The sequence below is a fragment of the Amblyomma maculatum genome, chromosome 5 (genome assembly GCF_055883805.1).
Source record: "Amblyomma maculatum isolate TAMU_Amacu chromosome 5, ASM5588380v1, whole genome shotgun sequence".
In the NCBI taxonomy this organism is placed as follows: Eukaryota; Metazoa; Arthropoda; class Arachnida; order Ixodida; family Ixodidae; genus Amblyomma; species Amblyomma maculatum.
Genome location: NC_139348.1, coordinates 4,147,753 through 4,219,841, shown reverse-complemented (window position 1 = coordinate 4,219,841; position 72,089 = coordinate 4,147,753).

Genomic DNA, 72,089 nt, shown 5'->3' with positions numbered 1-72,089 from the left:
TGGACTTCTTTCTTACTAATCTGTTTGGCGCCTTCTTCAGATTTTGACTAATTCTAGATCTTACTATCCTGTGGTCACTGCATTATACTTTCCCGATTACCTCTACGTCCTGCATAACGGCGGGGTTAACGCAGTATGAAGTCAATTTTGTTTTTAGCCTCCACGTTGGGGCTTTTCTATGTCCCCATCCGGTTATATCGTTTGCTGAAGATGGTATTCGTGATTCTTAAGTTATTGCGCGCTGCAAATTCGACTAGCAACTTCCGCCTGCTATTCCTATTATCAATGCCATAGTCACCCACTGCCTGATCTGCCTGCTTTTTTCCTACCTTGGAACTGAAGTCGCCCATTAGTACAGTATACTGCGTCTTCCCTTTCCGCATTGTTGATTCCACATCGTAGACGCTTTCAACTGCTTTGTCATGATGACTACATGTAAGCGCGTACGGCTGTATAACATTCAGTTTATATCGCTGGTTAAGCTTAATTACGATGTCTGCTACCTTCTCATTAATGCTATAAAATGTATGTACATTATTAGCTATGCATTTATTGACAAGAAAATCTACTTCTAGTTTTAGCCTACCCGGTAAACCTCGATAATACAGTACATGCCCGTTCTTCAGTACAGTATATGCCTCATTCGGCCTCCTGACCTCACTAAGACTTATGATATCTCATTTCATACCCTACAGCTCCTTTAACAGCACTGCCAAACTAGCCTCTCTATCTAGTGTTCTAGCATTAAACGTTACCAGGGTCAGTTTCCAATGGAGGCCTGTCCAGCGGAGTCATAAATATTTAGCTTTCCCCGTTGCGTCACAGGTCTGACCGCTGCCGTGGTCAGTTGCTCCGCAACCGCTGGTGACTGAATGCCAGGGTTTCATAGGACTAATACCGGACGGTTGCTGCCAGTTACAGCACCAGGGTTGCCAACTGCTTTTCTGATTAGTGAGTGCGTTGCCGGAGGTGTTCACCGGCATCCGGTCGTACACGAAACTTGTATATGCAATTCCATCGATACGCGAATGATTTTAGTGCGTATTATTACTAGCCGCAAACACGGATTTCATTGACGTCTATGCGAAGCCGCTCACTCTCTCTTTTTTTCTCTTTGTGAACTTGAAGTAAAGGAAGAGAAGGTGGCGACGCGCGTGTCGCGCGGCTCAGCATTGAGGACGCGGAGCGGCCGCATAGTTGCAGTAGAAGCCTCTCTCTCTTTCTCTTTCTGTTCATCCATCTCTCCGTGAACTTGAAGTGAACGAAGGGAGAGTGGTGACGCCCCGTCACGCGACTTAACACTGAGTGGGCGAAGCGGCCGCATAGATGCACCCAGTGAGAGAGTAAGAGAGGTGTGTGCCAGTTGCAGACTGGGCAGCGTTTCACAAGCGTGTGTTACTCCGGAGTGCGCAGTCGTGTGTCGCTCTGGTGCTCCCTGGACCTCGGGTCCGAGCCGATCGCCACGCCGTGAAGCTGCCTGTGCTTACCTCCGCTCCTTAACTGACGCTCGCCTTCAAGCACGTTTCGCTCTCTCTTCTCTCTCTCTCTCTATGATCCCATCCCAGACCTTTTGGCCGCAGAGAAGTGTGTAGCAGTGTGTAAGAGGTGCATTGTGCCGGGCTAGGCCATCTGGCACTGCGGCGCAGGTTCACCGTGCTTGACCTGCTGAAGTACAACAGCATTGCTACGCACCTACTTCGCATTTGATTAACTATGCAAATCGGCCGTAATTATTTCAATCCGGTGGAGAGTTGCGTGGCACCTGGATTCGAACAGTGGTCCTCTTGCATGCGGAGCGGATAGTCCGACCGTGCCATGCCGACCGCTTGAGTTGGGAGCCCATCGCTCGCTTTTGTGTCACGTGGGGTGTGACGTCACAACGTCACGTGGGTAAGACGTGGCTAGCGCCGCTCTACGCCGACCGCTTGAGTTGGTAGCCCAGCTCTCACCCTAGTGTGACGTGGGGTACGACGTCTCAGCGTCATGTGTGTAAGACGTACGTGGCTACCGCCGCGCTGCGCTGAATGATCGAAACCTAGAGTAGTATTGCTTTTGCAATAAAAGCAGCACAGGTTTGCTGCAGTTGCTCGCGGACTAAGTAGTTAAGGAGGTATAAAAGTAGCTAGCGGTAGCCCCAGCCCGTTGTAGCTGTCTTTTCGTGCCATGCAAGCGTCTCGATGTCTCTTTGAAATCGAAAGGTCAACTATGGCCTTCCATACAGCTTAGTCGGTGTGGGCTTCTTATGGACTCTAACGTGCCTATCGGCGCGCGAACTCCGCGACGCCCGCTACTTCGCACATGGGGCAGAACGATTCGACGATGCTCGTTGCTTGTTCTTCGATTCTTCTTCTATATCTCACACCTGCTTCTTCTTATTTGCACACCTGGAAAACATAATTCATGCAATGCCTGACACCATGCCGCACACCCTTTCAGTCGCCTGCCTACTATTTCCCCCCACCGCTGTGCATCTGGCTCGCCTCCTGTGACCTCAACCTTCAATTTGCCCTAGACACCTTCGTTTCGTCTAGACTTGTTCGCAAAATTTACTCAATGCTCAAGCACCGCTGTGCAGCGTTAGCAATGGCTATGCGTATCCATGCATCGTTACCACCTGGAGTGACAGTTCTGAATGATGTCGCTGAACGGTTAATACAGGGCATACCCTTTCTTTTCAAAATACCCAAAATAGTGCGTTTCGTCTAGACTCAGCGGTGGCGTCCTTGAGGTTGGCACATACACATGAAGGGGTCGCGCGCTTTCGCTTTGTCTAGTTAGGTTTCGTTGTGTTCAATTTCTCCTTTTTGTCAAGCATGGCGAGATGAGCTGGTTTCAGAAGCGAGATACATCTTCCGCGGGTATCGTAACGTTCTAACGTGATGGCATTATAGCTCTCCTACTGCAGAATATTCGGCGGCGGCGTTGATGGCGTTGTGAGTGAAAATTCACGGTCATAGTTGGGGAAAGTGGTAGCAAGTCGGTGGGTGACACGGATATGCATTGAGGGGCCATCGCATTATCTGTTGTCACGCGACCGCATGACATGTCCAATTTGGCAGGCGCTACAACAAGAACTTCGATGATGATATCATTATTCAACCCTCTGGCGTCTTTGAATTTCTTGGTCGACCCTCGGCCACTAGACCACATAGGTACACTCTAATGGATTGGTTCTGGTTTATATACATATCGGATAGCATTTCCTATGACGTAATGTCTTGCGAGTGTATGCTGTTGAGTATGGGCGGATAATATAGAAAAAATAAAAAATGCTGAATAAGCGAGTAACAAAGCACAGGCACGCGAAGGAGGCCATTTAAATGGAGCTCCCAAATGAGATACATAAGCTGCATAATTCACTTCTAACAACGCGATAGTGTCTCTGAACTTGTTCTTCGTCAGAGGTTGTAGCCACCGCGTTAAAAGGTGATTCCGGCGCACAAGTGTCTCTGAACGCCACCTAGAGGTAGTACATACCAATTGAAGGCGAAAAACTAAATGCAGAAACAATTATGGAGTTAAATTGCCTGCCCGCTAGCAAACCACAGATTTGATAGTTTTCTCCTGGCTCGTGCATGGCTCCATTTGAGGCTACTTATCATCAAAAACATTGCATAATGCAAATTAAAGAGAACATGCCCCCATGAAATATGTTAGTATTTTATTTTATTGCGAAAGCAATACTACGACAGCAAAAGCCAGACCTCGGGTGGCCGCAGCTACGCCGTGAAGAGTGACGTAGCTACGATCTCCTCATAAAAGATTAGTTATGGATTAGCTCTGGGTGACGCAAGTTTAATTGCGAAAGCAACGGTGGAAGCTTCTTTCGCCTGCTACATTATTCCCTATATCACGCCCTATCAGTTAAGGTGCTACATTATTGAGGAGACTTAAGCGCATCCTTTAAGGGTGTGACACGATGGCGTAAGCTATCAACCTCCACATAAAGTCAAGCTGCAACCAAGCCGTATGGACGTGCCTGAGTCTCGTAGGGGTAACGAGAATGCAAACGGTTCTGGCAGGCTTATTCTGATATCACCCTCCCATATGAAAGGAGCGACCCGAGTTGGAAGCTCCTGCCCTTGGCATAGGGGTAACGTGAATTCAAATTTCATGGCAGGCTGATTTTCTTTTTTTATCGCGAAAGCAATACTATGCCAGGTTTCGGCCCGTCGCGCAGGCCGCGGTCGTAGTCACGAATGGCCTTGAACTGCCGCGAAGAAGAAGAAGGAAGAGGAGAAGTAGAAGGAGAAGGATAAAAGGGAGAAGAAGCATGCTCGGCCACATGCAGCTAATGCTTTTGCTCCATAATCAGTTCAGAAGCGTCGAACTATTTTTTATGAGGAGACCGCAGCTGCGCCTCTTCACTGCGTAGCTGCGGCCACCCTGTGTCTTGCTTTGGCTGTCGCAGTATTGCTTTCGCAATAAAAATCAGCCTGTCATGGCATTTCAATTCACGTTACCCCTATGCCACGGGCAGGAGCTGCCACCCCGGGTGGCTCCATTTATATAAGAAGGTGATGTCAGAATCAGCCTGCCAGAACCGTTTGCATTCTCGTTACCCCTACGACACGCAGGCAAGTCTGTACGGCTTGGTTGAAGCGTGACTTTATATGTGGGCTGGTAGCGTATGCTCTCGCGTGATACCCTTAAAGGGCTTAAGCTTAAGTGTCCCCAATAATGTACCTCCTTACACAGACAAGGCATGATAGGGGAATAATGTAGCAGGCAAAAGAAAAGCTTCTGCAGTTACTTTCGCAATTCGACTAGGGTTAACTAGAGCTAAACCACAACAAATTTTTTTATTGTTGCCAATTATAAAAAAAAAGAGTGCTGAAAAAAAAAAGCGTTTCAAGAGGTGGATTCAAACCGCTGTTTTGGCGTTCGAACAAGGGCATTCATTATTGCGCCACAGAATGGATGAGGAGAGCAGAAAGGAAGTACAACTTTAGTTGCTTAATTGCGCTCTTCGTTGTAACCATATTCCTGCTTTGTCGCCTAGTGAGGCTGCTCAGAGGACCCTACCGTTGAGAAAAAAGAATAATGCCCATTAGCCTGATCGTGTCATAAAGTTAAGAGTGAGAGTTTAAGTTTACCCAAAATTTAAATTTTATAGCATTTCTTCGGTTGTATGTGGCTTGGACAGTCTATCATCAGAGGGTGTCCGCGCGAACTAACACTGGAGAAAAAAAATATTAAAGACGATTATCTCGCTTTTAAACTCGAGTATTAAACTCGCTTTTGATGCTTATGACCTCATTATTGTAAAATTTGAGCGCATCCATTGAAGATTTCTAGTGATTTGTAGAGGGACAAATTTGAGAGATGTTTCCATTTATGTATGTATGTGCAGGTATGTAGTACGGAGCACGATTGTTGTGTCTCATGCAGCACGCAGATTTGTTCAGCGGAGGAGAGAGAGCCACGACCGAGCGGCGCAAAACTCGTTGCTCTTCTTTCTCTTCGGAAAAGTACTCTGGCACGTGACTCTCTTTCGCTCAGTTACACCGGCATCGACATCATCTGCGACGCGGGTCGACCGCCGCCTATCCCCTGATGCACCCTCGACCTCATAAATTCTTGTCATTATTAGTATCAAATATGGAAGACGCCGACCAGAGGTTTTTGTCAAAAAATGCAGACGTTGAGACTTCCGTACGGAAGCTATGTTTACCGAAAACTTCGCTCGAAGGCCACTGCTTAAGAACGTTTTACGTTTGCACGTAAAAAGCACAAGTTAGCCTCAGAGAATAGAGGAAGAAAAAAACTGACGAGAGGCCCCATGTATCCCAGATGCATTGCGAAAAACGTGCTGGAAGTCACGTGCTTTTTTTTAGCCTAGATATAGGGCAAATAGCAACGTCAGCGTTGCTATGGGGCAGCATGGCTGTCATGCGGCTGTCGGCGCGTCGGCGTCGGATAGCGCGGAGAAGCGCTCAGACAAGGAAGGGTACACAGAGAAGTGCGAGGGGAAAAGCTGCCCCATGTGTAGTAGCGCCACAGCAGTTTCCGGTCGCGGGCCGGCATCGAAAAAAGTGACGTCACGGCCTCTCAGTTTTTTTCCTTCCTCCATGCTTCTGAGTATAGCATCAGTGGTATTGTAGTGACACAAAAAGTGGCGCAAACATACTTAGGTTTGGCACAGCCGACTGTTCATGGAATACACATGTGGATACCGTAGTTGCAAAAGCCGTCAGGACTTTGAACATTATGCAGCGAAATCTGAAACACGTGCCGCCTTGTTTGAAATCAATAGCCTACTTAACGTACGTTCGACCACTGCTCGAATACGCTTGTGCCGTAGGGATCCTTGGCAAACAACACTGAGCAATAAAATTGAAAACATCCAAAATAGAGCAGCTGCCCCGCCGGGGTGGTGCAGTGGTAAGACGCCCGACTACTGTGCCGGAGTTCCCGGGTTCGAACCCGACCGCGGCGGCTGCGTTTCGATGGAGGCGAAACGAAGTGGCGTCCGTGTGCTGTGCGATGTCAGCGCACGTTAAAGATCCCCAGGTGGTCGAAATTACTCCGTAGCCCTCCACTACGGCTCCTCTTTCTCTCTTTCCACTTTCATTCCCACCTTCCTCCCTTCCCTTACGGCGCGGTTCGGGTGTCCACAGAGCAAGTGTGACAGTCACTGCGCCTTTCCCTTCCTGTGAACCAATTTATTTAAATAGAGCAGCAAGGTTTGTCTTGTGTTGGTACTCTACAACTGATCGCAGCACCGTCATGAAAAATGAATTAGAATGGGAAGCCCTCTCCTCTCGAAGAAGTAAATTACGACTGCATTCGAAAGGAAGTATACATGCATAGGCCATATTATGTTTCTGCTCGCACAGATCATTGTTTTAAAATTTTGGAATGCCGTGCCAGAACTAAAATGTATGCTAGTTCATTTTTGTTCGATCTATCAGTGAATGGAATCGGCTTTAAGGTTATCAAGTGTGCTCGATAAATGAAGAATGTGTTTTTTCCACTCTGTAACCCCCCTGCTGTAGCGCCCTCGGGCTAAGCGGGGTAATCATTGAATAAAGAATTGAATAAAAAAAGACATCGTCCGAGGCATCTTGCATACACAGGCTTGCCGTCGTTGCGATTAAGAGTCTTTTTCGTCTTACGTATAAACAGAGACTTGAAATACTGGCGTGAAAGCTCGTTCCTCTCCTTGGCGATGACGGAAGCATTTTCCCAGCAGATGTCCAGTTGATACGGCGTGCTCTGCGAGTGTACTGGAACTGACTTTCTTGGATTTCACCTCTGCACCAACTGTCTACCTTCATCGTGTCTAGTTGGAAAAGGTTCCACTTTTATACGAAACTCGTACCTGTTGATTGGGCTTGACCGTGGGTGATGCCGACTACCTGGTATTTTGCGACGTCAATCACGTCTCTGTTCACAAGCGTGCCAGTGAAGGTAGAGGTGTGTGCGGTTGCCCTTGAGAACGACAAGAAGCTCAGCGATAGGACACCTTTCGAGGTATCCTCTGAAATTTTACCTCAAAACACATACTTAGTATTTCGAGGCGCATTCTACAAACAGGTACACGTAACTGCTATGGATGCTTCCATATTACTGTCACTACTGTTAACCTCACCATGGAAGCCGTAGAAAACCTGGCTCTGGCTTATTTTCACCCCCGGCTAAAAATCATCTTGCGATATATTGATGACTGTTTTTACGTCATCAAGGAGGACACACTGACCGCCTTCACAGAGCACCTCTTCAGTATGAAAGACGTCATCAAGTTACTGTCGAGAAGGAGGTTGCCAAGCATCTGCTTTTTTTTGACGCTTCAGTTGAACGAGATGGTCACAACCTTTCCTTCCGAGTCTTAAGAAAAGCACCCACATGGGGAGGTATCTGCATTTCAACTCTATGACCCCGATTTGCCATAAACGCGCTGTTGCGGCATTATTAATTCAGCAATCCCGCATTCTGCTCATGACCGGAGGACCATGCTTCACACCTGACGCAAGTTCGCCGTGAGTTGGTCAGTTGTGGCTACGCCAAAGAGTTTGTGGACTCCGTGGAGTGCCGCTCTGTGATCCAAATAAAACCGGACTGTAGTCATTACCAATAACGTGTCATTATTCCGTAAGTACCGGGCATGAGTGAGGCACTGGGACCTGTGCTGCTCACATACAACGTTCACGTTGCCCATGTTCCCACCCTCAAGTTTCGACACGAGCTGGTGAGCGTGAGGGACAAACTAAGAAAAGAAGAATTTCCTCGCGTCGAGTATGTACAAGATTCCCTGCGCTGAAGGCGACCATGTTTATTTAGGGTTGGGTTGGGTTGGGTTGGTTTTTTTTGGTACATAGGCAACTATGGCCATCATGCGCCAAACACTAGGTTGCTTAGCTTCTTTATGAGTGAAAATGAAAAGCTTAAGCTGATTTAGAATCCCTAACTATTTAAGAAAACTGGCGAATTTAGGCGAAAGCGGAAATTTTAAAAGGCGCTTGTAGGAACATGAAAGACCATTGAAAACAAGAAAATCGCTTCCAGTGCACTTGCAGAGCACGCCGTATCAACTGCTCATGATATCTGCTGGGAAGAGGCTTCCGTCATCGCCAAGGAGAGGAACGGGCTTTCACGCCAGTATCTTGAGTCTCTATTGATACAGACGACGAAAAAAACGCTTAATCGCAACGATGGCAATCTGCCACCTGCGTATGCAAGATGCCTCGGATGATTATCGAAACGTTCTTTAGTAACGCTTTTCGAGCGAAAATTTCAGTGAACAAGGCTTCCGTATGGAAGTTGAAACGGCTAAACTTTGGGACCCAAACCTTTAGCCGGCGTTTTCATTTTTTGGTGCTAATAATGACCTTGCATCCGATTCGATGGCATTTCGTCAAATCTTAGACTATGAATCCTTGTCACAGGCCGAGCAAGTTGTTTGGCGCCAACTACAAACGAAAACTTTGCACTACCATTATCTTAGTTATTTATTTCACCGTGGTGACACATTGTCGTCTCTGCTCAAGTCCGTGGGAAAACTTTGATCACAAATATCGTAATTGACCAAACCAGCCTAGCCCCACTTTCAAGAAGCTGAGCGACAGGAGCGCTTGGATCTCATGGCCGGAAGACCAACTCAGCATCGTGCTCAGGCCATAGGGGCAACCAAAAGCCAATGACTTTCAGCCACCTAGAACGGCTTAAGAACCCACCGTCTTCCTCTTGCTAAAACCCTAACAACCCTCACCTGAGTGAGTTAATAAAGCCCCCCCCCCCCATCTTCAACCACCTAACGCTGGTTAAGAGATGCGATCTAAAAACATAATTAGGCACCAGGAATGGAACCATCATCCGAAGAGATAAGCTACTTTGCCCGAGGAACGGAGAACGTTATACCATAACCGCATGCGATCACACCTCATGTGAAAGGGCAACACATTTTTGTGCTGTGCAGTAAACATTGATGCCTTCATCAAATTCTGATCGAAAACGTTACAATGCGTTTTAAAGGTACGAGCACGTAGCTCTTCAAATCCAGAGGAATATATTGGTAAGCATCTCGCATATCCAACTTTGCAAACATTTCTCCAGTGGATAAAAGAGGAAATAACTCTTCGGCACATGGAACGTGATATGTATCTAAGAGAAAAAAAAGATTCACTCGCACAATTCGTGCGCCCAATCAGACGTATTCACAGCATTAAGCGCGCCTTGATAATGCAAAATTTGGAGCTTGAGTAAATGAATTGTGCGATGCGAATTGGTCGGGAAATGATGAAAGCTTTTACACCTCCTGCCAGAACATCTATCTTAGCAGTTATACCGTTGGTTTTCTGGCCTTGTTCGAGACTGAGGACTGCTGGATAATGATCAGTCAACATGAGACACATTGATAAGTGTTTCGATTGTTGTGATGTTCATGCCCATTTCATGAATCCAATCGCGCAGAGAAGGGCTGGCGTTACCGTTAAGGTAATGGAAAGCGGCAGGACATTTTGCGGTCTCGACGAGTCCGAATGTCAGCATTTTTTCCTACTCGTAGAAAGTGTGTTACGGTGCTTGGTAGAACAAAGCAGAGGTGTAACGGCCGGCAAACCACTTTATACCTAATTGCATCTGGTCCGTAAAAACGTTCTAGTCACGTAAATACCACAAGTTTGACTCAGTGTCTCCACCGTGGCAGAGTGAACGAACGTTGCCTACAGAACAAGCCTGCGCATGCCGCAGCAGCGGAACCGAGGTAAACACCGACCAGCTCACCCTCCACATCACCACCATTTCCCCTGACTCTACAGAGTTCGTCACGTTGCCGCAGGCGACCGGGTTTGAATCCGTCGGCCAAAACTGTAACCTAAGCCGCTTGGATAATGATGCCGCGGCTGCAGCCACAAATGACGTATTAGAGACTTTTAGTGTAGAGCTACCGCTTACCGCTACCGTCTACTGTTACCGCGCGAGCATCAGTACGCATGCGCAGATCACCCCAAAGGTGACAGATGGCGCAACTTCGTTTGTCAAATTCTGGTGGAGTCTGCACGCAGGGACCAATCACCGCGCGGTAAGCGGCAGCGGTAAGCTAAGTCTCTATTGTCGTTGATGTGTCGTTGGGGGAAAGAGAGCGAGATAGACACCGAAACGTTACCCTGTTCGTACTCTGCGTAGATGTGCCCAACTATGTGGCGGCAGCGCCGCAGCCTACTGGCGGTTCAGACTTTTCCTAGGCAATACCAGTTAGCTGAATCTGCCTAATGCGCAAAGCCGCGAAGCTTAGCTCTGACAAATGTTTCTCTCTACGTCTCTGTGTGCGTGTGTCTAACTTAGGTGAAGGCTAGGACACACTCAATTTGACCCCCTGATGAAAAGGAAGAGCCCCATCACCATCATAGTGACGATTTTCTGCTTGGAGTAGAAAACGAAGAATGGAGACGAAACGCCTGCAAGCTGTGCTGGCACCCGAGCTGCTCCATAAGCAGCCCACTCCGTTGTGGTTCTCAGAGGCCGGCACGGAAAGTGTCATCGGTAACCTCCTAGCTGTTGTCAAGAAGGAGCCTGGCTGCGGAGGGAATGCGGACCTCCTTGAAACGAAGTCCCTTCTGCCCACCATTAGCACCGATCGCCTTGTTGTGCCTGACGGAAGCAGCAGCAGTGATTCCGGTGCTGGGAATGATCAGTGGAGGCCACGCCGGCGCAAGGTAGCCCGTCTTGCCAACCTTCAGAGTTCCCATGCCGCCGAGCATTGAGGCCGGAGAAGAAGGCTGCTTCACCCCCTGTGGCAGCAGCAGCAGCAGCAGCAGCAGCAGCAGCAGCAGCAGCAGCAGCAGCAGCAGCAGCAGCAGCAGCAGCAGCAGCAGCAGCAGCAGCAGCAGCAGCAGCAGCAGCAGCAGCAGCAGCAGCAGCAGCAGCAGCAGCAGCAGCAGCAGCAGCAGCAGCAGCAGCAGCAGCAGCAGCAGCAGCAGCAGCAGCAGCAGCAGCAGCAGCAGCAGCAGCAGCAGCAGCAGCAGCAGCAGCAGCAGCAGCAGCAGCAGCAGCAGCAGCAGCAGCAGCAGCAGCAGCAGCAGCAGCAGCAGCAGCAGCAGCAGCAGCAGCAGCAGCAGCAGCAGCAGCAGCAGCAGCAGCAGCAGCAGCAGCAGCAGCAGCAGCAGCAGCAGCAGCAGCAGCAGCAGCAGCAGCAGCAGCAGCAGCAGCAGCAGCAGCAGCAGCAGCAGCAGCAGCAGCAGCAGCAGCAGCAGCAGCAGCAGCAGCAGCAGCAGCAGCAGCAGCAGCAGCAGCAGCAGCAGCAGCAGCAGCAGCAGCAGCAGCAGCAGCAGCAGCAGCAGCAGCAGCAGCAGCAGCAGCAGCAGCAGCAGCAGCAGCAGCAGCAGCAGCAGCAGCAGCAGCAGCAGCAGCAGCAGCAGCAGCAGCAGCAGCAGCAGCAGCAGCAGCAGCAGCAGCAGCAGCAGCAGCAGCAGCAGCAGCAGCAGCAGCAGCAGCAGCAGCAGCAGCAGCAGCAGCAGCAGCAGCAGCAGCAGCAGCAGCAGCAGCAGCAGCAGCAGCAGCAGCAGCAGCAGCAGCAGCAGCAGCAGCAGCAGCAGCAGCAGCAGCAGCAGCAGCAGCAGCAGCAGCAGCAGCAGCAGCAGCAGCAGCAGCAGCAGCAGCAGCAGCAGCAGCAGCAGCAGCAGCAGCAGCAGCAGCAGCAGCAGCAGCAGCAGCAGCAGCAGCAGCAGCAGCAGCAGCAGCAGCAGCAGCAGCAGCAGCAGCAGCAGCAGCAGCAGCAGCAGCAGCAGCAGCAGCAGCAGCAGCAGCAGCAGCAGCAGCAGCAGCAGCAGCAGCAGCAGCAGCAGCAGCAGCAGCAGCAGCAGCAGCAGCAGCAGCAGCAGCAGCAGCAGCAGCAGCAGCAGCAGCAGCAGCAGCAGCAGCAGCAGCAGCAGCAGCAGCAGCAGCAGCAGCAGCAGCAGCAGCAGCAGCAGCAGCAGCAGCAGCAGCAGCAGCAGCAGCAGCAGCAGCAGCAGCAGCAGCAGCAGCAGCAGCAGCAGCAGCAGCAGCAGCAGCAGCAGCAGCAGCAGCAGCAGCAGCAGCAGCAGCAGCAGCAGCAGCAGCAGCAGCAGCAGCAGCAGCAGCAGCAGCAGCAGCAGCAGCAGCAGCAGCAGCAGCAGCAGCAGCAGCAGCAGCAGCAGCAGCAGCAGCAGCAGCAGCAGCAGCAGCAGCAGCAGCAGCAGCAGCAGCAGCAGCAGCAGCAGCAGCAGCAGCAGCAGCAGCAGCAGCAGCAGCAGCAGCAGCAGCAGCAGCAGCAGCAGCAGCAGCAGCAGCAGCAGCAGCAGCAGCAGCAGCAGCAGCAGCAGCAGCAGCAGCAGCAGCAGCAGCAGCAGCAGCAGCAGCAGCAGCAGCAGCAGCAGCAGCAGCAGCAGCAGCAGCAGCAGCAGCAGCAGCAGCAGCAGCAGCAGCAGCAGCAGCAGCAGCAGCAGCAGCAGCAGCAGCAGCAGCAGCAGCAGCAGCAGCAGCAGCAGCAGCAGCAGCAGCAGCAGCAGCAGCAGCAGCAGCAGCAGCAGCAGCAGCAGCAGCAGCAGCAGCAGCAGCAGCAGCAGCAGCAGCAGCAGCAGCAGCAGCAGCAGCAGCGCGAAGGATGTCCTGGGCCATCGTCGCTCATTGTATCCGGTTGCCGGAGTCGTTTGGCTGCACTCTGGTCCAGTCATCCATGGGAACACACCCGGCAAACACGTTCACGGCAAGGATCGACCACTGCACTTCAGCGGACCAGCTGCCCGGGAAGAAATTGCGTGTTCATTCTACCTCAGCGGTTCTGCAAATTTCTCCATGTGTTGGTCAGACACAGCACTTGGATGGTCGCTTACATGAAGGCCTGCTTCATTTACAGGACTCACGGTTTACCAACACATCACCTGTTATAGCGTTACCACTATTGCTGGTGGTAGTACTTCCACTGTCACTGCTGCTACTGCCATACCTGGATAAGTATTTTTCAATAACAGTCAAGTCATAATTACGCTGAACTTCGATATAGTATTGATAAAGACAGACTAATAATTAACGCATTTTATTAAAGGATTCATTTGGATTTTTTGGGTTTCTGTTATTAGATTTTACTTCCTAAGCAGACCCTCTACAGGGACGCCGCAGTTGATTGTTCTAAGTCTTTCCACTGTCTTGGGGTTCTTTAATGTGCACTGAGATTACATAGTACACAGGCGCCTTTCCTTAGCCATGTTGCAAAAGCGTTCTAGGGATCAGCACTTGAACGCCGATATATATATACTTACCTGCAGCTGGGACGCATATTTAAATAACAGAGAGGCGAAAGCTATGCAAATGCTTTCTAGATCGGACGTCAAGGCATGCTTCGCAAAAATTGCTTGAACGTAACTCCGTCATTCTGTTGCGAGGTATTTCATGGCCGTAATAAACGCCGCCTTAGAATAGAATGTTGTGCGGAAATGATTGCTGGAAGAAGCTGTGGGGCAGTTGAACAGACTTTTAACATTCATCAACGAAAATCGCTGCAGCCGCCATTTGAGCTTCGATTTTTTTTGTAGTAGTTAAGAACATATTTTATTAGTGTTCAATGCTCAATTTGCTTAGCGAATCGAATAGGAGAATTTTGGATCCACGGTTCTAAAATTTCAGATTTTTGTACATCACAAATATAAGCACAATGAGCGTATAGTCAGTGCCATAGATTCCACAGGTAACCCGATAAAATCATCTTTCTACTACATTTAATCAGTAGCAACGTTTATTGCATTATTTATTATTGTATTTATTATAAAAAAAAAAAAACTGATTTCAACCCTCGGAATTCCGCATGCAAATATAGCCCCAATCTCCTCGCATTCTGACGCATTTGTGTGTAACGCTTATTTTCACAGACCGAAATAGGTAGCAGACAATTCTCTGCCGCCCGCTCGTTCCACAATGTTTTCGAAAGTAAAGAAGTTTCGTGCAGATGCGGTTCTACCATGCTCAACTGTAAGAACGGTGTTCGTAATATGACATCGGATGTTTCGGAACACAGGTGTACTACAATGTTTTTAACAAATACTGTCTTGCATAAACAAATATCCACTTCTAGGTTATCAAGCATGCTCTAAAGTAGCCTCCCAAAAAATTATTTGATTTCACCAATTAGCAAAGAGAGATAATTATTCATCATATCACATTTTTCTATTCTAGCCGTATAATGAAGCGAATAAGCGCCCCTCGTGTACTAGTCAGGGCATACGTGTTTTATCGAATATATATCCTTGAAGGGCTGGTATATGAGGTCCCCGAGATAAGGTGAGCAGGTTTAGAGAGAAAAAATTTGGGGGCGGGGGGGGGGGGGGGGGCGTTATATATAGCCTGAATCTAGTGATGCGACAGCTAAAGCTTCAAGAGTATGATATCTTCATTAAATACGCCTTGTAATCACCATTTGTATATATACATATCTTATATATACAGGATGGAAAGGCTCAATATCTGTCACACTTTGTGTGGCTATCTTGACCGCGCTGTAAGTAATGTGAAGAAAAAAGGTGACGGTGAAAGTGCAAACAGAGAAAGTACTGTAGTGGAGGACTGCCGAGTAATTTTGTCCGCAGGGGGTCTTTACCGTGCTCTGATATCACCCAGCCCACGGGCGCCCTTCGGTTGCGTCACCACTGAAACGCATCCGGTAGATGTTTGTATTCCATCCCGGGAACACCAGGACAGTATTTGGGTGTCTTAAAGACTCCGCCACCGCGACGCTGCACATATTTATTTCTATAAGCTAGGTTTTGGGAAATGAAGGCGCAGTATACATTTGGTTGGACACTTAAAGTTATTAAGGTGAAGGTCAGAACGTCATTGGTAGGGTCAAACGGTCGGATTTTATGGGGAAAGGAAGGCGCAGTATATTTCCTGAAGTCTCCTGAAGGTCAATGGCTTGGCCGCGTAGGCCACTGTCATCATCATCAGCCTGATTATACCCACTGCAGGGCGAAGGCCTCTCTCATATTTCTCCACTTAACCCAGTTCTGTGCTAGCTGCATCCACTTGACCCCGGCGAACTTCTTAATCTCATCCGCCCACCTAACTTTCTGCCGCCCCCTGCTACGCGTTCCTTCCCTTGGAATCCAGTTTGTTACCCTCAGCGACCATCGGTTATCTTCTCTTCGCACTACATGTCCTGCCCATGTCCATTTCTTCTTCTTAATTTCCATTAGAATGTCGGTAACTTGAGTTATTTCTCTGACCTACTCTGCACGCTTTCTATCTCTTAATGTTACCCCGACCATTTTTCGTTCCACTGTGTATTGGATTAAAGGAAAATAACAGCGCAGTAGCTGTCGCATTTTCCTCCTTAAACAACTGAAGCGCACATAAATAGTTTCTCCCGCTGCTTTTTGAAAGTCAAAAGGATGGAGCCGAGTTTTCGATTCAATATATGTGGAGGCTCAAGCTTAGCCCTAAGAGTAAACGCGAAGAGCCTTTAGCATTCTCTTTTCTTTCCGCGAAAACCTTCATTTTTTGTTTTATTGGTTCTCGGTGAAAGGGAGGAGCAGTATGTCTCAGCGCCATTAACATCGCTTTTCCATTCCGTGAATACTTCTAAATTTTCTTTACGTTGGGATTGGTGAAAATGTAGGCGTAGTCTCTCTCTATTCTCTGTGTACATCTACACTTGTCAAGGGCACATATTCAGTCGGTTTGAACCCCTAAATTAAACTTACCTCCAACTTGACTAGAAGATCGTTGCTAAATGGAAAGCGAAATGCATTGACCCCACCCTAAAGGTAGCGCACTGCACTGTTGTGTCACAATTTAAGTACGAAATCACGCGCGTATGTTCTCCGACAAATGTTTTCTCGAACTCTGTCACGGAGACGACGATGGCTTTTCGTGCGAATGAGGTGTATACGCTCCAAGTAAATGAAATTACATACTTCCAAAATTATATTCTTTATACATGACAGCTGCATTTGTATCGGCTAATAGTAGCCTCTTTCAAACTGGTTAGGACGCCTCAAACCAAGGATAGACACCCTGTAAGTGTAGGTGACTGTGACGGCGGGAGTGCGCAGGTCGCAAGCAGCTTCCAAGCCGCAAAATGCAAGGCTGCGTCTGGGCTGCCTCAAGGGCTGATGGTGCATTGGCAGCGCGCGCAGACAAGCTTTCATGCATTTCTACACGTGCAACATCGGCCGAGGGCTGAGACGTGGCCGCTCACCCTCGTCCCCCCGAGGATGTGAGGGGTGACGAAGAAAAGGGGACACAGACATTCCCGAACGGAAGCAGTGAGGAAGAGTACAGTGCCATTCAATCAACTTAATTTTTCCCAAGCTTCGAACCATGTGGTATGCTGAAGGCCGCAGTGCTATCTGGTTTTCCTTGATTTCACTTTTGAACGCAGTATGGACAACATTTTGCCTCGCAAGTTTTCTGTCTTCCACGTGTCGTCTTATCTTTCTAATGACCGCATTTATAGCCTAATGGCCTGAATTATGTATGCGTGGGTGATGAAGCGCTGTATTTTGTGCGTTTGAAAAACACTAGAGCGTGGACAGAAAGAGCGCCCCATATGTGTGTGCGCGCCTGCCGAGTTTGGCGGACGCTATTTATTACAACCGCTTGAATGCGAGAGCTGAGAGGTCACGGTGACATGAGCAATGCGGTGCTGGAATGATGATTTCGGGCGACAGGCTGGTCACTACGTATAAAACATGTAACATTACCAACCGGGCAAATTCTCGGCCCGTGACAAGCTGAAGGTTTAGTGTATGATTTAATGCTAGCATGTTTTGTGACGTAAGATGACATTTGAATACGGGCTAGCTGGCGCGTTCGTCCTGCGCAATAAGATTAGCCAGTAGGATTCCAGGGCCTTATCATTAAATGGCTATGTTATTCTGCAGTGCCTCGAGCTTTCGTGAGAGTCGTGTGAGAAGGATGCCATTAAGCAAGGCGTTTGTAGAGATGATGTGACAAGCACTGTATAAGCTATGTGCCTAATGTTAGCAAAATCTTGTCTGCTGTCAATTCGCATCGCCGCATTGGCAAAGAACAAGACATCTTTTCTAGCGTGCGCCAGATATCGATTTTTCTCTGCACCTGGCCTACAATATTCCAGTAGAAATTCGCTTGCGCTAAAATGCAATGCCATCATTATAAGTGTGTGCGGCTGCGAGGAATAGAATGCATTGTGAATCTCCATCACAGGCCCGCACTCGTGAGAGGGACAGAAACTGGTAGCTGTCAAACTTCAACCAGGACGACCGTGCCCTCAGCACAAGCTCAGATTTAGCCACTGTGACAGAGTCGGGATGAGAAGCACCTGAATGTTTCTGCAGTTATTCGCTTACTACGAAGTGAATGAGGTCATGAAAGAAGCTCCTTGTGCCCCAGGCCTTAGAACAGCTATGCTTGTATGCCATGAAAACGTCCCCGGGCCTCTTCTCGTCAACCATAGCCGGGTGGGTTTGTTTTAGAACGCAGATCCTCTGCTGTGACTTTCCGACGCGATAGCACTAGAGCTAGCATTTTCCATAATAACCAGCGTTGGCGTTGTCGAAGTTTTCGTGAAAATTATTGAGCATGGCTGTGGAAAGTGGCATCTCCCAGGTGAAATGGAAGTGCACTGAGGGCCCGCGGATTATAAGATGTCTCGAAACCGCACGACATGGCCGATTTGGCATTCACTGCCAACTCGAACTTTTCTTTGAAATTCTAGAATGAAATTGTTATTAAACCTCAGGGATGCTTGAATCCCCAGTTAGTCCCTCTGGAGCTAGGCAACTGCTAGGTTCACTAGGGCTTTATATACATGTGGGATAGTCTTTCATATAATGCAGTGTCTTACGATTGTATTCTGTTGAGTATGTTTGGGATAATAAAGAAAGAAGTAAAAATTACCGAAGAAACGAGTAGCAAAGCGTATTTACTCGAACGAGGGTCATTAATGGGAGCTGACAAATAGTGAGCATTAGCCATTTCATTTTTATCTCTCAACAGTTCCGGAACGCCTTCCCCAACACAGACTGTATGCCATTGAGTTAAACGGTGATCCTGCAGCATAAGTGTCTCTGAACTCAACCTAAAGGTAACACATACCAATTGAAGGTCGAAAATATTTGCCGACACAATTACGGAATTATATCAATCAATCAATCTTTATTTCAGTTTGTACATACAAACTGGGGATGGTGAGAAAAAAGCAGTGAATTATGCACCGCTTGACGGGCCTCACCACCCCTACAAGTCAGCAGCAGGCACAAGGCAAGAACAACCACTGGTAAAAAAAAAAAAATGAATACAAGTGCATCTACAGAACAAGGTTGACAGAACATATCTCATAACTGGCAGCAATAATAGACGCAGAAGACCATGAGGCTATAACACAGAGTGGCACAGTACGTTCAAACACAATTGACATCACTGTAGCATAGATTGCTGAATAAAGCTTTTACGAATGGAAGAAAAAGACATAATATTCACTTGGTCACTCAAAGGGGTATTTAGGAACTTTGGCACAATAAATCTCAACATACAAAACCCATAGTTAGTTCTGCACTTTGGTAATGCAAACCTACTCTGCAGACTGATGTCGTATGATGAGTGGCGACATGTAATAGGAACAATTTCAGAAAAAAATGAATCACCCTTTTTTATCGTTGATTTATAGAGACATGTAAATCTGTAGTCAAATAATTTGTTGAAAGGTGCAACATTATAATGTAGGTAAATGTGTTTAGTAGGCGAATCATACGTCCCGTTGACAATTGCGCGAAGCATTTTCTTTGGTATTTCCGAACAATTACGGAATTATACAGTGTGAACGTTTCCATACCACAGCATTGATAATTTTCTCCGGCTCGTACACGGCTGCCTTTGTGGATAATTGTAGTCAAAAACATCACATATAGCAACCTAAAATGAACCACATGCATGAAATATGTTAGCACGTTATTTTATTTCTGTCAGGTGTGAAAATTAGAGTGCAGAAGAAACAATGTTGCAAGAAAAGGATTCGTGCAGCCATTTTGGCGCTCGACAAAAGCAGCGCTCACTCATCATGCTCCACAGGAGCTTTTTTTGCCTTTATTTAACAACCACTACAGGATGGTCAATTTTGCAAAAATTGCTGCTTCATATGCAATACTTCTGATTATAAAACATTCAAAGTTATCACATTTTGAAATACACTGATAAATCAGGTACACCAAACTTAGCCTTGAAAAGGTTAATTATCTGTCGGATAGAAACCCCAAAATACTCTTAGATTGTTCTTACATGAAGTTCAGTAAAGCGAACCGCAATTCCCATTTATTTATTTATTTATTTATTTATTTATTTATTTATTTATTTATTTATTTATTTATTTATTTATTTATTTATTTATTTATTTATTTATTTATTTATTTATTTATTTATTTATTCAGATTACCCCTAAATGCCCTCCAAAGGAGGGTATTACATAGGGGAGGGGGATACAATTGTAAAAAACACGATGCAATTAGCAACAATCGGCATATCATTAAGAAGAAGAAATGGACATGGGCAGGACATGTAGTGCGAAGAAAGGATAACCGATGGTCGCTTAGGGTAACAAACTGGATTCCAAGGGAAGGAAAGCGTAGCAGGGGGCGGCAGAAAGTTAGGTGGGCGGATGAGGTTAAGAAGTCCGCAGGGGTCAAGTGGATGCAGCTAGCACAGAGCCCGGTTAAGTGTAGCAATATGGGAGAGGCCTTCGCCTTGCAGTGGGTATAGTCAGGCTGATGATGATGATGGCATATCATTTGGAACAATGTCATCATTTTCTACAGCCAAGAACCGAAATCCATAGGGCTTTAAAAGAAACTTTTTGTGTAAAAGTCGCTCCACAGAAGCGAAGAGGAAAGCAGGCTTTAATTATGCTTTTCTTCGTAGTAACAATATTGCTGCTGCGTGTGGCCAGGGGAGGCTATTCAGAGGGACTATAGGGAGTCTGCGATTGTAGATGAAAGTGTGAAGTTCGTTTTATTGCGTAAGGAATACTGCGCCATGTTTCAGTCCGTCGCATAAACCCGGCAGGTAGCCACGTTTGGCCTTTAGAGCGACCGCAGATGGGGCCCCTCTTTAAGCCGCCGGGTAAACCCGGTCGGTAGACACGCCACGCCGCAGAAGAGAGAACAGGAAGAGATGCTATGTCGGCTTTACCTACGCAACCTACCGGGTTTAACTAAAGCTAAACCCTAGCAAATTTTTTTCTCCGTGAAACTTTATGACTGGTCACAACAGCGTGACCCCTCATTTCAATGGTTTGCCAAGACGAATATCACCATAATCATCATCATCACCGTTGAGGAAACAGAATCATCCTGATTAACTTGGTCACGTCATAAACGTAATGGAGGCGCTTATGTGTACCCGAATTTTAATTCTAAAGTATTTTTTCGCGCATGCAGTGGCGTGGACAGAGTGTGTCACCTGAGCATGTCCGCACGGCTGAGACTCAGAAAAAGTTCTGTGGACAGTTATACAGCCCGATTATAAAGGTTATGAACTCCGTGGCGTGAAACAAGTGCAGATATTTGTGTTCTTGCGATATATTGAGGCACAAATTTGAGAAATGCTTGCATTTATGTATGCATGCGCAGTTACGTATAGTTATGTTTCTCACGCGTCATGGAGAATTCCTCAGAGGAAGACAAAGAAGAGCCACGAGCGAGCCGCGCTACCCTCATGACTGCTGTTAATATCGTAAGAAAATTTCTAGATAATGATTCTCTCGTGACTCGTCGCTGCTTCTCTTGTTTATACTGGCAACGCCATCAACTGCGACGCCACAAAAAAAAAAAAAAAAAAAAAACGGCCGCGTAAGAAATGCGCTATAATAAAGTTTCATCGCCAATAACCGAAACGCGATCTGAAGAGGATCAGCTTCTTTGCTCCGGAGAACTTCGTACTATCACCTCACGCGATCACGCCTCCTGTGAAATATCGTTAGATAATCGCGCTTTGCTGTAAACATCGACGTCTTCGTGAAGTGCGAGCAAAAAACGTCATATGCGTAATAAAGTTACGAACACACGTCTCTCCAAATTCTAAGGAATGTATTGGTTTGCATCGCGCAGATCCAACTTCCGAAAATTTCTCCACCATATAAAATAGCAAAATAATTATTCTACGCATGAGCCTGGGTGTGTATCCAACATGACTAAAATGTTTACTTGTCGCTGAATCCAAAAACACGCGCACGGCCGTCCTTTGAACTTAGCACAATTAGCGTGCCCAATAAGACGTCTTTAATGCCCTAATCTTGCCTACATTTTGCAAAGCTTGGGGATTAAGTGACTGCACTGAGCAAGGTGAATTGGTCAGAAATTGAAGTACAATAATACAGCACATACCAGAGCCTCTATATTAGCGGTTATACCTTTGAAGGTTCTCAGGCCTAAACTGAAGAATGAGGAATAATGAGCCGTACATGCGACACATTGCCTGATGGTTCGATTGCTCTGATGTTCATGCCTAATTTATGAATCTAGTCGAAATGAGAACTACTGAGATTACTCTTGAAGTAATGAAAAGCGGCAGGACCTTTTTGCGGTCTGAAGAAGTCCGAATGTCGGAATTTGGTGTTTGTTCTCGTAGCCAGTTGTTACGGTCTTTTGAAGGCGGAGACGTAACTGCCAGCACAACAGCTCATAATCACCGGAATTTATTAGGGCGAAGCTTTTAATGGCTCATACTGTCGTCGACAAAAGCTGTCCCAAATTCAAAGCGGCCAACCAGAAGTCTTATCTTGTCTAGCGTATCTGCCATCTGCAATCCCACGCTTGAAGTGCGCCAAGGAACGCCACGCGACGGAGCGATGGAGTACCGTCCAAACGCACACTTGTCAGAGTAAATGTGACTGATAAGGCGCCTTTTATTTCCTGTAAACCAATTATAATTACATGTAGCACTGCCGATAAAAAGCGATCATTGAGAGGCAAATGATAGTAGAGGAAGGGTAGGCTTTCGTCATTCTCCCCTTAGGAGACATCTAAGAGACCACCTAATCTTTTTCTTGCCCGACAAATATTTCTAATCACGGGCGCGAGGTATTCACTCAGACATACGCACACGCATCGATCTGTAGGCAGCACCAGCAAGCTGCCGCCATTTTTCAGAGCGTGCCGGATCTCTGGAAACGCTAGTGTTCTGCCGCAGGTTTGATTGAGTGCCTTAACTGTGGCAGAGTGAATGGACGTTATTCAGAGAAGAATCCGCCACGTACCGCATCAGCGGAACCGAGACTGATCATTGACGAACTTGCCCTCCACAGCGCCACCCTTTCTTCGCACGCTACAGAGGGCGCTACGTCGCCACATGCACTCGGATTTTAATCGATCAGCCAAACCAGTAACCCAAGCCGCTAGAATAGTAATTCAGCAGCTGTGTGTGCTTATGGAGTATGGCCGTAGCTTCGTAGGTCCAGACAAAAAGAGCAACAAGAAATAAACAATATGCCGTGTTCGTTCCCTGCCTAGATGTGTCCAACCATGGAGCGGCATCGTCGCTGCCGATTGACGATTCCGACCTTTCTTAGACAAATGCCAGTTAGCGGACTTGCCTTATGCGCAAAGCCACGAAGGTTTAACTGACAACTTTTTCTCTATGCGTGTGTGTGTTCTACCTCAGTATGACCTCACGAACTAAAGGAAAAGCCCCATCACCATTATTGTTGTGGTTGGCTCATTGAAGCAGAAGAAAAAGATGAGAAATGGAGGCGGAACGCCTGCAAGCTGCGCCGCCACTCAAGCTGCGCAACAAGCCGCCCACGCCACTGCTGACCTCAGTGGCAGGGAAAGGTGTCATCGGTAACTTCCTGTCGGCTGTCAAGAGAGAGCCAGGCCATGTAGGATGTCTACATCTTCTAGAAACGACGCCCATTGTACACACCATAAAGACCGAGCCCCCGGTTGTCTGATCGGAGCAGCAGCAGTGGTTCTGGTGCTGGGGATGGTGAGTGGAGGAAACGCCGGCCCATAGCAGCCCGTTGTGTCAATCTACAGCACTCGCATGCATTTACGCTCTTGAGGTAGCACAAGAAAGCTGCTGCACGGCCCAGCAGCAGCAGCACGAAAGAGGTGCCATATGCCATTGTCGAAGACTCGATCCGGTTGTCGGAGTCACTTGCTGCTACTCTGCTCCAGCAATACATAGGAACAAGGACTTACGGTTCACTACAGGGCAACCCACTGCACAACACCGGGAACAGCTGCCCTTGACGAAACCATCTGTTCATCCTACCGCGAGCGGTTCTGTAAGGTTCTCCGTGTGCTGGTCAGACACCGTACTTGGATGGTCGCTTGCTGGAAGGTCGTCAGTGGGACGGAAGCAGCCATGCTGAAAGTTGGTGTCTGATTCATTTAAGGAATTCAAGGCTTATCAACACATCACTTATAAAAGAGCGGTTCTACTACTGGTGGGGTTACTCCTGCTGCCTCTTTGGTGTCCAAGAATTTTTCAGCAACTATACGTAGAACCGCCATATTGGGCTGAAAACTATAGAAAAATAATTGACGCGTTTTAACAAACAATTTTTTGGGCTTCGTTTGGTTTCAATTATTAGATTTACCTTTTCAAAGCAACTCTTGCTATGGGGACGCAGTAGGGGAGTCCTCGGGAACTTTCCACCACCTGGGGTTCTTTAACGTTCACTAAGATTGCGCAGTACACGGTATCAATCCAGCGCATTATATATATATATATATATATATATATATATATATATATATACTGACGCGGAGCAGCGTAGCATATACAAGTAAATGAGAGATGCGAAAGCTATGCATTCTAGAGAGGGCGTAAAGCATGGTTAGTAAAACGTACCTCAACACAAAATCATCCCTCTGTCGGGGTTATGTGTGACCATAATAAACGCCGTCGACTAAAACGCTTGCCGGAACTGAGTGCCACATTTCGAAACGACCTATGCTTGAGCATGCTGTGGGGCAGCGGAATGAACTTTTTAGAACGCAGTTATTGAACGCCCGTTCCTGCGTTAATTTCGCTTCGTCGTCGCCATCGGCACTGCCGTTGCCGCTGTCCCTCGTAACCAGCTCCTCAGCTGGGGCAGCGCGCGCTCCTGCCGCCATCATTTGCCGCTGCGTGTACCCTTCCCCCCTCCCTCTACCTCCGTGGCAGCGACCGCACATGTTCTCCGATTTTTGCGCGCGCTCCTGCCGCCACCGTTCACCGCTGCTTGTACCCCCCTTTCCCTCTTCGTGCGTGGCAGCGACGGTGTTCTCCGGTTGCCAAAGCGCCGGCTGACTTTGACTTGACTCACTAGCGCTGTCAACGGCATAAGTCAGTCGTTGCTATCTCATCGCCGCTCAACGTTCCAATGGACCCACGCGTTGCCTCCCCGACCTCCCGATAACGTGCCAGCTTACCTTGACTTGACTCACTAGTGATGTCAGCGGCAACAGTCAGTCGTTGCTACCTCTTCGCCGCGCAACGTTCCAATGGACCCACACGCTGCCTTCCCCGACCTCCCGATAACGTAATTGCTCTCTTCGCTCCTTCTCCAATGCCACTCCTGTGTGGCGGCAATCAGAGCAACAGACAGGTCGGATCGCCGGATCAGAACACCGCCCGAGCCAAAACGCATACCTCAATCTATTAAAAAGCTGAAACAGCTAAGCTGCGCTCAAATTTCGCATTAGGAAGTAACGTAATCATCGGCAATGTTATTAACAGTCATCGGAAATCACTGAACCTTCTGATACGAGCAAGAGCTATGAGAATAGCTGCAATATGCCCAAAAACGCCGCCTCTCTCAATCCACATTTTTCTTCATATTTCTTATGTACAGAAATGGAAATGCACACTACCTGTCGCACTTTTTGCGTGAACACCTAACCACGTTGTAAGGAAAAAAAAGGAGTACGGTGGTAGTGAAAAGGGATTTAGAAATAAAAGTTACCGTAATTGAGGGCTATGGTGTAATTTTGACCACATGTGGATGTTCAACGTGCGCTGATCTTGCACAGCACACGGACGGGTCTGCGTTACGAATTCATCGAAACGCAACCGTCAGCGGCAATGTTCGAACCCGGGTATCTGGAACAGTAGTCGAGCTACTTAACGATTGTGCCACCATGGCGTGGCACATATTTATTTCTGTAAGCTTGGGTTTGGCGAAAGGGAAGCACAGTTTATATTTGGTTGCTCACCTACACCTGATAAGCTGAACGTCACAAAACCATTCTGAAGTTCAAATGCCAGGACGTTTTGGGGAAGTTAGGGCACTTACTGTTACGATGAGGGTTTGGCGTCGGAGCACTGAACAGGTCGAGAAGGCAGGGAGCTCAGCTGGTCAGCGGCTGCGCGTCCGGCAAGAGAGTTTTTACCAAACGTCTTTCTCCTTGGCTTGAGCTAACTGCTTTATCTTTTTCAGAACTGCTACAATATATTTACAGCCACACTATTTCCTTATGCTCCTTGAAGTTCAATGGCTAGCCCACGCTGATATTAGTGTTGGTTTAGGGGAACATAACGGAACATTATCTGTTTACATTTTTCTCCGTGAACATCGGAAGCAACTGTTACTTCTACTTCTTGAATGTCAAATGAAAGTGAAATGTAGCGCACGTTGAACATTACCCGAGGTTGGGTAGGGAAGCTTTCTCTTCACAATATATGGCCGCTTAAGCTTTGCTGTAAAGTAAGCCCGAAGAGACTCTCGCAGTTCTTTTTCATTCAGCGAATAAATGCGTATTTTGTTTCACTGGTTTAACGTCGCCTTTACAGTCGCCCTTACATGATTTGCATACGTTTAATTTTTCTTCCGGACGTTGGTTTGGAGGATGTGAAGGCATAGTCTTTCTTCACTCTGTACACATACACTTGTCAGAGGCGCATATGTCCTCGTTTTCAATACCTAACTCGCTGCCATTTTGACCAGAAGAGATATACCAATTGGTAAGCGAAATGTCTCTGTACCATCCTAATGGCTGCACTAACCACTGTTTTGTCACCATAAGAAACCACGTGCGTATTTTCTCCAACAAAGATTTTATCGAACTCTGTTACGGCGACGACGATGTCAATGTCGACGACGATGGCTTTTCTCCTGATGAGCTGTATACACTTCACGTAAATGATATTACCTACTTCAAAAAGTATATTCTATATCAATTACAGCTGCTTATTGTATCGGCTAAACTTTGCCCTTTTTGAAGCGGGGTAAGGAGCCCGCTCAAGAGAAAAGTATAAAACAGTTGCATTTTACCTATACTCACCTATGGGGCTGAAGCGTGGAGGCTAACGAAAAGGGTTCTACTGAAGTTGAGGACAACGCAGAGAGCTACGGACAAAAATGGTAGGGGTAACGTTAATAGGAGGAGGAAGAGGATGAAGAGCAGGAGGAAGAAATGCAGGGAGGTTAAGAGATAAGAACGTGAAGAGTGGGTGAGAGAATAACTGAAGTTACTGAAATACAGAGGAGATCAAGAAGCAGAAATGGGCAGGACATGCCGTGCGAAGAGAGGATAAAAGATGGTCGCTTAGGGTTACAAACTGGATTCTAAGGGAAGGAAAGCGCAGCAGGGGCAGCAGAAAGTTAGGTGTGCCGAATAGAATAAGAAGTTTACAGGAGTGAAGTGGATGCAGCTAGCACAGGACCGGGTTAATTGGAGAAATATGGCAGAGGCCTTCGCCCTGCAGTGGGTACCGTCAGGCTGATGACGATGAAGGCGAACCAAAAGAAACAAAGACGCACTGTAAGTCTAGGTGACTGACAATGGGGAGTGCACAATTCGCAAGGCGCTTCCATCCGCAAGGTACAAGGCTGTCTATGGGCTGCCTGGGGGGCCGATGACACATTGGCAGCGCGCTAAGAGGCGCTTTCATGCCTGGCTGCAAGTGGAACGGCTCCTGTAGCCACAACTGAATGAAGGAGTTGCCGGGCCATCGTCGCTGACTTGATTCAGATGTCGGAGTCGCTTGACAGCCGCTTTACTCCAGTCATCCACGGCAACACACCGGCGAGCCATGCTGACAGCAAGGCAGACCACTGTGCTACAGTTGACTCAGCTGCCCTTGACAAAACTGTGTTCACCCTGCAGCAAGTGCTTCTGCAAGGTTATTTATGTGCTGGTCAGAGACCGCACTTGGACCGTAGCTTGCTGGAAGGTCATCTGTGGGGATAAAAAGCAGCCGCGCAGAAAGTTGGTAGCCAGATTAATTTACTCAAATCTTATCAACACATCACCTGTCAGAGCGATACTTCTATTTCTGGTTAGTGCACTGCCACTATCACTGCTGCTGCTGCTACTGCCACTACCAGTACAAGTGTCTTGAATAACTGTCGTGTCATAATTACTCAGATCTACCATATAGTACTGATAACGACGGATAATTAATTAAAGCGTTTTATTAAACGTCTGTTTTTTTTTGTTTCTCGTATTACACTTAACTTCTGAAACGACCCTTGCTGTAGGGACTACTTAGGGTTTTTTTAAATATGTACTGAGATTGCATAGTACACGGACGCCTTCCTTAACCGCGTTGGAAACAGCGTCCTAAAGATCAGCATTGGAACGCGGTACCCGCATACTTACGCACAGAACCGCAGCATATTTAGATAAAAGAGAGAGGGGAAAGCACTTCATGAGCTTTTTAAATCGGGCTTCAAGACATGGTTCACAAAACCTGACTCAGCTAAACTCCATTATCCAGTTGTGAGGGTTAGGTACGATCATAGCTAACGTCACCAACGAAAGGAACGCTTCGCGGTATTGAGTGATACATTTATAGACCACTGATTGCTTGAGCATGCAGTGGATTAGCGGAATGGACGTTTTTAAGATTCATCAAAAAATCACTGCAGCCCTCATTTTAGTGTCGAGATATCAAAGAGTAAGGATTAGGTGTCTAGTTTTGAAGAATGTTTTCTCCTGAGTTTGTAATTACGATTGCGGTGAGCTGAAACGAGACTTAAAAAACAAATGTACTCGAAAAAGGACTAAATTACCTTGCTTGGAAAATCGTGAGGCCGGAGTGAATTTATTTTCTTTTTGTTTTTTTTGCGATGTTTATTGCCTCAGAGCATAAAAATGCTATGAAGGATGAAGGGTGTGGTCAAATAAATGAAAAAAGGTTGGCTGATGCAATGAAGTCGAGGAGTGAACGACGATGTGGTCGTCGCAGCATATGGCTGCGGATTATGAAGGGAGAGGCCAGCTACCATGAGGTGCCTGAGCCGCATTGGCTTCAGCGCTGGACATTCCCACAGCAGGTGATGGATGTCAGCTTCTGCAGTTCTGAATATGCAGACGGGTCACCTAGGGGTGGATACCAATGTTGAAATTGAGGCCACCTTCTAATCACATCCGGTGTTAGGCCACCCCAACTCAAATCCTCCGAAGCACCACCTCCTCTGCACGGGTTAGACGGCGGGGGAGGCTTACCGTACACGGAAGTATCAGAGCATGTGTACTGCTTCGGAGGTATTCCTTTTTCTTTAAAAGTAGGGTAGCATTGTTCAATTTTATGAAGTTCGACAATGTCGAGGTTGAGGATGAAAGGCGAGTCGCAGAATCCGCCTGGCTTTGAGCAATTAAAAGGTCACGCGGAGTCCATTCAATACTAATTGGCTGTGGTATGCGTGCCGATAGACTGTGTATGTTTTGGCACATTTCCGTGTTGCGTCTAAGTAGCTTTGTCACCTTTCAGTGCATATGACAATACCTGCCGTGGTAGGCATGGGAATGACGGTCACAGAGCGAATCGCCTCATGCACTGCAAGCATTTCCGCATAAAAAGAAGATGGAGGTTCCGATAATTGAAACGTTGATGTTTTGTTCAGTGAATAATAGCTACAGCAGCAGACTGCAGTTGTCACTTCGCAGGCTTGGATGCTCGCGTCGACGTAACTTGAAATGGATCCTTGTGACAAGCGGGCGTCTTGTTACATAATTCGCTCGCGAAGTGACGACGTCGTTTCCTGTGTCCTGGGCCGTCGTAAATCAGTTGGCTTGTTATCGCTCAGCTGTACAAAATGCCAAGGTGGAAGAACAGGAAGTGGCGGTGGTAGAAGTGAATGTGACGAAACATAAGCCCGCATAGCGCACGTTGCGTGAGAGAGGGTGCCTTTAAGCCTCCGTACATCACGTCGTTGCTGCACAAGTTCATCTATTGTGTTCAGCTGCGCGTTTTCTTGTAGTACTAAGATCGGTGTGATGCGAGGGAGGCAGGTGATGACCCTCATTGTCTCTCGGTTTACAGCTTTAAAGCGATCCCATTCTGCCCTTGTCCAATGTTGGACTTGGGCTTGATATAGAAGGTGCGGTTTCACAACTGCCCGCACCAACTGTCTTGCAACATCTGAACGAGTGCCACCTGGTTTTGGAGCAATGCGTGTAATGAGACCCAGTGTCTGTAACGCCTGTTTTTTAAACTGAGACATCCATGAAGCTCCAGTTTCTAACTCAGGAATCGTTAAAACCAATATTTTTACTGCTGAACTTTCCTGCATTGGGGCTCCGGACAAATGTAGACGAATAGGTGTTGCCGCTAGTTTATGGCGCCAACAGCGGTTGGCGACTGATATGAACGTAGTTTTACTGGCGTAAAGTTCGAGGACAATGGAACATGCATATGTAGACGCAATATCTAAAGCTAATTGCAGGGCAGCGGATAGAGTCAATGGGTCGTTGTGCGTGCTCACACCATGATGTCATCAGCCTATATTAAGAGGAGTGAAGCTGCCTTACGCGCTCCGCCGCAAAACAGCTCTGACGACAGAAACAGCTCTCTCTATGTATGGTGTGTTTGTGCTTCTAACTTATCTGGAGGCTAGGATACACACTATTTGACCTCCCGATAAATAGAAAAAGACCCAACACTATCATCATCATCTCGATATTCACCTCGAAGAGAACAAGAAGAAGAGAAATGGCGGAGGAGGTAGAAGAAGAGGAGCGGTGAAGAGGAAGTGTGTGTGGGTGCAGGGCGGCAGGAGATCTGACTCGAGTTGTTCCGTGATTGTCGTGGTGATCCTGCGCTAGCTACAGCCAGAAGAAGGCTACTCAAAAGCTGTCCTGGGAGTCCTCAAGGTATTCGGTGCCTGGTGCTTCTTCCTGAAGAGGCTCTTACGTTCAGGGGTGTTTTGGGAAGGGTTCAGGCTAGCTTTATAGAATTTGGTAATGTAAAGGTGTCATTACCTTGCGCACAGGCATGTCTTTCACCTTCCCGGGAGGGGGCTCGGCAGATTTTTTCGCCAGCCTGCCGAATGAAAGCTTGCCTCTGGAATCATTTGCTAAAAATGGTGTTGATGTGATTCCTGTCGCACTCATACCGATAGTCGATGGAATGCTGAAAATGAAAAATCCGAAAACTATTCAGCAGCAACTCAAAAGTCTGTCGGATCCCTACCTTGATATCTCTGAGGTGCGATCTTTCGGGAGACGAGGTATAGTTTGCAAATCTGCAAACATTAATTGTTTGTCAGATCTGCTATGCTGCAGATCTTTTACATCGATTCCTGTCAAAGCCATTATTCCTGAACAGCTGGCTTGCACTAAGGGTATTGTGCGTGGAGTGGATCCTGCATCTACTGCTCAAGAAATTTTGGAGGAATTTCAGGACGCAGGAACTGGTGTTCTTTCAGTGTATAGCCGCTCTCGCATAGTGGCCGGGGTGCGTGTTGCTACAGAATTACTTATAACAACTTTTGCCGGTCTCATGTGCCCATCTGAGTTAAAAATTTGGCCAATTATTTATCGCATTGACCCTCTACTTCCTCGTCCCCTTCAATGTACCAACTGTTGGCGATTTGGACACAGTGGAAGAGCGTGTAAGTCTGCGACAAGATGCAGAGTGTGTGGGGAAGGACACTCTTCTAATAGCTGTACCGCTGCAAGACCTAGCTGTTGTCTGTGTAGTAACGAGCACTCGGCTGATGACGCCACTTGTGAGAAACGATCTCAGGAGCAGGCGTTACTAGAATTAATTCAAGAGAATCGTTGCTCTCGAGCAGATGCTTATGCCCTTCTTGATCGGAAAAGGCACACTTATGCCAACTGTGTGCGCCCTTCTAGTCCAGACTTTGAGACCACGTTGTCTACTGCAATTGTGAAAAGGTTGAAAAAACCCTTTCTGTCGTGGTTGACCGTATGCTTACCAGCTTTACTGAAGCTTTGTCTAGTATTGTTGGTAGCCAGTCATCTTGCCCACCTCAACCTGTACTGACTCCAGCATATATTTCATCTCAAACCTGTGCTGAAAGTTTAAATGCAGATTCTCCTCTAGTGCTGGCTTGAGTGCACCCAATCGACAGTGTCCCTGTAGGCATTTCTCGCAAAGGTATTTGCTCTAATGATGTTGAAATGGCATGGCCTACTCAAAAGCGCCGTGCTTCTAGCTCACCCTCTAAGTCCTCCATTTCCCAGACCAAAACTAAAAAAGGTCCTTCCAAAGTTTTACAGCAAACCGATGTGTTAAAAGAGGCTATTGCGGCCTCAATTTTAGGTAAGTAATCATGGCAGGTGCACAAGTTCCGCAGTGGAATTGTCGCTCTATTGTATCTTCACTTCCAGATTTATATCTTCTCCTTTCAACACATAAGCCAGACATAGTGCTTTTGCAAGAAACTTGACTCTCCCCCGCAAAGTCATTTACTAAAGAAATATCATGTTTTCCGCGCCGATCGTGTAAACGGTAGGGGCGGTGGTTTATTAACTTTGATATCATCAAAATTATGTCACCGGGCAAAAATAAGCAAAACAATAATGAATCCTGAGTGCGAGATTTTGGCTGTAGATATCACATTGCCGCATTGTGGCCCTGTCACAGTCGTTAACGTCTACTGCCCCACAGGTGTACGTAGCGCAGACTATTTTGATAGATTACTTAAAACTTCTAATAGGGTAGTTATTGCAGGTGATTTTAACTCGCACCATACTCTTTGGGATAACTACTCCGACGCATGTGGACAGCTGTTATGGACGTGGATGTCGGCAAATGCTGTGCGCTGCTGCAATTCTCAGGATATAACCTTCATGCGCGGAAATTCGCAATCTGTCATCGATTTATTCCTGGCAGCAGGTGGGATAGGTATAGGAGGATGGTCCACAGTAGACAGTGGTACATCTAGTGGCCACTTTCCAATAACATTTACCATCATGATGAGCACGACACGAGATAGAACTTTGGACCGTAAACTAGTAAACAACGCCAAATATGCAGCTTCGCTACGCTCCTCCCTCAAATCAAACCTTTGTTCATGTAGGACCGACAAAGCACAAAAGGTATTTCCCTCAATTGCGAATGCTACTGTAGATTCCCAGTTCACTGTGCGTTTTACAGTAAACAATAAGTCGCCATCCCCATGGTGGAAAGACGCGTGTGAGAAAGCCTTCCGCCGTAGAAAAGCAGCATGGAAAAGCCTTTCTTATAACCAGAGCCCGGTAAACTGGATAAACTACAAATTTTGTTCGGCGTCATTGAAAAGAGCCATAGTGCAGGCAAAGGACGAGTACAACGAAAATTTAAATACTTATTTGTTAAACCCTAAGCACAGAAAGGCTTTGTATCGTTTCATGGAACGAAGTAGAAACTCGCACCTTTCTCAGTCATTAAGTTCAGTAGTGTTGTCTCCACAGGAGGCAAAGGATGAGTTGGAACAAATTGCGCAAGGACTAGCATTATGTTTCCAGGAGCAGTGCAGAGTTCCCTTGCACGCTCTCATTTCCTGTTCAGACGATGTTGAGGTTGATAGGTCAGAACTCCTATCTGTTATTTCTTCTATGAAAAACTCGGCTCCAGGTTGGGACGGGGTTACGGTAGGTATGCTCAAAATTTTAGCAAATGATTTCACTCAGGATCTCCTGGATCTGGTTAATGTATCATTAGAATCTGCATGGCTGCCACACGTCTGGAAAGTGGCGAAAATTATATTGCTCTTGAAAGACCCTGGTAAAGGATTTCATGTTGAAAACATTCGGCCGATAGCTTTGGCTTCGAATCTAGTAAAAAATAGAAAGAATTGTGCATGGCCGCCTCTCAAAGCATATCTCAGAGGTTAATTCTTTGAGTTCTTCCCAGATGGGTTTCCGCAATGGATGCTCAATATGGTCTGCACATGTAGATTTAGAAAGAAGGATTCGCCTTGCAATGTACAACAAGGAGGTATCAGCGTTAGTGACGCTCGATATTGCTAAGGCCTATGACAGCATTGAACATTCCATTCTACTTAACAAGTTGTCATTATTACGTCCTCAGTTCTACATTTATGCGTGGATCAGGGAATTTTTGAAAGGACGAGAATTCTTTTGCACTGATGGCTCATTAATCTCAGACACCTATGCACAGACAAGAGGGGTGCCTCAGGGCTCTGTGCTCTCCCCACTCCTTTTTAATATATTATTGTGCGATATTCTGGTTCATCCTGATGTCACTTGATAAGTATATGCAGATGAAATAGCAATCTTCGCCTCTGCAAAAGATATTCATGACCTATATCGTTCACTACAGGCTTACCTAAATGCACTTGAGGTCTGGTTGGACAAAATTAAATTGGTTTTAAATGTATCCAAAAGTAGACTGCTAGTTTTTAAAACCATAACCCCCCTTATATGTTTCGTTAAACTACCGCTCAGATGTCATACATCAAGTGGAAGCTGTGCGGTATTTAGGCATTACGTATGATGCTAGTATGGAATGGAGGCTTCACATCAAGTCTAATGTTCGGAAAGGTGAACGTGCCCCTGGTAGACTGACACAGATAAGTAACAGGAAATTTCGTAGGCGTCTAGATACTCTTCTATTTTTGCACAAACCCTATGTGAGACCGATTCTGGAATTTAGCTGCATTCTTTTTTCTGGGTGTCTAAAATATAAGATGTATCCTTTGCTGCTTTTAGAAAGACGGGCGCTGCGCCTCTGCCTATAGGGCTTCCACAGTCAGTCTCTACCACTGTTCTGTACTTAGAGGCCCGCATTCCGGACCTTAACTCCCGTTTCCGCCTTCTAACTGTCAGATCATTCTTGCGATCATTTGAGACTACTCCCGGTGTGGCTATACCTATTTTTGTGTCAAACCCCGCCCTCTTTCTGACTCACCAGTGGCCAAGGGTCTGCAAGCCCCAGGTTGTTTTTACTCAGAGCATTTTAACAAACATTGGTGTGCACCTTGCTTCTATATGTCCTATTGGTTGCTCAACGCCCTTTGTGGATATAAATTATGATTCTATATTTCCATCTAAAGTGAAGCACTTAACCTCAAGTCTAATATTCAGTCTCCTATGTGAACACCTTGAAAAGTTCCCTGATCAAACTGTAATTGCCACTGATGCGTCTGTGATTGCGCACAAAGCTGCGGTTGGAAATTTTTCGGAGTCTCTTTCCTGGAGTTTTTCGGTGCGTGTCCCGGATTACACACCGATATTTCCAGCAGAGTTTATGGCAATTGGGCTAGCGCTACTAAAAGTTCCCTGCAGTCAATCAAAAATAATTTTTCTATCGGTCTCTCTTTCTGTTTTGTTGTCACTGGAGTCAGCACGGGATGCTCTGTTGAGCCGTTCACTAAAGTATTTCATACCGGGGTGGGTGAAAGAAATAAGCTTCATCTGGGTCCCCGGACACAGCGGCATTTTCCAGAACGAAGCGGCAGATTTCCTGGCTGAATCAGCTCTTGATGCATCTGTTTCGTGTACCATCCCTAATATCACCATTTTTGTAATGTCCTGTTTCCAGCGATATCAATACCTAGCCGCTACATGCAATGATTCTTTGCTATCTACAGACAAATACCAGCATCTCATATATTCATGGAAAGTTCGAGCATGTAAATCACGGCAGTGTGAGGTAACGATGACTCTCCTGAGATGCAGGATTCCTCGCCTAAATCTTTATTTATGTAGATGCGGGATCAGCCCCACAAACCTTCGTGAGGCTTGCGTTGAAATTGAAAATATTGATCACTTCCTTCTCGCTTGCCGAAGGTTCTCACATCAGAGGAGGGTACATTTAGAAACTCCAATTGCACGCTTGGGATTTACGTTGTCGGTCCCGCTTCTACTCTACTTCGTTGCGAGTGCGAAAGGATTTGCGTTGCCTCAAATTTGTCAGTACTTACATAATTACATCGCAGCGACGGACAGATTCCCTTGCTAATTGCATTCCAAATTTAGAAAACTCCAAATTTTTGCTTCATATTTTTCATTCAATAACATTTGTGATCTTAAATCTTATGTTTTTTTTTGTTGTCAATTACTTTAATATACTAATTCATTTTATGTAGGACATTTGGCAGTCCACACTGAACGCTGGCCAATCCCCCTTCGTGGGTATGTGCCAAATATCAAGGAAGAAGAAGAAGAATCTGCCAGCTGCGCTGCCACCAAAGCTGGGCTATGAGCAGCCCATGCCGCTGTGGACCTTAGTTCCCGGAAAAGATGTTCTCGGGAACCTCCTGGCAGTTATCAAGATGGAGCCAAGCCATGGAGCAGGTGCTGGCCTCATTGAAACGACGCCCCTTCTGCACACCATTGATTCCAAGCCCCTGGTTGTGACTGACGTGAGCAGCAGCAGTGATTCCGTGGCTGGCGATGGTGATTGGGGACCACCCCGGCGCAAGGCAGATCGTCGTGTCAACCCTCAGCGTTTCTATGGAAATAAGCTTATGTGGCAGAACAAGAAGCCAGCCGCAAGGCCCCTGCAGCCGCAGCCGAACGAAAAAAATCCCCTGGCCATCGTCGCTGACAGGATCCGGATGTCTGAGTGCTGCCACCTTGCCCCAATCATCCATGGGAACACGCCCGCCGAGCAGGCTGACAGCAAGGCAGACCACTGCACCACAGTTGACTCAGCTACCCTTGACAAAAGTGTGTTCACCCTGCCACAAGTACTTCTGCAAGGCTATCCATGCGTTAATCAGAGACTGCTTTTGGACCGTCGCTTGCTGGAAGGACATCTGTGAGGACAAGAAATAGAAGCGCAGAAAGTTGGCAGCCTGCTTCATTTACTGCACTCAAAGCTTCTGAACACATCACCTGTCAGAGAGATACTACTACTACTGCGTCGGTGTACTGTCATTACCTGTACAAGTATTTTTAATAACTGTCACGTCATAATTACGCAGATATATCGTATTGTACTGATAACCACAGATAAATGAATAAAGCTTTTCATTTAGAATTTGTTTTTGTTTGTTTTCTATTCTCAATGCAACCCTTGATATGGGAACTACCTGGGTTTTTTTAAAAGTGTACTAAGATTGAATAGTGCACAAACGCTTTCCTCAGCAGTGTTAAAAAGAGCGTCCTAAATGTCATAATTTGGGAGCTTTAATTATATACTTGCTCATAGCACCGATGCATATTTAGGTAAAACAGAGAGTTGAAAGATATGCTGCGCTTTTTAAGTCTGGCTACAAGGCACCGTTCACTGAACCTGTCTCAACACTACTCCTTTGTCAATTTGTGAGGGTTACGTATGCGCATAACCAACATCACCAAAGAATAGAACACTTCGCGGAATTGAATGATGCATTTCTAGACGACTGATTATTGAAGCATGCAGTGAGGTAGTGCAATGAACGTTTTAGAGATCCATCAAGGAAAATCACTGCTGCCCTGATTTTCGCGTCGCGTTATCAAAGTGTAAGTTGTAGGTACCTGATTCGAAGGAGCTTGTTCCCTGCGGTTGTCATGACGACTGCGGAGAACTGAAGAGAGACGAAAAAAAGCAATTGTATGTGAAAGAGGGCAAAACAATCTCGCTAGGAAAATCATGAGGTCGAATTGGAGTCATTTGTTAATTCTAGCCAAAAAAGTCAATCAAACGTCAAAATAGCCGAGCAAGGTAAATGTCGATGTCCTGATGACCGTGAGGTCATGCGACCGGAAGATGATGTGTCTCGACGGCAGAGTGAAACAGTACAAATAAATGGTTAAAACGTTCAGAAAAGAAATGAGTTGATATGAAAATATAATTTGGGCAAAAGAGGGTGACAATGAGGAAGCAAACGCATCAATAAGGTCAGGTGTGTGGTGATGTCACTTCACCGATGTTGCGATGGTGACCGCGGCCATAGCGCCTCTAGCAACCGCACGCCGTCATGGCACGGCCCTGGAATTGGAGAAGTCATGGAGTATCGGCGGCGCAGCATATCTGGACGCGTTGGGAGAGGAGGCGCGCCGGTACAAAATCGGTAATGGGGTGGCCTAGTGTAGTCAAACATTACTACGTTGGGAATACTGCACAGCTTTTTGCACAATGTAGTCAATGCCACTGCCGCTGTCATAATTTCCGCAGCGCGAAATCTAAAGGGCACTGATATACCGTGTGCAGCGGCACAGCTCCGGCTTAAGCATTTCTCCAGTTCAGATTCTCCAGTGCTCTCGGGATTTTTTTTTTGTCTTATTTAATACATATATTGATTATTTCAAGTGTGCAAGGCTCAATTTGCTCAAATATTCGAATAGGATTTTGGATCCGCTGCTGTTAACTTTAGAATTTTCGTACATCAGAAATGCACGCACAATGAGCCTACATTTAGTGTCATAGATACCCAGTTAACCTGATAACAGATTAGAACAATTGCTTTAGAAGCGAAAGAGTGGGAGTGTTTCAGCATAGCTTGAACCTAGCAATACGAGTGAGAGTTGTGAGATTGGGTGCGATATCCCCATGACACTACCTTCAAATCACCGTTGTTTTATATATTATACACACAAAAATCGAAAGGCTCTATATCTGTCACACATTTGTCGGGACACCTGACCGCGCTCTAGGAGAACTGAGGAAGGAAGGTAGTAGTGAAAGTGGAAAGGGCAAATGTGGTGTCATAATGGAGGGCTACGAAGTAGTTTCGGCCACCTCAGAATCTTTACCGTGCTCTAACACTGCACCGCTCTCACGCGGCTCTCTGTTGCGCCTCCATTAAACCGTTGCCGCCAGCTATCGCTTTCGAACTAGACATGGCAGTAATTTAATTACAGTAATTTAATATAAATTGCAATCAATTCACAACTGTAATTTGTTTACTTTTCGTTGTAATTTCTAAAGTAATGAGTTACTTTTCGGTTTGGTAATTTAGTAATGCAATGAATTACTTTTGGCAGTAATTTCGCAGCAATAGTAAATATTTCCTTTCGAAATTACTTTTAATAAAGTGCGCCACTACTCCTCCAATAAACAACGAAGTAGAGTGCCGCGAAAGCAAGAACGACGTGCGGCAAGCCGAAGCCAGCGTAACGGATCGGCAAAAGGAGACAGAATTGAGCAGAACAGTGCGTCTGAGACTTCGTGTCTAGCAAGGTCACTTAGTTCGGCTATCCAACGACAACCATTCTCCAAGCAGCAAGGACACAAGGCGTCAAGGGAATGCCGAAAGGAGATATGGTGCAAGAATGCTGGAGTTGAAAATTAGTTGGGAGTTCGGCGCAGTGGCACTCCCTGTTGCGTCGGCTAGGGCACAACGGTGCCTGGTTACACTCGTCACTGCGGGGCGAGGGAGGATCGGGATGGGAGGATACATTTAGAAATGCTCATGGTGTGAGCCACCGTGGCTTGAGCATTACTGAGCAGTGAGTACAAGGTGCCGACGTTGATTCTTGGGACTGCGGTAGGAATAAATAGGCTAGCTTTTTCGTGCCCTTGAAATGGCGGAGATAGCTCCGGCCCAGCAAGACGCTAGTTTTCCCGGTCATTTCACGATCGTTCGACACTGCTTCTGCTTTTTTTTTTTTTGCAGCTGTCTTGTTCTGGTAATGGCAACTCCTGTAGAAAAGAGGGAAGGAATAGGTCTCTGCTCTGGGACGGAATTTGGCGGGAAGACGAAAGAATAAGTGTGCTTCGCATCTGGAAAACAACTTTTGTTCACTAGCTTTACTTAGTTTTCCATGGATGGAAACTAGAAAGAAATTTAAAAGTAATTGAATTACTCAATAGAAGTAATTGTTACATAATTGCATACTTTTTCTGAGCAGTATTGAGTAATGTAATGCAATTACTTTTCTGCGATTTTCAGCGAAGTAATAAGTACATAATGTAATTTATTTTCTTTAGAAAAGTAATTTTGCCATGTGTGTTTCGAACGCGGGTACACAGGAAAAGCAGTCAGCCATTTTAGCAACTGTGAAAGCTGCGGCAGGACATATATTTATTTAGCAATATATATAAAGAAAAAATTATTATTCAACACGCTAGTTTTTGGAGAAAGAAGGGCCAATATACTGTCACGTAGTGGGGACAAGGCCGTTGACACCAAAAGAAGACACAGGCTTGATGGTACTGAAATGAACTCTTTAATGGGCTGACTCGGCGGCGGCGATAGCAATAAACGTGCTCGTCGATCGTCGAACAAAAAAATGCCCGTCACACTCGTCAACGCCCAATTTAAAGGCTGCTGAGAACAATCAAGATAACGTCGCAAACTGCTACTAGCACAACCTGGCACAGTGTAGAAACATACGCAAGTGATCGGAATCTTCGAGACAGATCTCGGCGCATCGTTCGCGACAAAGAAAATGATAACACGTCGCATCGCGACAACGAGTATGAAAAAACACGGGATACAGAACTGATACGTGTGCCAAACTCACATTGATAAGGCCGCATGCCAGCGGCAGTTAAAAAACAACAAATACAGTTTTGAAGGCTTCGCGGCAATACATTTGGGTCGACACAAACACTTAATCATGTCAAGGTCACAGCACTATATTTAGGGTCATATGGCAGGATGTTTTGGGAAAAGGAAGGCGTTGCATAGTTATTATTGATAGCCTACATTGCATTGAGGTGTTTTGAAGGTCAATGGTTAGCCCACGGTGATATCGTTACTTCATTAACATAAAAATAACGGTCGTGTTGATGTCACATTTTTTCCTAGAGCACTTCCAGCGTTTAGCAAGAGTTTGTCCTCTCGATTTTTAGAAGTCAAATGAATGTGAAAGGGGAGCTGACGCTGACCATGACTCGAGGTGGCGTACTAGACGCTCAAGCTTCGCCGTATAAAAGTAAAAGCTTCACCGTAAAGATGGAGTAAGTCTCGTTGCCACTACATCGCGTTTTTATTCAGCGAACGTTTCGAAATTTCCTTTTTTGATTTGTGTTCTGAAAAAAATGAAGAGACCGTCTCTTTCTTCTGGTTGTACACACAAACATGTCAGAAGTAGATATGTAGTCAGTTCGAACCAATAAATTGAACTTCCCGGACGAGAAATCACCATGCGTAGCGTCGCCTAAAAAAGTTTTTTTTTTTTTACTGTTGCGGCGACCACGATGGCATTGCGGCCGAATGAGCCGTATACTCTCCACGTGAATTAAATTACGTACTTACCAAATTATATCCCGTAAATATGACAGCTCCTTTTTCCACCGACAAAATATTCCTCTTAAAACAGGGTAAGGCGCATGAAAAGAGGGTAGAACGGCCTGTTTGTGTAGGTGACTATAAAGGGGGCGGGGGGGGGGGGGGGGGGGGGGGGGGTTGGTGCCGCAAACAGCTCCCAGGCCGTGAGATTCAAGGTTCATTTTGGACTGCCTCATGGGCTGATGACTGATTGACAGCTCAGGCAGAGGACCTTTCGTATATGTCTACACGTTGTCGTGACGCTGGGGCTATGTCGACCCGGCCTTTACTTGGTAGCGTACAGAGACTCCGGGTTGAAGAAGGATTGAATCTTCGAAGTTGGTGAAATATGTACAAGCAGGTTTAATGGCGCTTTGAGAAAACTTATTTACAAGATTATTTACAAAAAAAAGAAGGGTACATCAGCAAAATGGCAAGCGTTAAGAGTTCATAGCGAGAAGCGACTGGATGAGCCGTTTACCCAGGGCTCAGAGCGTCTTTTCGTGCTCTGCAATGTCCTTAAAACCCCCTATGTCCAGCCCCCCTCTGAAGATGCTGACCAACCAGTTCCAGGGCACGCCCCTCAGATATCGGCATCCAATCGAACACATCACTGCACTGATGGTCTGAGGCACTGACTGGTCCGGCATTCATTCGTTGGGAGTGATCACTAGTTGGCGGGAAAAGCTTGGGAACGGCGAGGAGAGGAGGTACATTTCTATTCTTCAGCAAAGAAACGATAGGCTGGTTCCGGCAAGTGGATTTCCTTCTCAGAAACCCAAGCACGTGCGCGCCACATACTGCTCCCAGCATTGTCCCTTTTCGACAATTGCAAATCTTTCCTGCATTCCCGGGAAATCATTTAATGGCCGTATGCGTCATGCTCCTTTCTTGTCCTGCAAGTCAGCGGATGTGTCACTCTGTCGTCTCCTTTCGACAGTAGGCATTCCTCACTGGACGATAGGGCTTCTCGACGGGAAGGGTGAACAATTGAACCAAAGCACTTCCGGCTATTTCCCGCAGGGGGACATTTCTTTGTGTTTTTCTAGAAGTTCTCTTGACAGGGTCAATTTGGCATTTGCAGGGTGTCCACAAAGCAAAACAGGCTTACACAAAAGGATTCCTGGAAACAGGCTCACTTAGCGCCCTTGTACCAACAGCACATATCCACAGCACTTATCCATGCCCACAGGCGAACAATAGAGCGCGCAAGTGCGGATGATGCACGGTCGTAACAACGTCCAACATTGGCCGTGGACGCAGAGGTGTAAGGCTACGGTCATACCCACGAGAAGGTGAAGAGCGAGGAAACGAAAGTGACAAAAGCATTCCCGAACGGAATCAGTCACGAAGAGGAGAGTGCCACTAAAGCAACGAGACATTTGGAAGGCTTCAAACTGTGCGGAATGCTCTAGGTCATATTCACTCTGGTCGTCCAGTGATTTTGTTCTTGAGGGCTGTATATGCATACTATTGTCTAATTGAGAGCTACGTCCATGTCGCGCGCCGCTTTTCCTGACCTGTGCACCGTGGCATAGCTGTGCTTTGTCCCTCTTGTTGGGGGTGCGCGCCATTTTACAGATGACCTTGCTCTCGCCGGGGCGTGGTGCGGCCTTCCTTGACCGCTCTTTGGGGGGTATTCTTCGCGATCCACGCCGTTCAGAAAGTGGTCAATGGGCTGCGAGGGAGGCGAGCTGTTGGGAGCTCGCGTCCTAGCTAGTTGACATTAAGACCCCTGAGGTCTTGGGGGCGACGGCTGAGAGCGCGGACGGAGCCTTGGTTATGTACTGTCTGTGTCCTTGGTGCCCATTGTGTGACCTTTTGTGTATTTGTGTGCCAGGCGGAAGTGCGCCGCGTCTTTTTGAAAATCACGCGTTGCTTGCGAGGAAAATCTCGTGGGCACCGGCATCCTATTGGTTCCTCAGCTTTAAAGAAAGCCTTCTAATTGGCTCCGATAAGCGCATTTTCGAATGGTAACAAACACTTCCTCGAGAATCCTGAAAAACGTTTGTCAGAGGGGTTTTGGCGGCAAGTGAAGGAGGACGGCGACTATTCGAGCTGCTCCTCGGGACCCCTGCTCAGAATATGTCGCGTATGCCTGACTGATTTGTCGTTAATCTGAGTTTGTTGTTTAATTGGTACCACTTGATTCGCTTTAATTAATGGTTGTGCTCATCTTAATAAATTATGTTAACTTATGCCATCAATCGGAATCGCCTGGTCCCTTTCTTCACTGCGGCGGAGCCTACGTCCCGGAAGTCAAACTTACGAACTCTCCGTTGCACTATTTTGCCCATTTAAATTTTGCTCTTTCTATCCCGTGTCGTTTTATATTTTCCGATTTAAACGAATGGTTGCCCGATATCTTTGACACTTATATGTGGGTAATGGGTTCTGCAGTTTATGCCCTGGAATCGACTAAGAGCGCGGAGAGAAGAAGCGCTGTGTAATGTGTGTGCGCCGGCCAAGTTTTGATGTCGCGATTTGTTACAACCGCTCGAATGGGCGAATTGACGAAATCAAGGCGAGCTGAGCAATGCGGCGCTGGAATGACTCTTTCGGGTCACCGACTCGCGCTACGGTGTATAGTATTGTTACGTGGAAACTCGATGTATTTACAGTGTATTTACAACAGCCTCAACTGGCATAGCAGCAAACAGCAACACGGAACCAGTCCTACTTCTTCGTCATCATTTTGTCCCTTTCGCGAGGCGAGAGAAGGAAACACTTCTCCTTCTGCATCGCGTAACATGACCCACCGGTGGTGTAAGCGGCGTCTCGGCGCTAATCTGGCAAAGAAGGCATGAGTTTGTTTGGCTACAGGCGCGAAACATGAACAATGCCAGTAGTGGGGCGATATGAGGAGGACGCCGGCACAAGAGGGGCAAGTTCATACGTCACATCAGTGACTTGGCGCACCACTCGATAAGGGCCACTATAGGGGGACAAAATTTTCTCCGAGAAATCAATGCGGCGTGCAGGAGACCATAAAAGAACTAAGGACCCAGGGTCATAGGTTAGGTGGCGATGTCGGCTATCGTAGACAGACTTCTGAGAAGTCTGAGTGGCGAGGAGCCGACTACGGGCTACTTGGCGGGCTTCAGTGCCTTGCGCAATGGCGTCACGTGCGTAGGTAGTTACGGGGCGGCCAGCAGGAGGAACCAGCGTGTCAAAAGGTAAAGCGGGGTGCCTGCCAAAGAGCAGGAAGAAGGGTGAATAACACGTCGTGTTGTGCTTGGAAGAATTGTAAGCAAAGGTCACCAATGGCAGAGCGAGGTCCCAGTCTTGGTGATCAAGTGATACATACATGGATAACATGTCCATAAGTGTGCGGTTTAAGCGCTCGGTAAGGCCGTTGGTTTGGGGATGGTACCCGGCGTGAGCTTATGCTTCGTAGAATATGAGCGCAGGATGTCTTCAGAAATTCGGGACAAAAAGTACCGACTACGGTCGGTGATTAATTGACGAGGAGCGCAGTGATGGATAATGACGCTGTGTAGGAGGAAGTCAGCGACATCCGTAGCGCAGCTCGTGGGTAAAGCTCGTGTGATAGCATAACGTGGTGCATAATCGGTTGCCATTTCGATCAATTTGTGACCCGACCGTGACGTCGGGAATGGTCCAAGAAGGTCAAGCCCAACACGATAAAATGGTTCCTGGGGCACGTCAATAGGTTGGAGAAGGCCAGCTGATGGCCGCGATGGTTTTTTCCTTCGCTGGCATGTGTCGCAGGCTGCGATGTACTGCCGGATGCTGCGGTATAGTCACGGCCAAACAAACGACGCCGTACCCGGTCGTAAGTGCGAGACACACCGAGATGGCCAGCTGTGGGCAGGTCATGGAGTTCTTTAATAACAGAGCAGAGGAGCTTTTTTGGGAATCACCAATAGGAAGGGAGAACCGTCATTATGAAAGTTACGGTAGCGTGATTCCGTTCCTTGAACGGTAGGGCCCTCTGAGCAGCGGCCCCTGGCGACAGATAGCAGAAATATTGTAAAATTGAATATTAGCGGGTTTAATGCTGGTTTCCATTGGGGCGAACAGGAGCACTTTTACATGCACTAAAAGTGCTCTCGCGAGTTTCAGCGCCTACCAGTGGTCGAACAGGAGCAGTAGCATTGTGTTCCATTGGCAGAGGAGGCGCGCTTTTGGAGTCCCGGGAGCATCCGAGAGCAGTCCTCGGTGCTCCGTCGCCAGCGGCGGAGTACAGGAAGAACGGAGGAAGTCACGTGACCTTTTTGATGTCACTTCTGGCACGTTCTCTCACGGGAGCGGCCGTTCTTCTGGTCATTCGCCGCCCGGAGCCCGGGCAGCACGGTCGAGAAAAATGGCGGAAGATGGCTGCGGTGGCGTTCTGCCGGCAGATACGGGCAACGCAAGCGCGGGAAAAGTTTGATCACATGACGCCTGACGTCACGCGCTCCGCCTCGGTACGCTGCTCTCCGAGAAGCGTGAATGTTTCATTGGGGAGACGAGAACGCGCGTCCCCAGTGCTTTCGTACGCTGCTCTGGCTGCTCGTTGCTCTTGCTCCTGTTCGCCCAATGGAAACCGGTATAAAGCTTGCCATACTCGTTGCTTCAGTGGGGCAATAAATTGACACTTCCTTTTTCTTACCTCAGCACTAAGCGAATAAATTATCTGTTCGAATGCTGTAAAACCAACCTTTTTTCTTTTTTTTATTTTCTTTTCACCGCAACATTTAAATAAGCTACAAAGATCATTCCTGGGGAGTGTTCCCCTTTAGGTTGCAATATGTAGTGTTTTTGTTTCTTAATAGCCGCAAAACCATCCGTGAGCAGGGCCACGAGATGATGGCATGACAATGGTTACACTAATCAATTACCTTCAACGTAATCATTTCCTGCCTTCAGTGAGTGTATGTTACGATTAGGGTGCGTTCAGAGACACCTTAAGGTAACTATCGCTGTTTAACCCGCTGAGAGGCAACCAGTGAGGAAAAAGAAGTTGCGGGACCCTACCGTCGAGGAGAAGGAATTACGCGTTACGGTGGTAGAGGATTCCATCCTGTACAACAAAACATTGCAGAGAAGAATCTGTTCTTCCATATGTCAGGCCTTCATTGATGGATCTTAAAGATGGATCGTTGCGCTGCTCGCCTGTTATGTTGGCGAGATTGGAGAGGGCGAAGATAAAGGGAATTGCCTCTGTGTCACTGAGATCAGGGGGCTCTACAGGATAGCGAGACAAACAATCGGCATCTTCATGAAGGCGCCACGAATTTTAGACGACGCTGTAGGAGGTTTGAAGGCGCAAAGCCCAGCGACCAAGACGGCCGGAGGGATCTCTCAGAGATGACAACCAACAAAGCGCATGATGGTCTGTTACAACTGAGAATGGACGGCCGAATAAGTAAGGTCGGAATTTAGCGACAACCCATACAAGGGCGAGACACTCGCGCTCAGTAATTGAATAATTGCGTTCGGCGCTGGAGAGAAGGCGGCTAGCAAATGCGACGACGCGGTCATTGCCATATTGGCGTTGAGCCAGCACTGCATCGATCCCATATTCACAGGCGTGTGTTCGAATTTCAGTGGAAGCTGAGGGATCGAAATGAGCTAAGATAGGGGGAGACGTCAGTAACCTTATAAGTTTTGAAAACGCACCTTGCTGGTCAGGACCCCACGTCTTTCTTAAGTAGGTCGATGAGAGGACGAGCGATACGGGCAGAATCTTTGATAAAGCGGCGAAAGTAAGAGCAGAGGCGCACAAAGCTGCGCACATCCTTCGAAGACTGGGGACACGGAAAGTCTTGGACGGCGTTAATTCTTGCCGGATCAGGTCGTACTCCGGAGGCGTCAACCATGTGTCCAAGAATAGTGAGTTGACTGCGACCAAACTGCATTTCGATGAATTTAGCTGGAGGCCGGCTGTACGGAATACATTGAAAATAATGGTGAGGCGTTCAAGGTGCGAAGAAAAGGTCAGCGAGAAAACGACGACGTCGTCGAGGTAGCACAGGCAGGTTGACCATTTAAATAACCATAGAAGGGAGTCCATCATTAGTTCAAAGGTCGCCGGTGCATTGAAGAGACCAAACGACATAACTTTAGAGTGGTACAAGTCGTCTGGTGTGACAAATGCGGTTTTTTCACGGTCCTGCTCGTCAACAGCGATCTATCTGCCAATACCCGGACCGTGAATCGATGGAAGAAACGTATTTAACTCCATGGAGGCAATCTATGGCATCATCGATTCTGGGAAGAGGGTAGACGTCTTTTAAGTTATACTGTTCAGATGGCGATAATCGACGCAAAAGCGCCAGCTGCCGTCTTTATTTTTAACCAGAACGACTGGGGACGCCCACGGGCTCGTCGATGGTTCGACGATGTCTTGAGCGAGCATCTTGTCAACCTCCTTTTGGATTGCCTGGCATTCTGCACCAGATACGCGATAAGGATGGCGATGAATAGGAGCAGCACCGCCGGTGTTTATGAAATGTTGCAGAAGAGCGGTTCGAGAAAATGGGCGTTGATCAAAATAAAAAATGTCTCTGAAAGATGCCAGCAGACGACGGAGTGCATGGGCTTTTGGAGGAGAAAGGTCCGGAAGGATCATTTTGGCGTAGTCTAGGAGACTGGAAACTTCAGATAAAGAGCAGTCAGAGAAGGGCGTTAAACCGGTGGCCACACAGAGATCTCAATCATTTAAAGGACACAGAGTGGCGAGCGAGATGTCTTGCGGGAGGAGCTGGATTTGCGACGCGAAGTTCAGGACAGGGAGGCATGTTTGGGTCGCGGTCATTATGACAATAGTATGAACAAGGACAACACTTGAGGTTAGGGGAGCGTCAAGGGTTGGGGTAACGATATAGTGTCCATCGGGAATGTAGGGTACAGAGCAGAATGTAACGTAAGTTGCGGCTTCACGTGGCAGGCGGACCAAGTCGACACTACAAAGAAGGCGGTGCTGAGCAGGAGAGGGGAGGCCAAGTCCAATAATGCTTGTAGCACAGTCTATGATGGCTCCATGATCAGAAAGTCGAGGCCAAGAATTATGTCGTGAGGACCCCGCACATCCACAAAGATGTTACGTGGAAACTCGATGTATTTAAGTTTATTTACAACAGCCTCAGCAGACATAGCAGCAAGCAGCAATACGTAACCAGTCCCACTTCTTCGTCATCACCTTGTCCCTTCCACCGAGGCACGAGAAGGAAACACTTCGTCTTCGTCAATGCGTAACAGTATGAACCTCGACAACCGGGCAAACTCTTTGCCGGTTCATCCTGTGTTGGTAGTAGGCCCGCGTGAAATGTTACAAAGATGCATGCGTTATCAGGTATGGAGGGAGAGCCAAATCGCGCAATTCAACTAGTCGTTATGTTTTTTTTTGCCCGAAAAATCGCTCGAAAATCAGTGTGTCATTTTTCATAGAATAACTCGTGCAGCCAACATCACAAGACTATCTACCGCTCATCGCTGCAAGAAAAACAACAACCAAAAGACAGTAATTCTATTATGTATGCTGTTTGCAAGCAAGCAGTCTGTCATGCCGCGTCGTGCCAGGCTGTTTCTGAGTTGCGCCGCCGTCACTCTGCCCCGTGCCAGCAGCAACTCTCAGGATCGCACAGGCGATGCCCCACGGTGCACGCGATGCCCCTGTGGGGGCCGTTGTATTGATGAAGTCGGCAGCTCGAAAGGTTTTGCACGAATGTGACGTCATCAAGCTCAGTGTTAGCCGAGAAAATTCCTTGTCTGACAGCGCGAGTCGTGGGTCCCGGAGTGCTACTTTTAAAATTACCTGGCAGGAAAACGAAATCGTCCTCAGCTGTGCTCTTTGGAACACGCAATTGTAACATTTAGGAGATCGTCTGATGCAAATTTCGTTGACATCTGTGAGCATCTACAGAGCTCTGGAGTCGATCTTTCATGACTGTGCCACCACGGTGGTTCACATATCTAATTCTATAAACTAGGTTTTGTGGAAAGGAAGGAGCCGTTCACATACGGTTCCGCAACTACATTTGATCAGCTTAAACTCACACCGCCATTGTGAAGGTCAGGCGCCCGGATTCGTTGGGGAAAAAAAGGCACAATATGTTTAAAGCCATAATTTTTCCTGAGGCTTCTTGAAGTTCAATGGCTACTCTGCGGTGATATTTGCGTTGGTTTAAAAGAACACAGCGGCACCGTACCCCTTACATTATTCTCCATGAACATCGCAAGCCATGCCAGCAGTTTGTCCTTCTGATTCTTGAAGGTCAAATGAAAAAGAAATCTTGCGCATGTTGAACTTGACCTGAAGTGGCGTAGTGAAGCTTTCTTTTGACAATATCTGGACTCTCAAGATAAGCAGTAAAGTAAATCCGAAGAGACTTTAGCAGTTATGTTAACTTCGTAAAATATTGGTGAGGTTTCTTTTGTAAATGTTACAAATTTGAGTGCATTGCGCTGCAGAAGCGACGACAGCAGGCTTCGAATGTACTCTTCTTTGTTGTGACAATATTTCTGTTCTCGCCAGGTGATGCTGCTCACATTGTCCAAGCATTGAGAAAACAGAATCATGCCCATTAGGCTGCTCACGTTATAACCTTTAGGGTGGCGCTTCTGAGTACCAAATATTATATTAGGAACTCCGTAATATCAAATATGAATGTGTGTCATTTTTAAGTTCTTGCGGTATATTGAGCAAAAATACTGAGACATGTTTGCTTTTATTACGCACGCGCTTTGAACAGAACTAATTATGTTTCTCACGCGCCATGGAGAGTTCTTCAAATGAGGTGAAATGAGAGCTACGAGCGAGCGGAGCAACGCGAGTCACTATTCTTGGTCTTCTTTTGAGAATTAAACTTTCTCGTGACTCTCTCTGCTCGTGACCCTGTTTCGCTCGGTTACACAAGCAACGCCATCAACTACAACGCCGTTCAGCCGCCCAGTGGAGAGACGCGTGCTAAAAATAGGTAAAGTTTTGTGCTTGAGTGACTCTATTGTACAATGCAAATTGGTCGGGATTTGAGGAATTTGCTACAGCAGATGCAAGAATATCTATTTAAGCAGTTTTGCTGTTGAGAATTTTTTTGTTTCTCCAAAACTGCAGATTGTAGAATAGTTAGCCGTGTCACAGGAGAAAAATTTTAAGTGGTTCAATTATTGTGGTGTCCATGCCCATTCATGAATCGAAACGTGCTGAGAACCGCCGGCGGTACCCTGAAAGTAATGAAAAGCGTCAGGAACTATTCCGCCTCCATACGTTCGACTGTCAGCATTTTCGTCCTCGTCGGCAGTTGTAACGGTGCTAGGAGGAACAATGCAGAAATAAAACTGAAGGCATGTCCTCTCATATCCAAAAGCATTTATTCTGGCCCGTTAAAAATTCTACTCACGTCCCACGGTGTATTGACGCACATAAACGCACACACATCGCTCTGTAGAGAACGACTGCAAGCTGCCGCCGTTTCGTAGTGCGTGGGGATCTTTGCAAACGATAATGTCCCGCCGCAGGTTTTACCCAGCACTAAGCTTCATCGTGACACACTGAATGGACGGTAAGTGCAGTAGACGCCCCTACGTGCCGCAGCTGCGAAACCAAGGCAGGGCACCCTAGAGCTTATTCTAAATTGCACTAACATTCCCCTTCACCCTACAGAAGACTGCTGCGTTTGGATATGGTGCATGGTCGCCGCTGTAGTGTTTCCAATGGAAACGGCGAAATAGAGGCCGAAAAGATGCAGTATTTGTGCCCTGCCCTAGATGTGGCCAACCTTCGAGCGGTAGTGCTGCAGCGCAAACATTCAGACTTCCATTGGCAAATACTCTTATCTGAAGGTGCCTTACGCGCACCGCCGCAAAACACCTCTGACGACTTTCTCTCTCTACGTATGGTGTGTTTGTGCTTCAAACTTATGTGGAAGCTAGGATAAACACCATTTGCCCTCCCGATAATAAAGAAAAGTCCCATAACTATCATCATCTCGATTTTCGCCTCAAAGAGAAGAAGTAGAAGAAGAAGAGAAATGGCGGCGGAACACCTGCCAGCTGCGCTGCCACCAAAGCTGGGCTATAAGCAGCCCATGCCACTGTGGACCTCCGTTTCCGGGAAAGATATCATCGGGAACCTCCTGGCAGTTATCAAGATGGAGCCAGCCCATGGAGGAGGTGCGGGCCTCATTGAAACGACGCCCCTTCTGGACACCATAGGCACCAAGCCCCTGGTTGTGACTGACGTGAGAAGCAGCAGTGATTCCGTTGCTGTCGATGGTAAGTGGAGACCACCCCGGCGCAAGGCAGCCCGTCGTGTCAACCCCCAGCGTTTCTATGGCAATAAGCTTATGTGGCAGACCAAGAAGCCAGCCGCAAGGCCCCTGCAGCCGCAGCCGAACGGAAAATATTCCCTGGCCATCGTTGTTTACTGGATCCGGATGTCGGAGTGCTGCCACTTTGCTACAATTATCCATGGGAACACGCCCGCCAAGTATGCTGACAGCAAGGCAGACCACTGCACCACAGTTGACTCAGCTGCCCTTGACAAAACTGTGCTCGCCCTGCCACAAGTTCTTCTGCAAGGCTATCCATGCGTTAATCTGCGACTGGATTTGGACCGTGGCTTGCTGGAAGGCCATCTGTAAGGTCAGAAACAGACGAGCAGAAGGTTGGCAGCCTGCTTCATTTACTACAGTCAAAGCTTAAGGACACCTAACCTGTCAGATAGATAATACAACTACTGTGTCGGTGTACTGTCACTGCTGCTGCTGCTACTGCTGCGAATACTTGTACAAGTATTTTTAATAACCGTCATGTCACAATTACGCAGATATATTGTATTGTACTGATAACGACAGATAAATAGTAAAGCATTTTATTTAGAATTTGGTTTTGTTTTTTTTCTCTTCTCAACGCAACCCTTGATATGGGGCCTACCTGGGTTTTTTTTAAAGTGTACTATGATTGAATTGTACACGAACGCTTTCCTTAGCAGTGTTGCAAACATCGTCCTAAATGTCCTAATTGGAGATCTTTAGCAATATACCAGCTCATAGCACCGAAGCATATATAAGTAAAACAGAGATGGGAAAGCGATGGATGTGCTTTTTAAATCGGGCTTGAAAGCACCGTTCACACAACCTGCCTCAACACTACTCCAGTGTCAATTTGTGAGGGTTAAGTATGTGCATAACCGTCGCCGAAGAATAGAACGCTTTGCGGAATTGAGTGATACGTTTCTAGACGACTGATTATTGGAGCATGCAGCGATGTAGCGCAATGGACTCTTTTAATATACTTCAAGGAATATCACTGCTGCCCTGATTTTAGCGTTGCGTTATCAAAGTGTAAGCGTTAGGTCCCTAGTTCGAAGGCGCTTGTTCCCTGCGGGTGTCATGAGGACTGCGGAGAACTGAAGAGACGAAAAAAAAAGCAATTGTATACGAAGGAGGAACAAACAATCTCGCTAGGAAAATCGTGAGGTTGAATTGAAGTCATTTGTTAATTCTAGCTAAAAAAGCCAATCAGATGTCAAAATAGTCGAGCAAGTTAAATGTCGATGTCCTGACGACCGTGACGTCATGCGACCGAAAGATGATGTAGCGCTCAACGGCGGAGTGAAACAGTACTAATAAATGGTTGATATCGCTCAAAAAGTGAATAATGAGCGTGATATGAAAATATATTTTGAGCAAAAGAGGGCGATTATGAGAAAGCAAACGCATCAATAAAGACAGGTGTGTGGTGACGTCACCTCACCGATGTTGCGATGGTGACCGCCGCCATAGCGCCTCTAGCAACCGCACGCCGTCATGGCACGGCCCTGGAAAAGGAGATGTCATGGAGAATCGATGCCGTAGCATATCTGGGCTTGTTGGGAGAGGAGGCGTGCCGGTACAAACCGATTAACGTGGTGGCCTAGTGTAGTCAAACATTACTACGTTGTGATTACTCCCCAGCTTTCTGCACAATGTAGCCAATCACACTGCCGCAATCATAATTTCCATAGCTCGAAATCTCTAGAAAGGGCACTCGTTATAATTTCTCCAGTTCAGATTCTGCAGTGCTCTCAAGAATTTTCTTTGCAGTAGGTAGGAACATATATTGACTATTATAAGTGCGCAAGGCAGAATTTGTCAAATATTCGAATAGGAGTTTGGATCCGCTGCTGGTAAATTTAGAATTTTCGTACATCATAAATGCACGTAAAATGAGCCTACACTTAGTGTCATAGATACCCAGTTAGCCTAATAACCGATCAAAACAGATGCTTTAGTAGGAACAAACTGGGGGTATTTCAGCAATGGCTTGAACCTAGCCTGTGAGATCGGGTGCGATATCCGCATAATACTACCTTCCAATCTTGGATTTTTTTTATATATTATACATACGGAATTCGAAAGGCGCTGCATCTGTTACACATTTGTCTGGACCCCTGACCGCGCTCCAAGTGAATTGAGAAAGGAAACTAGTAGTGAATGTGGAAAGGGGAAATGTAGTGCCGTAACGGAGGGCTACAAAATAGTTTCGGGCCACCTCAGGATCCTAACCGTGCTTTAACATTGCACAGCTCTCACACTGCTCTCTTTTGCGCCTCCATAGAAACGCAGCTGCCAGTTATCGCTTTCGCGCCCGGGTACACAGGAAAAGCAGTCAGCCGTCTTAGCAACTGTGAAAGTCGCGCCTGGGCATATGTTTATTTAATAATAATTTTAAATTAATAAATTATTATTCAACACTCTAGTTTTTGGAGAAAGAAGGGCGCATTACACATTTGGGGCAACACCAACACTTATTTATGTCACGGTCACACCACGATATTTAGGGTCATGCGGCCAGATGTTTTGGGAAAAAGAAGACGTTGCATAGTTGTTAGTTGCCGCCCTACTTTGCACTGAGGTCTTTTCAAGGTCAATAATTAGCCCACGGTTACATCGTGCCTCCGTTAAGAGCAAAATAACGGTAGAGCTGATGTCACATTTTTAGCGTGAGGGTATAGCAAGTTTGTCGTCTCGATTCTTAAAAGTCAAATGAATGTGAAAGGGAAGCTCACGCTGACCATGACTCGAGGTGGCGTACTAGACGCTCAAGCTTCGCCGTTTAAAAGTAAAAGCTTCGCCGTAAAGGTGCAGTAAATCTCGTTGCCTTTACTTCGCGTTTTTATTCTGCGAACATTCCCAAATTTTCTTTTTTGCTTTGTGCTTGGAGGAGATGAAGACACCGTCTTTTTTTCTTGTTGCACACACAGACATGTCAGAAGTACATATGTGGTCGGTTGGAATCACTAAATTGAACTTCCCGGTGACTGGACTACAGTAATAATAAATGGGAGCGAAATATCCTGGTACCACCCTAAATGCTGCCAAAGCGTTGTTGTGTCACGATTTTGATGAGAAATCACAGGCGTGGCGTCGCCAAAAAAGTTTTGTTCTAAGTCTTGCGGCGACCACGATGGCATATCGGCCGAACATGCTGTATACTCTCCACGTGAAATAAATTACGTACTTCCCAAATTATAACCCGTAAACATGACAGCTCCTTTTCCCAAGGACAATAACTTTCCTCTTAAAACAGGGTAAGGCGCATGAAAAGAGGGTACAATGGCCTGTATGTGTAGGTGACAGTAAGAGGGGGGGGGGGGGAAATTTCGTGCTGTAAACAGATCCCTAGCCATGAGATCCAAGATTGATTTTGGGCTGCCTCATGGGCTGATGGCTGATTGACAGCTCAGGCGGAGGAGCTTTCGTATATGTCTACATGTCCAACATTGGCCGTGGGCACAGAGGTGTATGGCTGCGGTCATACCCACGAGAATTTGAAGTGTGAGGAAATGAAAGTGACAAAAAGCATTCCCGAATGGACGCACTCACAGTGCCACTAAGCCAACGAGACATCTTGGAAGGCTTCGAACTGTGCGGAATGCTCTAGGTCCAATTCACTCCGGTCGCCCAGGGATTTTCTTCTCTAGGGCAGTATATGCACACTATTTTGACTATTTAAATTTTTCTCTTTCTATCACGTGTCGTCTTATATTTTCCTAAATATACAAATTGTTGCCCGATATCTGTGACACTTATATGTGGGTAATTGGTCCTGCAGTTTGTGCCCTGGAATAAAATCAGAGCGCGGAGAGAAGAAGCGCTGTGTATATGTATGTGCGCCGGTCAAGTTTTGATGTCGCTATTTATTACAACCGCTCGAATGGGCGAGTTGACGGAATCAAGGCGAGCTGAGCAATGCGGCGTTGAAATGACACTTTCGGGTCACTGCCTCGTCGCTACGGTGAAGAGTATGATCCTCGACAACCGGGAAAAATCTTTACCCGTCCATCCTGTGTTGGTAGTAGGCCCGCGTGAAATGTTTCAAATATGCATGCGTTATCAGGTGTAGAGGTAGCGCCGGATAGCGCGATTCAATTAGTCGCTAAGTTTTTTTTCCGCTGGAAAATCGTTGTAAAATCAGTGTGCTATTTTTTATAGAATAACTCGTACAGCCAACATCACAAGACTCGCTGCCGCCCATCGTTGCAAAAAAAAAAAAAAAAAAAAAAACCACAAGACAGTAATTCTATGATGTATGCTGTTAGCCAGCAAGCAGTCGGCCGCGCGTGCGTCGTGTTAGGCGTTTTCTGAGTTCCGCCGCCGTCAGCCTTCCCCATGCCAGCAGCAATTCTCAGGATCGCACAGGCGATGCCCCACGGTGCACACCATGCCCTTGTAGGGGCCGTTGTATTGATGACGTCGTCTGCTCGAAAACTTTCGTTCGACTGTTACGTCATCAAGCTCAGTGTTGGCCGCAAAAATTCCTTGTCTGACAGCACGAGCCGCGGGTGCCGGAGCGCAACTTTTGAAATTACATGGCATGAAAACAAATTCATCCTCAATTGTGCTCTTTGGAACATGTAATTGTAACATTTAGGAGATCGACTGATGCAAATTTCGTTGACAGCAGTGAGCATCTACAAATCTCTGTAGTTGATCTTTCATGACTCTGACACCACGGTGGTTCACATATCTAATTCTATAAACAAGGATTTGGGGAATAGAAGGAGCAGTTTACACGAGGTTCCCCAACTACACCTAATCAGTTTAAAGTCACACCGCCAATTTGAAGGTCAGGCGCTCAGATTTGTTGGGGAAAAGAAGGCACAATGCGTTTAAAGCCAGAGTTTTTTCCTGGGGCGCCTTGAAGTTCAATGGCTATCCTGCGGTGATATTTGTGTTGGTGTAAAAGGAATACAGCGGCACAGTATCTCTTACATTCTTATCCGTGAAAATCGCAAGCCATGCCAGCAGTTTGTCCTTCTGATTCTTGAAGGTCAAATGAAAGAGAAATCTAGCCCAGGTTGAACTTGAACTGAAGTGGTGTAGTGAAGCTTTTTTCTTGACAATATCTGGACTCTCAAGATAAGCCGTAAAGTAAACTCGAAGAAACTTTAGCAATTATGTTACCTTAGTCAAATATTGGTGAGGTTCCTTTGTAAATATTGTATATTTGGATGCATTGCGCTGCAGAAGCGACGAGGACAGCATGCTTTGAATGTACTCTTCTTAGTTGTAACAATATTTTTGTTATCGCGAGGTGACGCTGCTCACATTGTCCACCATTGAGAAAACAGAATCATCCCCATTAGGATGCTCACGTCATAACCTTAAGGCTGGCGCTTCTGTGTAGCACATTTTATATCGGAACTACGCTCATGAGTGGCGTAGACAGAGTCAGTCGTTAAAGCGTGTCCCCACGAACCGACACCTAGGAAAGAAATTTTGAGGATTATTATGAGACCCGACTATGAAGGTTGGGAACGCTATAATGTCAAATTTGAGTGGGTGTCATTCTTTAGTTCATGCGGTATATTGAGCAAAGATATTGAGACATATTTGCATTTAGTACGAATGCGTAATTGTACAGCACTAATTATGTTTTTAACACGCCATGGAGAATTGTTCAGATGCAGTGAAGTTAGAGCTACGAGCGAGAGGAGCAACGCAGTCAGTCTTCTTTGCCTTCTTTTGAGAAGTAATCTGTCTCGTGACTCGCCCTGCTCGTAAACTTCTTTTGCTCAGTTACACAAGCTACGACATCAACTACAACGCCATTCAGCCGCCCAGGGGTGACTAATAGACGCGTGCTAAATTAAGTAAAGTTTTGTTTGAGTGACTGTAATGTACAATGCAAATTGGTCAGGAATTGAGGAAATTTGCTACAGCAGATGCAAGAATATCTATTTAGGCAGTTTTGCTGTTGAGAATATCTTTTTCCAAAACTGCAGATTGTTCTTTAGTGAGCCGTCTCAAAGGAGACGAATTTTTAAGTGGTTCAATTATTGTGGTGTCCATGCCGATTCGTGAATCGAAACGCGCTGAGTACCGCAGGCGGGACCCTGAAAGTAATGAAAAGCGTCGGGAACTATTCGGACTCGATACGTTCGACTGTCAGTATTTTCGTCCTCGTCGGCAATTGTTACGGTGCTAGGAAGAGCAATGCAGAAATGAAACATGGCGACAATTCCTTTCATATCCAAAGGCATTTATTCTGGCCCGTTAAAAATTCTACTCACGTGCACGGGGTATTAACCCAAATAAACGGACACACATCACTCAGTAGGGAGCGACTGCAAGATGCAGCCATCTCGAAGTGCGTGCGGATCTTTGGAAACGCTAATGTTCCGCCGCAGGTTTTACCTAGCACTAAGCTTCACCGTGACCCGCTGAATGGACAGCGCTCGCAGTAGACGCCCTTACGTTCCGCAGCTGCGGAACCAAGGCAGAGCCCCCATAAGCTTATTGTCAATTGCACCAACATTCCCCTTCACCCTACAGAGGGCTGCTGCGTTTGGCTATGGTGCATGGTCGCCACCTTATTGTTGCTGATAGAAACAGCTAGATAGAGGCCGAAAAGATGCCGTATTTGTGCATCGCCCTAGATATGGCCAACCAACGAGCGGTAGTGCTGCAGCCCAAACATTCAGACGTCCATTGATAGATACCAATCATCTCAAGCTGCCTTCCGCGCTCCGCCGCAAAACAGCTCTGACGACTTTCTCTCCCTCTACGTATGGTGTGTTTTGTGCTTCTAACTCATGTGGAGTTGAGGATAAACACCATTTGACCTCTCGATAAATAAGAAAAGACCCAACACTATCATCATCTCGATTTTAGCCTCGAAGAAAAGAAGAAGAGAAATGCCGGTGGAACACCTGCCAGCTGCGCTGACACCAAAGCTGGGTTATAATCAACCCATGCCACTGTGGACCTTACTTCCCGGGAAAGATGCCATCGGGAACCTCCTGGCAGTTATCAAGATGGATCCAGGCCATAGAAGAGGTGCGCGCCTCATGGAAACGACGCCCCTTCCGCACACCATTAATTCCAAGCCCCTGGATGAGACTTACGTGAGCAGCAGCAGTGATTCCGTTGCTGGCGATGGTGAGTGGAGACCACCCCGGCGCAAGGCAGCCTGTCGTGTCAACCCTCAGCGTTTCGATGTCAATACGCTTGTGTGGCAGAACAAGAAGCCAACCGCAAGGCCCCTGCCGCCGCAGTCGAAAGAAAAACATACCTTGGCCATCTTTGCTGACTAGATCCGGATGCCGGAGTGCTTCCACTTTTCTCCAATCATCCATGGGAACACGCCCGTCATGTAGGCTGACAGCAAAGCAGATCTCTGCACTAAAGTTGAATCAGTTGCCCTTGACGAAACTGTGTTCACCCTCAGAGATCTGGATTTCAGAGACTGGATTTGGGCCGTCTCTTGCTGGAAGACCGTCTGTGAGGACAGGAAACAGACGCACAGAAGGTTCGTAGCCTGCTTCATTTACTACACTGAAAGCTTACGAACACATCACCTGTCAGAGAGATACTACTACTACTGTGCGTGTGGATCTTTGTAAACGCTAATGTCCCGCTGCAGGTTTTACCCAGCATTAAGATTCACCGTGAAACACTGAATGGACGGTGCTCGCAGTAGACGTCCCTACGTGCCGCAGCTGCGGAACCGAGGCAGGGCACCCATAAGCTTACTCTGAACTGCACAACTATTTCCTTTCACCTTACAGAGGGCAGCTGTGCTCGATTATAGCGCATGGTAGCCACTTTATCGTTGCTGAGGAAATGAGCGAGATAGAGACCGAAAAGATTCCGTGTTCGTCCTCTGCCTAAATGTGGCCTACCATCCCGCCGTAGCGCTGCAGCCTTCTGACGATTCGGACTTCCGCTGGCAAATTTCATTTACCTGCCTTTACCTTATGCGCTCCGCCGTGAAACTTAGCTCTGACAACTTTCTCTATGTATGGTGTTTGTGTTTGTGCTTTAACTTATGTGGAGGCAAGGATACACACAATTTGATCTGAAGATAAATAGGAAACGCCTCATAACCATCATCATATCAATTTTAGCAAGGAAGTAGAAGAAGAAGAGAAATGGCGGTGGGACACCTGCACGCTTCGCTGCCACCAACGGTGGGCTGTAAGCAACCCACGCCGCTGTGGACCTCAGTTCCCGGCAATAAAGATGTCATTTGGAACCTCGTGGCAGTTCTCAAGAAGGAGCGTGGCCATGGAGGAAGTGCGGACATCCTGGACACGACACCCTTTCTGCACACCCTTAATATCAAGTACCTGGTGGCGGCTGCCGGGAGCAGCAGCAGTGATTCCGATGCCGGCGATTGCGAGTGTAAACCACGCCGGCGCAAGGCAGCCCGTCGTGTCAACCCTCAGCGTTTCTATGGCATTAAGCTTATGTGGCGGAACAAGAAACCAGCCGCAGCTGAACGAAGGAGTAGAAGGGCTATCGTCGCTGACTGGATCTGGATGCTGGAGTGCTGCCACTTTGCTCCAGCCATCCATGCGGACACACCCGCAAAGCAAGCTGACAGCAAGGCTGACCACTGCACAACAGGTGACTCAGCCGCCCTTGACAAACGGTGTGTTAACCCTGCCGCTAATGCTCCTGCAAGGTTATCCTTGCGTTAATCAGAGACCGATTTGGACCGTCGCTTCCTGGTAGGGCATCTGTGAGGACAGAAAACAGCCGCGCATAAGGTTGCCAGCCTGCTTCATTTACTGCCTCAAAGGTTATGAACACACTACTGCTACTCTACTACTGGTGGGTGTACTACCACTGTCACTCTGCTGCTGCTGCTGCCACTACCTGCACAAGTATATTTAATGACCGTCACATCATTATTACGCAGGTTTATCATAATATACAGATAACGACAGATAAATTATTAGTGTTGTGTAAGAATTTGTTTTTTTTATTTTATCTTTTAGATTTAAATTCTCAATACAACCCATTGGCATGGGGACCAAATGGTTTTCTTAAGTGTACTCAGAGTGCACAGTACACGAACACATTGTTTAGCAAAGTTGGGAGCAGCATCCCAATGGCCAGCAATGGACCGCTTTATTCGATTTACTTGCCCACCAAAACCTATTGAAGTAAAACTGAGAGGGGAGGTTTTGCATGAGATGGGTTAAATTAGGGCTTAAAGGCGCTGTTCACAGAACCTGCTTCAACACTACTCCATTATTCAGTTGTGAGGGTTAGGTATGACCATAATGAAAGTCACTGACGAATAGAACACTTCGCGGAATTGAGGGATTCATTTCTAGAAGACTGATTGTTGGAGCATGCAAAGGAGTAGCGGAATGGACATATTTAAGAAGGGAAATCACTGCAACCCGGGCGTTAGCGCGCGTTATCAAAGAGTAAGGTGCCTAGGTTCTAAGGAGCTTGTCCCCTGATTTTGTCATCACTAATTCGGAGAACTGAAAAGAGACGAAAAATAACAGGTGTATGCGAAAGACTACCAAACAATCTCGCAGGGAATATCGTGAGGCCCAAGTGGTGTCATTTGTTAATTACCTCTAAAAAGGAGACAATCAGACGTCGAAATAACGGAGCAAGGTAATGTCGTCCTGACGACCGTGACGTCATGCAACTGGAAGACGACGAGTCGTTCAACGCCAGAATGAAAAAGGTGGATGAATAAATGAATGAATAAATGGTGAACATCGATCAAAAAGTGATTAATAAGTGGCAGTAAAGAACAACAAAATATAGCTATGGCAAAAGGGGGCGAGGATGAGGAAGCAAACGAATAAATGGAGACAGCTATGTGGTGACATCCCCTCACTGATGCTGCCATCGTGACCGCCGCCATAGCGCCCCTAGCAGCCGCACGCCGTTTTGGCGCGACCCTGAAAATGGAGACGTCATGGTGAATCGACGGCGCAGCATATCTGGGGTGCCTTGAGATAGGAACTGCGCCGGTACGAAAAAAATATTGTCGCGGTGGCCTATTGCAGTAAAACGTTACACAACGTGGGGAATACTCCACACCTTACTACACAATATAGTCAATGACCCTGCTGCTATCATAATTTCTGCAGTGCGAAATCTCTACAAAAGGCGCCAGATATACTGTGTGCAGCAGCAATACCCAGGCTTGAGCATTTCTCCACTGCAGATTCTGAAGTGGTCTCGGAATGCTGTTTTTAGTATTTAATAACATATATTAATTATTTTAAGTGTTCAAGGCTCAATTTGCATAAATATGAAAATAGAATTTGTTATCAGCTGTTTCAAAATTTTTAATTTTCCTACATCACAAATACACGCACAATGAGCGTATACTTAGTGCCATAGATCCAGAGTTAACCTGATAACAGATAAAAACAATAGACGCGAGACAATGGGTATTTCAGCTTGTCTTTATTTATTTATTTATGGCGCTGAGTTTGCCACACGGCATAAAAGGTGGTGGTATAGAGTCACAGGAATGTGTGGAGTGCAGCCATGTGCAAGAAGTCACACAAACTGCGTGCATAAATGTTGTTTGTTATCCATAAGTGGAAATGAGAGTCATTACTCGGTGAAAGTCCAGCTTTTTGTAAAATGATCTTTCGTATATGCGAAGTTCCTGGGCATGTCCATATTAGATGCCGGACAGTGGTGTCGCAAGCGGGTTCTTCGCAGTGTGGGCATTTGTCGGGAACTGGAATAGTAGGACTTTGCCACTGATGTCGAACGGCAGGCGTAAGGGCCACTCCGACTCTCAGCCGTCTCAGAGATACCTCCTCCACCCTTGTTAGATTGGGGGGAAGGGAGTACGTACACGGGGGAATTAGAGCACGTGTACGCTTGTCTTGAACTCAGTGATACAAGCGAAATCTGTGAGATTAGGTGCGATATCCCTGTTATACTACCATCCAATCTCCATATTTTTTTCTTACATAATACGTACAGGATCCGAAAGACGCTGTAGCTTTCTTTGTCTGGACACTTGACCGCGCTTTCAGAAATTTGAGGAAGGAAGGTTCAGGTGGAAGTGAAAAGGGAGAAAGGGGTGCGGTAATTGAGAGCTACAAAGTAGTTTCGGCCACCTGAGGACCTCTACCGTACACTACCCTTGCACAGCGCTCACGTGGTTCGGTGTTGCGCCTCCATATAAACGCAACCTCTCGCTATCGCGTTAGAAGCCAGGTACTCAAGAAAAGCAGTCGGGCACCTTAAAGGGCCACTGCCCAGGGTATGCATTTTTAAGCAAAGGAACGCAATGCTTCGAACAGGTACCGGAGATAGTCTGTGCAAAATGCTAAAGCGATACGCGTGCCGCAAAACAGCAAAAATACAAATCAAATCTCTCTCATTCTCCCATTCGGGAAACCAGCTTCCCCGTTCTCTACGAGCCGCTAAGCTGACGTCAGAGTAGCGACGACATCTATGGTCCGTCTCGCTGATTGAAGGGTGGAGGATGGGCGTACACCACTAATTGTGTGCGCCGTTCACTGGGCGCTTTTCCCTGGCCACGGCCGGACTGAATGCAATGAATGCATCCGCGCGCGCTTCCTCGCCCGTTTCGTTTTCGCGCACGCAGAGTGCCAAGCCCCCCCTCCCACCAAACGCGGTGCAGGAAGGGGAATTTGGCTTGCAGAGGCTAGATGACCGGGAAGGAGAGTGAAAGGCCTTTGCGAGGGAACGGGAGGAGAGGAACATGACAGAATCGGGTGATTGCGGTGACTGTAACTGAGCTATTTGTTACTCTTTACAAAACCATTTTTTTCTCCTTGCGTTCTGGGGGCGAAGCCTCACAGTCACGGAGGAAGAAAATATTTTCGACCGCAGGGTGGACAGTGGCCCTTTAACAATTGTGAAAGGCGCGGCGGGGAATATATTTATTAATTATTAATAATTAAATAAATTATTATTCAACAAGCTAGATTGTGGGGAAAGAATGGCGCATTATACATTTTTGTCGACGCCAACACTTATTCATATAAAGACCACAGCACGATGTTTAAGGTCATGGGTCCGGATGTTTTAGAGAAAGGAAGGCGCTGCATAGTTATTAGATATAGCTCTAATTTGCACTGCGGTTCCTTGAAGGTCAATGGCTAGCCCATGGAGACACCATGTCTTCCTTCAGAGCGAAATAACGGTAGATTTTATGTCACAGTTTCTCTGTGAGCACATCAAGCGTATAGCAAGAGTTCGTCGTCCCGATTCTTAAAAGTCAAATGAAGGTCAAAGGGAAGCCTACGCTGACCTTGACTCGAGGTGGAGTAGGGAAGCTTTCGCTTTAAATGTAGGTAGACGCTCAAGCTTCGCCGTATAAAAGTAAAAGCTTCGCCGTAAAGATGGAATAAGTCTCGTTGCCTTTACATCACGTTTTTAATCTGCGAACATTTCTAAATTTTCTTTTCTTTGTGTTTTGAGGAAATGAGGACACAGTCTCTCTCGTCTAAATGTACAGCTAGACATGTCAGAAGTATTTATGTGGTTGGTTGGAATACCTAAATTAAACTTTCCTCAACTTGACTAGCAGCATAATAATATATAGGAAGCAAAATGTCCTGGTACCACCCTAAACGCTGCATAAAGCGTTGTTGGGCCACGATTTTGATAAGAAATCACATATCTAGCTCCGCCAACAAAGATTTGATCTAACTGTTACGGCGACCACGATGGTTTTTCGGCCGAACGAGCGTTACATTCTCCACATGAATAAAATTACGTACTTCCCAAATTATATCCCGTGAACATGAAAGCTCCGTTTTCTATCTATAAAACATTGTCTCTTTCAAACAGTTTAAGGCGCGTCAAAAGAAGGAACAACGGCCTGCAAGTGTAGGTGACTGTATATGGTGGGGCGGGGGGGGGGGGGCAAGAACAGCTCCCAGGCCGCAAGATTGCAGGCTGTTCTTGGGCTGACTCATTAACTGATGGCGGATTGGCAGCGCAAGCAGAGGTACTATCGCGTATGTCTACATGTGCAACATTGGCCGAGGGCACAGGGATGTCCGGTTACAATCACATCCACGAGAATGTGATGATTGGGGAAACGAAAAGGGCAAAAACATTCCCGAACGAAAGAAGTATGGAGAGGAGAGTGCCGCCGAAGCAACGAAATATTTTTGAATACTTGGAACTGAGCGGATTGCTCCAGGTGGCAATTCACTCTGGGCGCCCGTTGATTTCCTTATTGAGGGAAGCATGGACAGTATTTTGCCTATTTAGATTTTCGTCTTTACAGCACGTGTAGTCTTATATTTTCGTAACGATACAAATTATTGCCCGATGTCTGTGAAATTTATATGTGGGGGATGGGGGCTGCTGTTTGTGCGTTGGAATCGACTCAGAACTCGAACAGAAGGAGCACCGCGTATATGTGTGCGCTCCGGCCAAGTTTGGATGACGCTGTTTGTATCCGCTCGAATGGACGAGTTGACGGTATCAAGGCGAGCTAAGCAATACGGCGCTGGAATGATTTGTTCGGAAGACCGCCTCGTCGCTACGGTGTAAAGTATGAACATCGACAACCGGGCAAACTCTCTGCGCGTAGCAAGAAGCTGATGATTGATAGTTTCATTTAAATGGTGAATAGCTTTGGATGACATAAGATGGCATGATTAATCTGGGAGGTTTATTCTGCGGTGCTTCTGGATCTTTCTTTGGAGTCGTGTGGCAAGAATGCCAAATAATAGAGGTCTTTAGAAAGATGATTTAAGCAGCGCCGTGAAAGCACTGTGCCTCATTTCAACGCAATCGTGTCTGCTGCCAATCCGCATCTCCGCGTTGGCATCAGACAGTGCGTCGTTTTTCGCGCAAGCCAGATATCAGTATTTTCGTCACTTGCCCTATTATCTACCAGTCGAAAATCGCTTCAGCTATAACGCAATGCTTCCCCTAGAAAGGCGTGCACAATTGCCCATAAAATTCTCTTTCAAAATTAGAATGCCTTGGAAGTTTTGGTCCTGCACTTAGCCTAGTCCGTAGCTGTTTCAATGATAGACTTCAAGTTGTTGAATTTGGTGGCATATTTCCTTACCCAAAGCTTGTAAACCGCGGTATCGCACAGGAATCTGTTTTAAGCCCTCTTCTCATCCTTCTTTATGTCAACCCTTCCAAAATGCCACATCTACTCTAGTTCAATTATTCATGCTCAATATACTACCATTTTTTCCCACGCTGTTTCTATACTAACCACCAATTTGAACGCAGACCTTCTGAACTTTCATGCTTGGTGTCAAAATAACGATCTACTAACAAATACAAATACAAAAAAGACCACCTTTATTGTTTTTCGTTCACGCAACAAGGAGGTAGTCTCATTTCTTCAGGTGAACTTAGCCATGGACATAATTTACCCGTCAGAATCCGCAACATTTCTTCGTGCCGTTCTAGATACTCAACTAAAGTTTCATGAGCATTGCAAATTCATTAAATCTAAAGAAGCCTTTGGTATTCACGTGATAATTAAAGCCCGGTATTACTTCGACCCACCTACTCATCGCATGTTATATTTTTCCTTTGCTCATAGCCATCTCCCGTATTGCATATCTTCATGGGGTAACACATACAACACTCACAGTTATGATGTTGATGGGTCGTTACTTCGATGGTGGTCTCCGAAATTTCTCGGTTCCCCAACGAAGTGCGGAATAAGATGGAACCAGTTCACCGAAGTTAGCAGAGAAGAACCCAATTTATTTACATATTTACTAGTCAGGATCAAGATCGAGGATCAAGATCGAGGATCAAGATCGAGTATCAAGATGCTTGAAGACTTTCCAGAGGACATTTTAAGGCTTCCGAATTGCGAAGGGAAATTTTGCGGTTTCCTAATTAACCAATCACATCCGTTGACGAAACTCCGCCCACAATAAGGCGGTGCCTTCACACTCTCGCCGGTCCTCCCACCACGCGGCTGGTCGATTGATGTAACGTCACTCCTTGGACCAGGAATGCTTCAAAGCCGACGAAGGTGATCTATGCTCGTCCGCTGTCAACCCGCTGTCAGCCCGTGAAGTTGAGCGTCCAAACGGTCGCTTCTCCGCCGACTGTCGATTTATAGGCCTCCTGCTCCCCGGTTCTGTAGCCCCACTTTTTTTGACACAGCCGCCGTTTTCCAAGGCAGAGGTCCGCGAGCAGTGTCTCCAAATCGCAGCGGGTGGCGGCGGGTGTACTGCCGCGAAAGGGGCGCCAGCAGCTTCCGGACCGCAAAAGGGGGGAGAGGGGGGGGGGGGGGCGGCGTTGCGCAGGCGGCGTCCGGACCGCAAATGCAGAAACGGGCCGCTATTCCCATAATTCAGTCGGTTTGGCGCCAACTGTCGATATTCCCGACCAGTCGAGCCCAACAGTCACCTTTCATGTGTTCGCTGCCTTCAAAATCAAGCACTCCGAATGATTACTTTCAGCCCTTACCACGCATCCATTCTCAAATTTTTATTACACGCTTAACAAACTGCCATTGTCGCTGGAGCTTAATTTTAGGTTGACATCAGTTATCTTTCAAACGCGGAATAATCAAGTCGTTCGTAATAATTTTCAGTCCCCCAGCTCATTAACAACAATAACACTAGATTTGCTGAACATCATAACCTACTATTACCGAAAATCAGGACTAATTGTGAAAAAAAAAAAACTGCATACTTTTCAGTCATATCTGTGTGGAGTTCACTGCCTTCCGAAATCAAACGACAACGTACTCTTCATTCATTTCATGATTCATTAATGACTCACTTATTTGCTACCTTGTTTTGTTCCACCTAATAAAGATGTTTCTCTGGCTCTTAATTTTCAGTGCTTAGATCATTTTATTCGTTTTTAGTGACTTTCATTCTCAGATCTCTGCAATTAGTGCATATTTGTGTCCACTTCTTCATTACTTATAATTTTCCATACTGTTTCTCATTAGCATTGTATTATAAGTTATTCTCTGCGCGCCTGTATATTCTTTTCTTATTAACTGTCTAGTAAGTTACCAGCGAATTTCATTCATTTTGTCATAGGATGTCCCCCGGACAGTTTAAACTTCGGGACCTCCTTCTGCAATACTGATAATCATGTACATGTATCTCACAACAAAAACAAAGATGGTGATGGTGTTCAACTGTTAAAACGATGCCCTCAGTCAGGATCAGCTTTAAGCCACTGCTGAGAGAGTCCGGTTTACAAGAGACACAAGGTTGCTGCAGTTTCTCATGGAATGCAAATCGAATGAGACCCTGAAAGTAATTCGTGGAACGAGACCGTAGGTTAGCTGTTATTTTATGAAATGCAAGCGTCCCGCGTCCTCTTCTTGATACCCATGACTGGGTGGTTTTCTTTTAAAAGCATATTCTGGGTTGACATTGTAATTTTTCGACATGATAACATTAGAGGTTGCCTTCTCCAGAATAACCGGTATCGCCGTAGTCTGCATTCTGCGTGAAAATTCCTGTGCACGGCTGTAAAAATTGGCATGTGCCACGAGACAGATCATGCACTGACTGGTCACCGGATTATCTGAAGTGACGAGACCGCTTGACATGGCCAATTGTGTAGGCATTTTGAACTCAAACTTAGCTTTAAATTCGAGGATGCGATCATTATTAATGCCTTTGCGACCTTTCAATCCCTAGTGAGATCCCCTACAACTAGGCCACACAAGCACGCTCGTACGGCTCGGCTAAATTGGTGGTTTACATACATTTGGGATAGCCTGTCTTTTTTATTTATTTTCTTTTGTTTAGTCATACTCTCAGTGTATGCTAAGACAGGAGATGCGTTTTTATTACAGTACAAGGTAGCTGTCACTGCGCATGAACAAACTCTAAACGATACTATTCAGGAAACAGCAAAAACGCATTAATAACAGAGCAAAGATATCCAGGTACTCTCAAAGAAGTTACATATGTTCGAAAATGTCATCATTCGAAATGAAACTCCGAAATCTTACACAAAATATGTAAACACATATGTCTATTGAACGAGGCACTCAATAGCCGACAAAAAAATCGTAGCCCGCCAGCATGTGAAAAGGAAAATTTCGACCGATTACACACATCTACAAAGTGTTATTTAAGAGCATGCACATTTGAACAATCAGCCACATGTTTTGGCAAATTGTTCCATTGATCAGTAGTTCGGCTCAAGAAAGTGTGTTTAAAAATTCAGTTCTAAACTTTACAGGTGTGATGTCTTTTTGAAGCTCTGTCCTGGTAGAACTCGGATTGGGTAATATTACATATTTTTAGAGGTCGGCATATATTTGACCCTTTGACAATATGAGTCTATAAGTTGCATTCTGTGGTTCACGGTAGTGCGCCCAGTTCTAACTCTAAATTCAGTTAGTGGCTGGGTTTTCGCACATGGGTTAAAAATAAACCTCAATGATTTATTATTGCGAAAACAGTACTACTTGCACTTTCAAGCCTTCAGCGTAGCGAGGCGGTGCATACCAGTGACCTTTATCTTCGCCCCTGGTGTGACGTCATGCCATCTGCCGTAAAAACCGGGGGCCCAACGCGCGCCGTCAGCCATGCGAGGCGGTGCACACCAACGCGGCCTAACTCCCGCTTTTTCCGCGAGGGGCGCTACAGACGAAGTGACGTCATGCCATCTGCCACAAAAACCGGCTCGCGCCGTCAGCCATACGAGGCGGTGCACCAACGGCGGCCTAGCTCCCGACCCTTCCGCGAGGAGCGCTACAGACGGAGTGACGTCATACAGTTGGACAAATCGGGCCCTGGCTCACGCCGTCAGCCATACGAGTCAGAATCAGCCTGCTAGGAGCCTGGCATTCACGTTACCCCTATAGGCCACTAAGGTGCGTTCATACGGCTCGGTTAAAGCGGGGCTTCATATGTGGGCTGAGGAAGAAGAAAAAGAGAAGAAGAACGTTGGGTCCCCCGCAGCTGATGCTTTCGCTCAATATTTGGTTCAGCAGCGTTGAACTCTTGTAATATTTTTGCACGCGCTCACACATAGCACATTTCGTTGGTTAGGGTGTTCCCAGATATGATTAGCATAAGTGAGAAGAGAGAATACGGTCATTTATAAGCTGTCAGGGTAACCTCCAGAAATGCGCCGTCAAGCTTTATTACAAGTATTGTCGATGTGCACTGACTAGGAGAGACATTGTGTAAAATGTGTCCCTAGATATATAGAGGAAAACTTTTGAGAAATGCTTGCATTTTTGCATCTATATGCAGTTACAGAGCACTATTTGTGTTTCCGACGAACCAGGGAGGATCCTTCAGAGGAAGATTAAGAGCCGTGAGCGAGTAGCGCAAAGTGCATGACTCTTCTTCTCTTCTTCTGAGAAAATATCTTTGACTCAGGATTCTGCCACGGCAAGTGACTCTTTTGCTTGGGTATCTTTGAAAAACCCACCAACTGCGATTTAGTTCAACCACCACACGGGTGGTAAGGAGGTGCACTCTAAAGAAAATTTCAGCGCCAGGAATCAAACCACCATCAATAGAGATTAGCTTCTTTACCCCTGGCACGGAGAACTTTGTACTATCACCTCATGTGATCACGCCTCGTGTGGAACTGCAACACCCTCTGGCGCTGTGCAGTAAACATCGATATATCCGTGAAGTTCCGGCGAAAAACGTTTCAAGCGCATCTTAAAGACACAAACAGGCTGCTGTCCAAATCCAAACGAATTTGTTGATATGCATCTCGCATGTCCCAATTCGCAAACATTTGTACATCGAGTAAAATAGTAAATAGTGAAATGAGTCTTCTATACATGGGACTGGATATACGTACCTAATAGAGCAACAAGATCCATGTGGCGCTCAGAGTCCACAAACAGGAGGCACACGACTGCGCATTTAAATGTAGCACAATCAGAGCCCCCAATCAGACTTCTTTACAGAATAAACCACGCCTTGATATTGCAAAGGTTGGAGCTTGAGTGACTGTATTGCGCAATGCGAATTGTTTGGGAATTGAACTTTTGTACTGAACCTGCCAGAAAATCTTCCTTAGCAGTTACACCGTTGATATTTCTTGTGCATTTTTCGAAAACTGAAGAATGTTAGATAATGAGTCGTCTCATACGTAACACATTGCTAAAAAGCTCGATTAATCTGATGTTCATGCTTAATTCATGAATCCAATCGCGACGGAAGTGATGTGTTACCCTTAAAGTAATGAATAGCTGCAGGACCTTTTTGTGCCCTCGATACGTCTGAATGTCAGCATGTTTCTGTTTTCATCACCAGGTGTTACGGCGCGGTGCTTGATAATATAAAGCACAGACGTAATTTAGGGTAAGACGACTCATAACCGACGGCCTTTAGTCTGACCAGTCATAAAAATGAGAAGGGTTCAACACTGCTGAACCGAGTGTAGAGCGAAAGCATTAGCTGCGGGTGACCAAGCGCTCTTCCCCTTCTTCTCCCTCTTCGTTGTTGTTGTTGTTCTCCTCTAATTTGATGGCACATACCCACACAGGGGGATCGGCCAAGAATTGTGGTGCAGAGATATTAGATTTTGAGATCTATAACTATATCGCAAAAAATAAATGGAAATAATTGCTAGGGAATAGAGAAGGAAATGTAAATATGAAAAAAAAACAAAATAAAAAAGGGTAAATACTAACGCGCGCAGTAGGAGAATACTAAGATTTATATGTACAGATTAAAATTCAAAGCATATTAGTAAGGCAGACGTTTTGTTTCTATTAAGAAGTTTTGAATGGCGTTAAAAACAGACCTGTGGCTGTACCCAAGCATGGTGGCACCGAACGATAATAAAATCTGGCGGCGCAAATTAAGACCCAGCTTTGTAACAGCTTCTCCAAATACCGTTTTTTCATCATGGTAAAACGGCGCAAAATAGCAAGAAATGATCTATTCTTTCCGGTTCGCCGCAGAATGCGCAGATGGGAGAAAGCGCCAAACGAGACCTGTGCATATAGAAATTAAGGGGCGGAATACGACAGCGTAGCCTGGTTAGAGAGACCTCAGTCTACCTTAACTGACATGATTTCCTATTCCAGGAATACTTGAGATGCAGGTAGTCGTCCAATGATAAAACAGATCCAGACTGCGTGCTTAATAAGGAACACCTACGAAATCGTGCTGCTGTTATGTACGCTGTTGCCGGGAGGATGGGCAACACAGGGCTATTCAGAGATTCTTTACCTAGTCTATCAGCAGCCTCATTGGCTGTCATATTACTGTGGCCTAGTACCCACACTATATGTATGAGGCTAAAATGTGAGGGGAGCAATGAAAGAAAGGTGTTTAAATTTAGCGAATCCATATTCGAAGAAAGCGACAAGCACAAGGAATAAGAGTCTGTAATTACAGCCACTGTTGAGTATGATGGGTCTAGTTTGCGCAGAGCAAGCACCACCGCCAGCAAACCCGCCTGGAAAATTGTGGTAAAGTCCGGAAGACGGACTGAAAAAGCCCAGTCTAAAAGCGAACAGTATATTCCAACGCCCGCCTTTTCATGAAATTGAGAAGCATCAGTTGCTCTCATTATGCTAACGGGAAGACTTTGTAAATGATCTTCTAATAATCAATTTAAAATTTGAAGTGATAAGTGTTCTGCATTATTTGGGAAAATGTCATAATAGACAATTTGAACCGAAGATGCACTTACTTTTGTTGGAAGGATGTTAGAAAGGACTACGTGAAGGTTGTAAAAGATTTTGCACTAGTATTACCTGCGGGGCATGAAACCGAGGTCATCTGACTCCAAAAAAGAAGTCTGGCTCGCAACAAAAAATTGATAGGGAGCGGTGGAAGTGTGATTCATATACTTTTAGATACGTCTGGACAGTCAAGAATTGTAATCTAGCTAACAAAGTGGTATTCTGGCTTCAAGGTATAATACATTGTTAGCCACAAATTTGGGGAGCCCAAGGCATAATCTAAGCGCTTCCCGCTCTAAAAGAACAAGCGGATGAATTTTGTAAGCAAGTGAACCAGAAAACAACACAGATCCAAATTCTATAATTGGTTGGACATACACAACATACATCATCAAAAGAGCATCTGGCCACATCCCAGACCTTGGATTGCTTAACCTGCGCAACATACCCACAGCACGAGCCCCCTTTCGCTGCAACATATTCAATGTGATCCCTCCATGCCAGATGGTCATCG